The sequence below is a fragment of the Carcharodon carcharias genome, chromosome 14 (genome assembly GCF_017639515.1).
Source record: "Carcharodon carcharias isolate sCarCar2 chromosome 14, sCarCar2.pri, whole genome shotgun sequence".
NCBI classification, from domain to species: domain Eukaryota; kingdom Metazoa; phylum Chordata; class Chondrichthyes; order Lamniformes; family Lamnidae; genus Carcharodon; species Carcharodon carcharias.
Genome location: NC_054480.1, coordinates 86,503,873 through 86,575,961, shown reverse-complemented (window position 1 = coordinate 86,575,961; position 72,089 = coordinate 86,503,873).

The following is a 72,089-nucleotide window of genomic DNA, read 5'->3' as shown; positions in this document are numbered from 1 at the left end:
GCAATTATTAAGGCATGAAAGCTGAGCTGGCAGAAGTGAATTGGCAAATTAGGTTATGGGATAGGCCAATAGAGTTGTAATGGCTAATATTTAAAGGGATATTTCAGAATACACAGAATAGGAACATTTCAACGAGTAGGAAAAAGCCCAAGAGACGAACACACCATCAGTGGTTACCTAGGTGGCAGGTCAGAAGATTGGACAGAATATAAGAAACAGCAAAGAATGGCTAAAAGACTAGTGAGGGAAAAGATTATAGTATGAGGGAAAGTGAGCCAGATATATAAAAACAGATAGGTAGAGTTTTTATAAATATTTTAAAAAGAAAAGAGCTAACAAAGTGAGCATTGGTCCTTCAGAAAGTGAGTCTAGAAAATTGATAATGGAAAACAAGGAGATGGCAAATGAATTGAACAGGTATATTGTATCAGTTTTCATTATAGAGGATACAAGTAATGTCCCAGAAGCAGCTATAAACCAAGAAATGGAAGTGGGGAAGGAATTCAGGAAAATTACCATCACCAGAGAAGTGGTACTGAGTAAATTGTTGGAGCTGTGAGCTGACAAGAGCCCGGGTCCTGATGAACTTCATCCCAGAATCTTAAAAGAAGTGTCTAGTGAGATAGGTGATGCGTTGGTTTTAATTTTCCAAAACTCCCTGGATTTGGGGAAGGTGCCATTAGATTGGAAGATAGTAAATGTAACTCCATTATTCAAAAAGGGAGGGAGAAAGAAAGCGGAAAACTACAACCAAGTAGCTTAACATCTGTCATAGGGAAAATGTTAGAAGCTGTTATTAAAGAAGTTACAGCAAGGCACTTGGATAAGCTCAAGGTCATCAGGCAAAATGGACTTATGAAAGGGAAATCATGTTTAACCAACTTATTGGAATTCTTTGAGGAAGTAACATGTGCTGTGGATAAAGGGGAACCGGTGGATATACTGTACTTAGATTTCCAGAAGGCATTTCATAACGTGCCACATCAAAGGTCATTGCAGAAAATAAAAGCCGTTAGTATAATGGGTAAAATATTGGTATGGACAGAAGATTGGCTGGCTAACAGGAAGCAGAGAGTAGGCATAAATGGGTCTTTTTCAGGTTGCCAAGATATAATGAGTGGCATGTCACAGGGGTGCTGAGTGGTTCAGAGACCTCAACTGTTTACAATTTATAAAAATAACTAGGATGAAGGGTTTGAAGGGATAGTTTCCAAATTTGCTGATGGCACAAAGATAAGTAGGAAAGTAAGTTGTGAGGAGGACATAAGGAGGCTACAAACAGATATAGATACGTTAATTGACTGGGCAAAGATCTGGCAGGTGGAGTTTAATGCAGGAAAATGTGAAATTATCCATTTTGTCAGGAAGAACAAAAGAGAAGCATATCTAACTGGTGAGAGATTGAAGAGCTCTGAGGTGCAGAGGTATCTTGGGTGTCCTAGTGCATGAATTACAAAAGGCTACTATGCAAGTACAGCAAGTAATTAGGAAAACTAATAGAGTGTTATCATTTACTGCAAGGGGAATTGAATACAAAAGTAGGGAGGTTATGATTCAGTTGTACAGGGCACTGGTGAGACCACATTTGCAGTACTATGCACATTATTGGTCACCTTATTTAAGGAAGGATGTAAATGCATTGGAAGCAGTTCAGAGAAGGTTTACCAAACTAATACCTGGAGGAAAGATTGGACAGACTAGGCTTGTATCTGTTGGAGGTTAGAAGAGTAAGAGGTGACTTTATTGAAAAATATAAGATCCTGAGGGTTCTTGACAGGGTGGTTGTGGAGCGATATTTTCTCTTGTGGGAGAATCTAGAACTAGAAGTCACTGTTTAAAAATAAAGGGTCGCCCATTTAAAGATGAGGCAATTTTTTTTCTTTCAGAGGGGTGTGAGTCTTTGGAACTGTCTTCCTGAAAAGGTGGTGGAAGCAGAGTCTAAGTATTTTTAAGGCAGAGGCAGATAGATTCTTGGTAAGCAAGGAGGTGACAGATTATTGGTGGTAGGTGGGATGCAGACTTCAGGTTACTATCAGATCAGCCATGATCTTATTAAATGGTGGAGCAGGCGCGAAAGCTGAATGCCCTACTCCTGCCCCTTGGTCTTATGTACGTCTGTTCGTATGTAGAATTCAAAGGGACATAGACAAGTTAGTGAAATGGGCAGACAGGTGACAGATGTAGTTCAGTACAAAGAAGTGTGAAGTAATTCACTTTTGCAGGAAGAACATGGAGATACAGTATAAAATAAAGGACACAACTCTAAAGAGGGTGGAGGAGCATGGGGACCTGGATGCATATGTGCATAAATCATTGAAGGTGGCAGGACAGGTTGAGAGCGTGGTTAATAAACATAGAGTATCCTGGGCTTTATTAATAGGGGCATGGAGTAAAAGAGCAGGAAAGTTATGTTGAAATGTATAAGTCACTAGTTTTGACTCAGCTGGAATATTGTGGCCATTCCTGGGGCACACTTTAGGAAGGTGTGAAGGCATTAAATAGGATGCAGAAGAGGGTCACAAGAATAATTCCAGGATGAGGATCTTCAATTATGAAGATAGAATGGAGAAGTTAGGACTGTTTTTCTTATAGAAAAAAAGGTTGAGAGGAGATTTGATAGAGGTATTCAAAATCATGAGGGGTCTGGACAGAGTAGATAGAGAGAAATTGTTCCCACTTATGGAAGGATTAAGAATGAGAGCACATTAGCAAAAGAATCAAAATTGATATGAGGGGAATCTTTTTTATGCAGAGTGGTTAGGGCCTGGAATGCAATGCCTGACAGTGTGATGGAGGCAGATTCAACTGAAACATTAAAAAAGGAATTAGACTGTTTTCTGAAAAGGAAGAATCTGCAGGGTTACAGGGAGAAGGCGGGGGAATGGTACCATGTGAGGAGCCACAGGAAACCAATCATTCCTCTGATGATGAGATCGATAGAATGTGGGGAAACCCCGGGTTGGAGAAGTGCAAGGGCTTTGTTGCAACTTGACACACCTTCACATGGTATTCTGCACAGACCACATCTCCCATCATTTTCTTAAACCAGAAATAATCTACTCGATCTCTACTATAACGGCCATGAAACACATTGCTTATTTACAAATGGCCAAACGGTCCTTGTCAAGGAAACAAAATCTATATGCACACAAATGAGCTAATATGTGCCTCCTGTGAAGTCTTACTAAATCTCTTCCATGTGCTGCAGCATGGTGCTCCACCCTCACATTCAGCTGCAGTGGAGAGAGGCTGCTGATCCATTTACCCCCTTTGGGCGTCCTCTGTGCGGGTGAGACCTTGAGGGCCTTGCTAAGTTATAATCCTCCTGCAGAGTGGCTGAAGGCCCTTCAGTTGCTACGGCACTCAAGGGTGACAGTGCCAATGGCAGAGGGCGGAGGAGAGACTGCCCCCATCAGAAGTGCCCTGAGAGGTGCTTCCAGATCGGGGAAGCTGCTGCTCAACCTCCACCATGAGGGCTGATTGGGGCCTCTGCCTTCCTGAGAGGCACCAGGAACTGGCTGTGTCCAGACTCCCAGATCGCCTGTTGCCCTTCCTCGGGGCCCCTGAGCACAGAACAAAGGCAACAGAGTGAAGGTCAATGCACCCATGATTGCTTTTATAATCTGCTGGTTCTGCCCCTCCAAGGCAGTTGCCAACCTGTCTATGGAGGAAGCTTAGCATCCTGAAGAGTGGGTTATTGGAGTGCACATGACCTGGGTGGACATTTTCAGAGTCTGTGCTTGAACACGCAAACCCTCTGGGGTCTCTGCCAAATCTCTACGCACATCTAGCATCTGCTACCTTCTGGACAACTCCAGAAGCTCATCATCTGACTGGGACTCAGTCTCTGGATTTTCTCGAATACTCCTACGACTGCCAGAGGCTGCTCTTTGGCAGCTGCATATGCGATTGTGAAGTGCCCTCACTAGATTGTGCTTTCTCTTGCCCTGTTGAGGTGTCAGTATATGCACTGGTGCTTGGCAGACCACAAGACGTAGGAGTAGAAGCAGGCCATTCGGCCCATCAAGTCTGCTCTGCAATTCAGTGAGATCATGGCTGATCTGATAATCCACTTTTCCCCATAACCCTTAATTACCATATTGATTAAAAATCTGTCAATCTCAGCCTTGAATATACTTAACAACCCAGCCTCGACAGCCCTCTGCAGTAAAGAATTCCACAGGTTCACTATCCTCTGAGAGAAGAAATGCCTCCTCATCTCCATCTTAAATGGGCGACCCCTTACTCTGAAATTATCCCCTCTGGTTCTAGACTCTCTCACAAGGAGAAAGAACTTCTCAGCATCTACCCTGTCAAGCCCCCTAAGAATCTTATATGTTTCAGTAAGGTCGCCTCTCATTCTTCTAAATTCCAATGAGCACAGGCTCAACCTACTCAACCTCTCCTCATAAGAACATCCATCCATACCTGGAATCAACCTGGTGAACCTTCTCTGGACTGCTTCCAATGCCAATATATCTTTTCTTAGATAAGGGGACCAAAACTCTTCACAGGTGTGGTCTAACTAGTGCTTTGTACAGTTTTAGCAAGACTTCCCTATTTTTATACTCCATTCCATTTGAAATAAAAGCCAACATTCAATTTACATTCCTTATTACTTGCTGAACTTGCATGTTATGTTTTTGGGATTCATGTACGAGGACTCCCAAATCCCTCTGTGCTGCAACTTTCTTCAATCTTTCTCAATTTAAATAATATTCAGTTCCTCTATTCTTCCTGCCAAAGTGCATAACCTCACATTTTCCCACATTCTGTTCCATCGCCAAGTTTCTGCCCACTCATTTAACCTGTCTATACCCCTCTTTAGACTCTTTGTATGACCTCACTACTTGCCTTCCCATCTATTTTTGTGTCATCTGCAAACTTGGCGATAGTACATTCACTTCTCTCATCTAAGTCATTATTATATAATGTAAACAATTGTGGCACAGCATTGATTCCTGTGGCACTTCACTAGTTAGAGGTTGCCATCTTGAAAATGCCCCCTTTATCCCAACTCTCTGTCTTCTATTGGTTAGCCAATTCTCTTTCCATGCCAATATACTACCCCCAACACCATGGGCTGTTAACTTATTAAGTAACCTTACATATGGTACACTATCAAACACCTTTTGAAAATCCAAATATATTACATCTACTGGTTTCCCTTTATCTATCCTGCTTGTTACCTCCTCAAATCATAATAAATTTGTTAGGCATGATTTCCCCTTCTTGAAGCCATGTTGACTCTGCCTGATTTTATTAAGCATTTCTAAATGTTCTGCTGTTACAACCTTTATAATAGACCATAATATTTTTCCAATAGCAAATGTTAAGCTAACTGGCCTATAGTTACTTGCTTTTTGTCTCCTTCCCTTTTTTGAATAAGGGTGTTACACTGGCAGTTTTCCAATCTTCTGAGACTTTTCCAGAATCTAAGAATTCTTGAAAGAATATGACCAGTGCATCCTCTATCTGTGTAGCTACTTCCTTTAATATCCTAGGATGCAACCCTCAGGTCCAGGGGACTTATCGGCCTTTAGCCCCATTAGTTTCTCTTGTACTTTTTCTCTAGTGATAGTTATTGTATTTCTTCCTCCACTTTTGCCTCTTGATAATTTAATATTTTTGGAATGCCATTAGCGCCTTCTACTGTGAAGACTGATGCAAAGTATTTATTCAACTCCTCTGCCATTTCCTGATTCCCCATTATTATTTCCCCAGCCTCATTCTCTAAGGGGCCTACGTTTACTTTGGCCTCTTTCTTCCTTTTCATATATTTAAAGAAGCTCTTACTGCCTGTTTTTATATTACTTGCTAGTTTACCCTCAAAGTTTATTATCCCCATTTTTTTTTGGTCATCTTTTGTTGGTTCTTAAAACTTTCCCATTCTTCTGGCTTACCACTAACCTTTGCCACTTTGTATGTTTTTTCTTTAAATTTGATACTATCCTTAACTCCCTTGGTTAATCATGGTTGGTTCACCCCCTTCGTAGAATCCTTCTTCACTGGAATATATCTTTGTTGTGAGTCATGAACTATTTTCTTAAATATCTGCAATTGTTCATCCAGTGTCTTTTCTGCTAAACTCCTTTCCCAGTTCACTCCAACCAACTCTGCCCTCATTCCTTTGTAATTACCCTTATTTAAGTTTAGCACAGTTGTTTCCGACCCAAGTTTCTCACTCTCAAACTGAACGCTAAGTTCAATCATGTTATGGTCACTGCTTCCTAGGGAATCTTTTACTCTGAGATCATTTATTTAACCTGCCTCATTACACATTGCCAGATCCAAAATAGCCTGATCCCTGGTTGGATCCACAGCATATTGTTCTAGGAAATTGTCCCGAATATATTCTATGAATTCTTGCTCGCGACTACCTCTGCCAATTTGATTTTCCCAATTTATATGAAGATTAAAGTCACCCATGATTAATGTACTGTCTTTTTTACATGCCCTCATTATCTCCTGATTTATTCTCTGCCCTACAGTATAGCTACTGTTAGGGGGCCTATAGACTACTCCCACCAGTGTCTTCTTCCCCTTGTTATTCCTTACCTCCACCCATATGGATTTTCTAATCCAAGATCATTTTTTGCTATCGTACATATTCCATCTCATACTAATGAAGCTACCCCACTGCCCTTTCCTTCCCATCTGTCCTTTCGAAAAGCCACATGCCCCTGAATATTTAGTTCCCAGCTTTGATCTCCTTGTAACCATGTCTCTGTAATGGCTATAAGATCATACCCATTAACATCTATTTCTGCCATTAATTAATTTATTTTGTTTCAAATACTACATGCATTTAGGTAGAGAGCCATTAATTTTGCCTTTTTACCATTTTTCCCTCCTTGACCCTATTTGCTGCTCTCTTTTTCTGTTTGTATATTCTGTTCCTTCCTGTCACACTCTGGGTATCATTACCTAAATAGCTGCCTTGAAATGCATATCCTTTGCCTTGTAAGCATACATATATCCTCTCTAGAACCCTCCCCCACTTTACTTACTTTAAAGCCCTCTCAATAGCCCTAGTTATTTGATTGGCCATGACACTGGTCCCGGCGTGGTTCAAGTGAAGCCTGTCCCACCGGAACTGGCTTCCAGCCCAGTACTAGTGCCAGTGCCCCATGAATTGAAACCCATTCCTCCCACACCAACCTTTGAGCCACGCACTTAATTCCTTGACTTTATTTACCCTATGCCAGTTTCTCCGTGGCTCAGGTGGTAACCCCCGAGATTATTACCTTGCAGGTTCTGCTTTTTAATTTAGCTCCTAAATGTTCAAATTCTTTCAGCAGAAACTCCTTTCTAGTCCAATGTTGTTGGTACCACCGTGGATGACGACAACTTGATCCCTCCCCTCCCACTCTAAGTTCCTCTCCAGCCCTGAGGAGATGTCCTTAACCCTGACACCTGGCAGGCAACACAGCCTTCGGGACTCATGCTCACGACTGCAGAGAACAGTATTTGTCCCCCTAATTATACTGTCGCCTACCACTACTATGTTCCTATTTGCTCCCCAACATACATGGCTCCCTGTACCACGGTGCCATGGTCAGTTTGTTCATTCCCCTTGCAGTCTCCACTCTTGTCCATATAGCTTGCAAGAACCTCGTAACTGTTGGACAGTTGCAGGTTCCAAGGCTCCTTGAAGGCCACCCCCTGTGTCCCCATACCTGCTTCACCTGCAGTCACACCCTCTTGTCCCTAATCACAGACCAAATTTGAATTACCTAATCTGAGGGGTGTGAATGCCTCCTGGAGCAAAGTGTCCAGGCAACTTTCTCCCTTCCTGATGTGGCGCAATAACTGCAGCTCAGACTCTAGCACCTCAACTTGGATCCGAAGTTCCTCAAGCTGCAAATACTTACTACAGATGTGTTTGCTCAGGATCACCTTGGTTCCCAGCAGCTCCCACATCATCAGCAGCACCACATCACCTGCCCTGCCATCACTATTGTATTTCATTTAATTTATTAATTAATTACTCTATATCTCTGATCTTTACATTTGAAGAATCCCTCGCTCTTTACACTTTATTGTAATTATATTTTTGCACCAGTATCGATCCTATAATTAACAAGCTATTTTAAGGAAAAGAGAAAAAAAAAGACTAGAGACCTAAACACAAACCAAAGACCTTATTTTTACTTTAAAGACTAGAAATACTCACAATCAGCAGCACTCCGCGCTCTTTTCCACCTCACGCTCTTTAATGGTCTCTCATCTCTCTCTGTGCTCTTTAATGGTCTCTCTCTCTCTCTCTCTCTGTTCTTTAATGACCTCTTGCCTCTCTCTGTGCTCTTTAATGGCCTCTCACCTCTCTCTCTGCGCTCTTCAATGGCCTCTCATCCATCTCTCTCTCTCTGCTCTTTAATGGCCTCTCACCTCTCTCACCGCACTCTTTAATTGTCTCTTGTCTCTCTCTGCGCTCTTTAATGGCCTCACGCCTCTCTTTCTGCGCTCTTTAATGACCTGCCAGAAAGCTGGTGTAGGGAGAGGATGTGCCGTTGCACCCTCCGAGTCTTCCTCTCCCTGCTCGAAGGATAGTGAGAGCCCCTCAGGGCTTGTGGTTGGAGCAGTCGATGGTTCACCTGCACAGGAGACAAAATTGCAGGGCAGATTATGGCCATCCTCTACCTTCGTAGTGTTGTGCAAAGACACAGCCTTCAGCCAGGGTAGCACTACATGCAGAATGAGATATTAATCTTTGTTTGCATTTAACAACTTCAGTAATGCTGATACTCTTTCCTCCCTGATCCTTGAGAGCTTTTCAACGCACAAACCATCTGTGGGCCATACATAACACCGTACCAGGCATAATGTACCCCCTTAACACCTCTCCCGTTCCCCTTGCAATCTCACCACCCTGAGGCCTTACTCCAGCCTTGCTTCTGCTAATTGAATGGCTCCAATCACTCCCTGTGAGCTCTAGAACCATCTCTTCCAGTGGGGTCAGGATGGCCAAGTTGGCAATATCGCTTCCTGTCTTGAACCTCTCCTCACAAGGTGAGCCCTCTTCTCCTGCAATGAAATGGCAGAGTGATGATCTAGGTTCTCAGGTGCCATCATTCCTTTACATTTACACACTGAGAGGACTCCAGAGTCAGTACCAGAGTTAGTAGCCAATAGCCTGTGTGCCTTCTGCACCTCACCCCAGCACACCCCCCGCCACCTCGAAACCCCCAACACCAATCCTATGTAGGCCTCAGGACCGTGTTCAGTGTTATTTGTGCATTATGTTGCCTCACACTTCTGAGAAGTACACAAGACATTCCCCTGATGGAGCCTTCCCATGACCTTCTGCATATGCTCAGGCCCACTGTGGAGACTCACACACCCTTGTAATATCACAAGCGTTGCAAATGGGGCTGAAAATTGCACAATCATCAGCGAACACCCCCACTTCTGACCTTATGATGGAGGGAAGGTCATTGATGAAGCAGCTGAAGATGATTGGGCCTAGGACACTACCCTGAGTAATTCCTGCAGCAATATCCTGGGACTGAAATGACTGACCTTCAACAACCACAACCATTTTTTTTGTGCTAAGTATGACTCCAATCAGTGGAGAGCTTTTTCCATTTCTCGTTGACTTCAGTTTTACTAAGGATTCTGGATGTTACCCTTGGCCAAATGCTGCCTTGATGCCAAGGGAAGTTCAGTTCTTTTGTCCATGTTTGGATCAAGGCTGTAACGAGGTCAGGAGCTGAGTGGCCCTGGTGGAACCCAAATTGAGAGTCAGTGAGAAGGTAATTGCTGTGTAAGTGGCACTTGATAGCACTGCCCCAATGACCTCCTCCATCACTTTGCTGATGATCGAGAGTAGGCTAATGGGACAGTAATTGGCTGTATTGGATACACCTGAGCAGTTTTCCCCGTTGCTTGGTAGATGCCAGTGTTATAATTGCACTGGAACAGCTTGACCATGAGCACGGCTAGTTCTGGAGCATAAGTCTTCAATACTAATGCTGGAATGTTGCCAGGGCTAACAGCCTTTGCAGTATCCAGTGCCTTCAGCCGTTTCTTGATATCACATAGAATGAATCAATTTGGCAGACGGCTAGCCTCTGGGATGCTGGGGACCTCAGCGGAACAGCAAGATTCATCATCCACTTGGTACTTCTGATTGCAAATGCTTCCTAAAAACATAAGAAATAGGAATAGAAATAGGCCATTCAGCCCTTCGTGCCTGCTGCGCCATTCAATGAGATCATGGCTGATCTTCTACTTCAACGCCATTTTCCTGCACTATCCCTGTATCCCTTGATGTTTTTAATATGTAGAAATCTATCAATCTCAGTCTTGAACATATTCAACAACTGAGCATCCACAGCCTTCTGGGGCAGGGAATTCAAAAGATTCACTGCTCTCTGAGTGAAGAAATTCTTCCTCATCTCAGTCCTAACTTTGAGACTAGGTACCCTGGTTCTGGAACACACAATCAGGGGAAACATCCTTCATGCATCCACACTGTCGAGATTGTAAGAATTTTGTTTGTCTGAATGAGATCACCTCTCATTCTTCTAAACTCCAGAGAATAAAGGTCCACGCTATTTAATCTTTTCTCATAGGGAAATCTCTCCATCCCAGGAATTAATTTAGTAAACCTTCATAGCACTCCTTCTGTGGCAAGTATATCTTTCCTTAGGTAAGGAGACCAAAACTGCACACAATACTCCAGATGCGGTCTCACCAAGACCCTATGTAATTACAGTAAGACATCTTTACTCCTATATGCATTTCCTCTTTTAAGAAAGGTCAACATACCATTTGCCGCCTTAATTGCTTGCATGTTATCTTTCAGTGACTTATGAACAAGGACACTTGTTTTTTGCACTGATGAGCTGAGCTCCCCCATCGTGTTTTGGGATATTTGTGTTAATTGTTCAATTGTCCACCACCATTCACGATTGGATGAGGCAGGACTGCAGAGCTTAAATTTCACCCGTTTCTTGTGGGATCGCTTGGCTCTGCTTATTGCATGCTGCTTCCGCAGTTTAGCATGCAAGTATTCCTGTGTTTTAGCTTTACCAGGTTGACACCACATTTTTAGGAATGCCTGGTGTTGCTCCTCGCATGCCCTCCTGCACTCTTCATTGGATTAGGGTTGATTCCCTGGCCTGATGGTCATGATAGAATGGGAGATATGCCAGGCCATGAGGTTGCAGATTGTGGTTGGGTACAAGTCTGCTGCCTCTGATGGCCCACAGCACCTCATGCATGTCTGGTTTTGAGTTGCCAGATCTGTTTGAAATCTATTCCTTGTCGCACAGTGGTAATTTCATACAACATGATGGATGATCTCCTCAATGTGAAGACTTCGTCTCTACAAGTAGTGTGCAGTGGTTATTCCTATTAATATTGTCATGGGCAGATGCGTCTGGGACAGTTTGGTTGGTGAGGATGAGGGCAAAAATGTTTTTCCCTCTTGTTGTTTCCCTTCCCACCTGCCACAGACCTACTCTAGCAGCTATGTACTTCAGGACTCGGCAGCTCAGTTTTGCCAAGCCATTTGGTGATGGACAACAAGGTCCCCCAGCCAGAGTACATTCTGTGACCTTGTCACCCTCAAAACCTCTTCACATTGGTGTTCAAAATGGAGCAGTACTGATTCATCACAGTGGAGTGCAGGGGGAGGGTGATTGGTTTCCTTGCCCATGTGTGACCTGATGCCATGAAACTTTATGGGGTCCATTGTTGATGTTGAGGACTCCCAGGGCAACTCCTTCTTGATCGTATACCACTGCGCCCCCACCTCTGCTGGGTCTGTCCTGCCGGTGGCACAGGACATACTCAGGGAAGGTGATCGTGGTGTCTGGGATATTATCTTTAAGATATGATTGTGTGAGTATGACTATGTCAGGCTGTTACTTGACTGGTCTGTGGGACAGCTCTCCCAATTTTGGCCCAAGCCCCCAGATGTTTGTAAAGAGGACTTTGGAGGGGTGTCAGGGCTGGGTTTGCAATTGTTGTTTCCAGTGCGTAAGTTGATGCCAGGTGACCCATCTGGTTTTATTCTCTTTTGAAATCGTAGTGCTTTGGTACAAATGTGGTTTAATGGAGTTCGATTGAGGGCAGGCAGCCAACAGCTCCTCAGAATTAGATTAGTTCTGAGAGTGAGAATCTTACATTTAACCTACCTTATAGACCTAACCCTGGCAGGCTGGATTTTTAGCAGCAAAGGGAAGTGGGAACAGCTTTGGGGAAAAGGTGCTTTTCCAGCACTACTTGTGAGCTAGGAGGAGCTTGAGAACTTTCCCACGTCTTTCAAGCTTACTTTCTTCCTTCTCCACCCAACCCAAAAAGCAAAATCAGCCTGTGCAGGATAGTGATTGGACTGCTGCCTGCCAACCTCCAATTGGTGACCTGCCCACATCCAATGTTGTGGAGGAAGACAGCATGCAAATTTAATGTTGTTTCCTCATTTACCTGATTGTAGTAATAAAAACAGAAATTGCAGGAATAACACTCCTCTCATACTCTTTTATCCTCTGACTGAGTCTCTCCCTATCTCTGCCTTCCGTGCTCTTTTTGCCTCTCTCTAGGTCCAGATGGTTTTAAAGCAGCTTATTAAGAAATCATGGTTTAGTTATGATACATAAAACTAGTCAGAAAAGATATATGACCCATGAAAAGTGAGAACGGTTTACTGGTCCCATACCAGACAAATGGGCGAATGAAGCAGAGGGACGCTGATCTCCGTAGTCAGCTGTAGCAGTCTCCTCTGCCCTCGATCTTGTTGAGCTAACCAGCATGGACCTGCTCCAGAAATCTTTCCTTTGTCCAATGCCTTCTTGACCTAACCAAAATGTGAGACAAGAGCAGATGTGGATCTACCTCAGGAAGCTCTATTCCTCTTGAGTTTTTTATCCTTCCCTTCTGTGTGTTCATTTATTTACTATTTCTAGGAAACATAGGAAATAGTAGCAGGAGTGGGCCATTCAGCACCTCGAGCCTGCTTCGCCATTCCACTAGATCATGGCTGATCTTCTACCTCAATGCTATTTTCCCGCACTATCCCCTTATCCCTTGATATCTTCAATATGTAGAAATCGTCTGATCTTTGTCCATAGCCATCTGGGATAAAGAATTCCAAAGATTTAACACCCTCTAGGTGAGGAAATTCCTCCTTATCTTAGTCCTGAATGGTCTACATCCTATTCTGAGACTGTAACCCCTGATCCTAGACATCCACCTACCCGCATCCACCCCCATGCCAGCCCATCAGCCAAGTTCATCCTGTTGAGCCCTGTAAGAATTTAGTATGTTCCAATGAGATAACCTCTCATTCTATGAAACTATAGAGAATACAGGGCCCAGTCTCCTCACTCTCACCTCAGAGGACAATCCTGCCATCCCAGGATCACTCTGGTGAACCTTTGTTGTACTCCCTGTAGAGAAAGCATATCCTTCCATAGGTAAGGAGACTAGAACTGTACACAATACTCCAGGTGCAGTCTCACCAAAGCTCTATACAATTGCAGCAGGACTTCTTTACTCCTGTGTTCAAATCAATTTGCAATAAAGGCCAACATACCATTTGCCTTCTTAACTGCTTGCTGGGCCTGGTGCCTGGTGGGTGTCTCACTTAAATTCGCAAGGAGCAGATATCCAACATACATCCTTTCTATTTCAGTCTACCAGTCTATGAAGGCACTTCACAGAATCACAAAATCTTTACAATGCAGAAGAAAGCCATTCAGCTCATCAAGTCAGCACTGACTCTCTGAGAGAGCATTTTACTTAATTCCAATCCCCTGCCTTATCCCTGTAACCTTGCAAATTCTTTCTTTTCAGATAGTAATCCAATTGCCTTTTGGATACCTCGATCGAACTTACCTTCACCGTCCTCTCAGGAAGTTCATTCCAGACTCCAACCACCGTCTGGGTGAAAAATTCTTTTTCACATCACTGTGACTCCTTTTGCCTATTATTTTGAATTTGTGCCCTCTAGTTCTTGATACTTTCTTGAGTGGGAACTGTTTCTCACTATTTAGCCAGTCCATACCCCTCAGGACTTTGAATACCTCTATCAAATCTTCCCTCTCAGCCTCCCTCCAAGAGAAAGAGTCCCTACCCCTCCAATGTGTCCTCATGTGCTACAATTCTTCATACCAGGAATCATTCTTGTGAATCTCCTCCAATTCCTTCAGATCCCTCCTCAAGTATGGCTCCCAGACCTGTACGCAGTACCCCAGATGAGGCCTAATTAGTGTCTTGTACAAATTCAATATGACCTCCTTACTCTTGTACTCAATGTCCTCATTAAGAAATCCTAGGATACTATATGCTTTATTAACTGCTCTCTCAACATGCCCTGCCTTGACTTATGTACAGACACACCAAGGTCCCTCTGTTCCTGCACCTGCTTTAAAGTTTCTCCTTTTATTTTATACAGTCTGTCCATATTCTTCCTTCCAAAATGAATCACCTCACACTTCTCTGCATCGAACCTCATCTGCCACTTGCCTACTCAATCTACCAACATGTCTATGTCCTTTTGAAGTTCAAGACTACCATCATCACAGCTTACAACATCTGCAAATTTTGAAATTGTGCCCTGAATACCACAGTCTAGGTCATTAATATATTTCAGCAAGAGCAAGAGCCCCAACACTGGGAACTTGACTACAAGCCTTCCACCAATCTGAAAAACATCAATTTATCACCGCTCTCTGTTTCCTATCACTCAGCCAACTTCTTATCCGTGAATACTTTCCCTTTTATTTCATGACCTGGAATTTTGCACACAAGCTTGTTGTGTGGCACTGTATCAAATGCCTTTTGAAAAACACCACATCAAGTTAAAGATTGTATCAAATTAAGAGAAAAAGAGTATAATTCTGCAAAAATGAGTGGCAGCCAGAAGATTGGGCAGAATACAAAGAACAGCATAGAAAGGGAAAATCATGTTTAACTAACTTGCTGGAGATTTGAGAGGAGGTGATGGAGAAGGTTGATAAGGACAGCACTGTTGATGTGGTGTACGTGGATTTTCAAAAGCCATTTGAAACAGTGCCACACAACAGACTTGCAAGAAAACTTAATTATCCCTGCACTGGATTGTTCGTTGTCCTTTTCCATGGCCAACCTAAACCTTATGATACAATGGTCACTGTCCTCTAAATGCTGTTCCACTGATATTTGATCAACTTGAGCCAACTCTTTCCCCAGAACCAGGCTCAACAGTGCCTGCCCTCTCAGTGGACTGAAACCATACTGCTGCAGAAAATTATCTTGAACACATTCCAGGATCTTTTGCCCCTCTTGTCCCTGTGCATTATTCCTATTCCAGTGTATATTTGGATAGTTGAAGTTCCCCTATTATAATTACTCTATGATTCTTGCATCTCTTTGTAATTTCTTGGCACATTTGTTCTTGTACAACCCTTCCACAAGTTGGTGGTCTATATACTACACCGATCAATGTTATTGCGCCTTTTTCATTCTTAACCTCTAGCTGCAACCTTTACTATCTTGGTTTAGATACAGGCATGAGATCTCACCCTCTCAAGCTTCACAGCCAGGCCCGTGCTAGAGTTGCTTTCTTTGCAGAGGTGACAGGCCTATGCTGTCCTGTGTCAGTTAGCCTGTAAAGACACGGCAGGTGATGTGCGCCAGGAAGATCAAATCCACGAGGGAAACTTTATCACAATATCACAATGGTTTTGCAATTTGCATTTATTTCAAGATGCATGCCTTCAATTCAGAAATAACAAGTCCACCAAGACTTCAGAGATTTTTTAAAAATTAAATTAAACATTTATTAACAAAAGCAAAGTTTTCGAGCACATACATACAAATTACTACTATAATAACTCCTTAAACCCCTAATTAATCTGGCTTCCAGTTACACTTCTGTTAAGGCAACGGTAAGAAAATAGATTTTAAACAGTTCAGCAAGTTAACACAATACCCACAATAAGCTTTTCCCAGCTTCGGTTTCTGTCGACAGCAGGCTTAAACACAAACATTGGAGGCTTCTCGCACTTCTGGTAGATCTTACAATGTCTTTTTTGACACATAGCCTCATTCTCTTTTATACATGTTTCTCTCTTTTAATGTGTAAATTCCATTGTCCACATGGAACTTTACCTTTCTCACAATATAAATCTTATTATGTTGCCACTATAAATTGTCAATACCCCTTGAGAAAAATAAACCCATTTCTTAACTTGCTTGTCTGGCTGTTTGTAAACAGACTGAAAACCCTTTGAAAACCAAATCCCCCTTTATCTATCTATAAATGCAAATTCCCTTTACACCTTATGTGTTAAGACCCCAACCATGTTCACTCATTAACATGTTAAAGACACTTCTACACCTTAGTCTTTTTGATAACTTCAAGCTGCAGTCTGTTTGGCTGCAAGATGTAATTAAACCACACACACAGACAGAACAACACAACCCCACCCACCCCCATAAACCTACTTTACACTAAACCAGAACAATATTTTCAAAATTATCATACCTCATGACATAGCTGGAAAGCTGCTATAGATTCTTTCCTAATAGGGGAAAAATAGCAAAATAGCTGTTTCTATAACAATTAATTTTACATGTTAATTACACAGCCATTTCTTACACTCCAAGTTGGCAGAGGACATTGTGTAAAGCTTTGCCTCTCTGCAGACTGCTCCATCTCCTCATCTTGTTGTGGACTCAGAGGCACTGCATCTGCAGCCCACCCACCTGTTTCAGCCTTAGTGTGAAAAGGTCACCAAATCCTCTGCTCTCCTTGTGAGAATGCAGCAACACTCCAGCAATTCACCATAATACCTCCAAAAACACTCCACAGTACTCCCAGAGATATACAATATCTCTTCTTTTCTTCTCCGCCGATGCTGCCAGACCTGCTGAGTTTTTCCAGGTAATTCTGTTTTTGTTTTTGTTTTGGATTTCCAGCATCCGCAGTTTTTTTGTTTTTATTACAATATCAGATGTTATTGTAAATCACCTTACTTACAAGTTGGGTGCCTAACCCTTAAAATAATGCTGGTGGTAAATCCCTCTTGCAGTTTTATGGATGCTCATTGGTGAGTGAGAAATGAATACATTGAATGGACCTGCACGGTCCAAGTTTGTAAATGGTGCATCAAATCAGCCAGTAGGGCTTTTTGATGTCACGATCTGGCCAGTTCAGAGGCTTCTAACGTGTGTACCCTTGCAGCCACATGGGCTGTGACAAAAGTGACCAGGGCTGCTGCAGGGGGGTCTCAGGTTTCACATCCAAAAACCTAATTGTGTTTCAATAAGGAATTAGACAGATTCTGGTCAGCATTGTGGGTGTTCATGCACCACATTGACTGCAGCAGCTCAAGAAGGCAGATCACCGCCACCTTCTTAAGGGCAATTAGGGATGGGCAATAAATGTTGGTCTAGCAAGTAATGCCTGTATCCCGTGAATGAATAAATTAAAAAAAGAGGGATTCAGGACGATTGAAAATGCACCGACGACGTAAGGGTGAGTAGACGGGCCAAAGATCTTTTGCCTGAAGCTGTTTCACTATATCACCTCTGGAACATATTCTGATCAATATCTGATAAAGTCATGGGACCCAGGTTGTACCAAAAAGATCTTAACTGTACTGAAATGTGGCATGTGCCTCTTGTCAAAACTAGACTGAGTTTACACTTTTACCAGGTTGAGACTCTGGCAGTGAATCATCCAGTGATTTTATTTATACTAGACCAGTGAACAAACAGTACAGTACAACAATAAACTGCATTTTTCTAATGTTTATAGGTGAAATAAAATCCCACTAACTTTTTTCTCTACACTTGAAAGCTTGAAAACATCAATTCATTCCTTGCATTGCATAATAATCACAACCTCATACTCTGATGGTTAGCACAAAATGGGAAACTTGGAGCTCTAAGCAGCTTGCCACTCTCACACACTCTTCCTATAGAAATGCAATCCCAAATACACAAAAATACAAGGCTGCATCCAAATACATTAGATTAAAACAGCTATCCACTGAAAGCTGAAATTCTCTCATCAATATTGAATGGATAGCCAGAGTCAATCTTAAACATTAGGAAGGACTTCTATGATGAAATGCAAGGGCTCCAACAAGAAATAAACAGTTTATTACCTGTGAGAAACTAAGACCCCACACTTTATTTTTATAAAATATATTTCTAGATATGCTCATAGCTATTTCTAAAATTTTAAAACTGAGCAAAGACCCTTAAAATGGCTGAAATTACGTCTGTCTGTGTGCCCTGAACAAAAGACGCCACCTGGCACTTTTAGGAAAACTCACACTTCTTTATCTCTGAGAAATCACTAACCTGTTGATTATATAGCCCAAATGCAAAGGGAGCTGTACAAAATTCATCTGCAGTTAATCACCCAGGCTGGCCTGAAGGAGATGGATCATCTACTAAGACAAAGGCCTCACAACCATCCATTCAATTCCTAATGGCTGAGGCAATTAACAGTCTTCAGCACCCAGACGATGGTATGCATCCTTTGTCAAAAGCTGGGTGGAGAGGTACAAGGTCATATGACATGGGCCTCTGGCTTGTGGAACAAGTAATATTGTCTTGCTGAACTGCATAGCTCAGTCTGCTGTTTACCATCTGACTGACAGCCTCTACCCAGGTTGAACACCTGGTTCCATCTTCACTGCTTCTTCTGGAACTTCTGTACCATTGCCTACAAGACGCATTCACCTCTGTGTGCCTACCTCATCATCTGAAGTCAACACCACCAAAAAAGTGAACCATGCAGCATCAGTTTTTTAGCCCACCAACCTCCACAAAGGATTACCTCATTGGACTTTCATCCTGGACTCTGGAACCCAAGCAAAAATAATTCTTTTCTCTGCACTGTAAAACTTTCTCTCCTCTATCTCCATCTTTACTGGCAAGTGTGCAGGCAATGTTACAACCCTCCTTTCACATTTTGAATGTGTGCAAATAAACTAACCCTTGTAGTTCATTCTATCTCAAATTTGTTGTGGGGTTATTAGTGGAAAATTAGATTGCACCAAAATCAAGGGGTTGGGAAATACACTATCGCTTACAAAAAGCAAAACAATTCAAAACACCTTTCTGTTTACAGATGGGTGGCAAGAGGAGAAATTAACACTGTTTAAATTAACCTCCCTCCTGCCTGTCACAACCTAAGTATTTATGATGTGATCCTCATTTAAAGGTAACCAGTTTGGATGAATATCCTTCATTCTTATTTGATAAATTATTTGTAATGTTGACGGATGTGGTTCATCCAGGGAGGAAGGGGCACACTTGTAATACTAGCCAGGAGAACTATTGACTTCCATTTGAACTTCATTTTATAGACATTGAAAGCATTCAGTAAATTTAACTTATACTTTACGAAACAATATAACAATGTAGAGGAGCTAGAAGCTTGAATGGGAAAAAAGGAGGGAATGATAAAACACCTATTTAATCTCTGTGTTATGCTTTTCCTAGATGAAGTACCAGACAGTACCTCAACAAACCTATGCATATAAAAGGTATGTAATAGATTTTACATTATTTTTAATGTTCCTGCTGATTTATTCTTGTGAAACTTCAACATGTGGAATTGAATGAACAAACATGGCAAAATCAGGAATGAGTAAAACTAAAGCAATTCGCATGAGGTGTTCAGGGGGTTGACACCCTCACAGCACGTGAGAACTAACATTTGGAACCAGGAGGTTGTGGGTACCGAGTTCTAATGCTCACTTTTTTTATTCATTCGAGGATAGGGCTGTCACTGGCAAGGCTTAGCATTTATTGTCCTTGAGAATGTGGCAGTGAACTATCTTCTTGACAACTGACGCTTTGCTAGCCCATTTCAGATGTTAGTTAAGAGTCAACAATATTGATGTGGATCTGGAGGCACATATAGTGCGTAACTGGAAAGATGGTGCAGGAGGGAGGACTTTAGATTCTAGGGACAAGGGCACTGGCTCTGGGGGAGAGATGGGACCTGTACAGACTGGACAGGTTACATCTGAACAGAGCAGGGACAAAGTTCCTTGCGGGGAGTTTTCCAGCTGCTGTTGGCAGGGGTATGGGAACCAGGTGATAATATTAAAGAGGAATACAAAGGGAAACAAAATATTGGGAGAGATCGATAGCACTAGAGTAGGGAATGATAAGTTAATAGATGGGTTAGAGTAAAGGAGGAAGAAATAAAGTCTAAATCTGGGTTACTATGCATGTATGTGAATGTACAGATTGTGGTACATAAGATTGGTAAGTTACAGGTACACCCAGTGCCGTTAGGGAGGGAGTTCCAGAATTTTGACCCAGCAACAGTAAAGGAACGGCGATACATTTCCAAGTCAGGATGGTGAGTGGCTTGGAGGGGAACTTCTAGGTGGCGGTGTAGTCATGTATCTGCTTCCCTTGTCCTTCTAGGTGCTAGCAGTCTGGATTTGGAAGGTGCTGTCTAAAGATCCCTGGTGCATTTCTGCAATGCACCTTGTAGATGATACTCACTGTTGCCACTGTGTGTCAGTGGAGGGAGTGAATGTTTGTGAAAGGAGTGCCAATCAAGCAGGCTGCATTGTCCTGGATGGTGTCAAGCTTCTTTAGTGCTGTTGGAGCTGCACTCATCCAGGCAAGTGGAGAGTATTCCATCACACTCCTGACTTGTGCTTTGTAGATGGTGGACAGGCTTTGGGGAGTCATGAGGTGAGTTACTCACCACAGGATTTGTAGCCTCTGACCTGTTCTTGTAGCCACAGTATTTATACGGCTAGTCCAGTTCAGTTTCTGGTAAATGGCAAACCCAGGATGTTGATAGTGGGTATACAGTGATGGTAATGCCATTAAATGTCAAGTTGTGATAGTTAGATTCTGTCTTGCTGGAGATGGTCATTGCCTGGCACATGTACAGCATGATGTTACTTGCCACTTGTCAGCCCAAGTCTGGATATTGTGCAGGTCTTGCTGCATTTGGATATGGACTGCTTCAGTATCTGAGGAGTCACGAATGGTGCTGAACATTGTGCAAACATCAGGGAACTCCCCCACTTCTGTCCTTATGATGGAAGAAAGGTCATTGATGCAGCAGCTGAAGATTGGTTGGACGGGCAACTCATTAACCTATTTTAATTGTCTTTTAATAGGCCTTTGACAGTTCAACGGGCGCGCAGCCAAGTTGGCTGCGCGCCAGCCGAAGTGGAAATCTAAATGACACGCAGTGACATTGGGACACACGCCCAATGTCACTGCATGTCATTTTACACGTCGGCGAGCAGGCCCCGACCCTGCTCGCCGACCCGAAAATTCTGTCCCATGGAACAAAAGGTGCACTAGCAATGCATGCAAATTAGGCTGAGCTACAGGAAACAGAGAATAGTGGTTAATGGATGTTTTTCATGCTGGAAGAAGGTTTATAGTGGAGTTCCCCAGGGGTCGGTGTTTGGGACCCTTTCTTTTCCTGATATATATTAATGACCAAGAACTTGTTATATTGGACACAACATCAATGTTTGCAGATGATATAAAACTTGGATGTATTGTGAACTGTGAGGAGGGCAGTGTAGAACTTCAAAAGGACATAGATGAGTTGGCCAAATGGGCAGATAGGTGGCAGATGAAGTTCAGTGCAGAGAAATGTGAATTTATTTATTTCATTATATTATTAATAACAATTATTGTTATATAGTAAATTATTGAAGGTGGCAGGACAGGTTGAGAGGACAGTAAATAAAGCATACAGTACCTTGGGCTTTAATAATAGGGGCACAGAGTATAAGAGCAAGCAGGCTATGTTGATTTGTATAAGTCACTGGCTCAGCTTCAGCTAGAGTACAGTATCGAGTTATGGGTACCACACTTTTGGAAGGATGTGAATGCTTTAGAGAGGCTGCAGATACAAACAACAATAATGATTCCAAGATGAGGAACTTCAGTTATGAAGACAGATTGGGGGAGTTAGAACTGTTTTCCTGAGAGGAAAGAAGATTGAGAGGAGATTTGATAGAGGTATTCAAAATCATGATGGGTCTGAAGAGAGTTGTTAGGAAATAGAGACAGTTTAATTAAGTTATATGGGTATTTGTGGATACTAGGAATGAGCTTTGGCTTTAAAATTTAATTTTGATTTGTTTTTCTATACTTGTGTGCTAAGAAAGTTCGAATTGAGATTTAGTTTCACTTTAATAGGTGCTTGCATTTCCAATGAGCATTTTACAACTGTAAGCTAAGTTAAGCAAACAAGAGTAGAAGAACAGTGCTGTTGCCTAGCAATAGAGGTCCAGGGAGGCAGGTCTGTCCTACAGACATACACAAAAAAACTAAAGACACAGAAGTTTTGAGTTCAACTTGGAGCCAGGACTCCAGAGAGATTGGACACTGGGAGAGGGAACTGCAGAATGAGAGCAGATTTCCCAAAAGAACCAAAAGGCCCCAAGGCCAAAGCAGTGAGGCAGAAACAGTAAGTTTCAAGCAGACCTTCTAGTCAAAAGAAGGACAGAAACCTGGAAAAGGTCTTGTTAATGAAATTATGAGTGAGGGGCAGAGAGAAAAGCTTCAAGCTTCAGATTTAAGAGACAAAATTTGCAGAAAGCAGATTTAAAGCATGAATACCTTGCAAGAGGTAAGAAGGTCCAAAGAGATCTGTAACCCTTTGCTATGGGCATGTGAAGCAGTGGTGTACTGTTGATGGCTGAGTCAGAGAGAGAGAGAGTGTGTGAAAAATAGCTTGACTGCATGTGGTGACCCAGGGAAGAGGAACATCGGGAGGAGAGTTTGAAACCCTGGAGGCCAACCCTTGCAGATGCATCAGTTCGGGAGAAAATGCCAAGGCGAGTTCTTGAAAAGTGGAGATTGGAAACCCTTGTGTGAAAGTTAGAGTGCAGTGAGACAGGTTGGCTCGCAGAGTGATAAGTGTCTGGTGGTGAGGGAAGTTGAGGAGAGATCCATAACTCTGGTTGTGTTGGCATATGTCACATGGTTTCAAAGTGTGGTGTGCCTGACCACAGGTCACCAATTGGTTTACATGGACTGTGTACTTGCTGTGAAAATTAGAGTACCTATGCTATCCTTACAATCTGTATAAATCTGTAAGAGGTGTAGTTGTGTGTGAAGTATTGTAATACACTTCATATTTTCTTGTTTAATAAACGTTTTACACTTTTGTTATAAGTTAATTAGCTGACTCCGTTGACTCTGTTCAGTAGCCCCTCTCCACGTATCTAAACAAATAAAGATAAAAGTTAGGATCTATCAAGCTGGGTTCCACCCCAAGATCAAGTTTGTCCAGTGGTAACCTCAGCTGGGGATCATAACAAAATGGAAGCTCTTGCGGGATTTGAAACGCAGACAGAGGGTGATTGGATGTGGAATAATAATTGGTCTGGGATTGGAAATCCTTAAACATTGATGGGATCTGTGAATCCTTATGAAATGAGTACGTGGAGGTACAGAGATACTGGACATAGGAAATGGAGATGCTGTGAGGTATATTATGCGGGTTGGAATTCAAATTGGCTTTGGGGGTTGCTAAAACTTTTTTACAGATGGAAAATGTAACCCTGACTGGTTTACAGAAATTAGCCATGAATAAGCTAATGGAATTGGCGGATAAATTGGAGTCAGAGTTAATTCAAGGGGCGAGGAAAATAGACATAGTTGGGATAGTAGCACAGCATTTAAAACTGGAAGAGATAACAGAGAAACCACGTTCTCCATGAGGTGAGTCAATTGGGTTAGCTAAGTTCCAGTTGCAACTGAAGCAACTTGAACAAACGAAGGAACTGAATAAACTTGAACTAGAGGCAAAAGAAAAGGAAAAACAAAGAGAATTGGAATTGAAAAGGCTCGAGTCAAAGGCAAAAGGAAAGAGAAAGAGCATTTCAAAGGGAGTAAGTGGAAAGGCAGGAGAAAGAAAGGAAGCTGGACCTGGAATTTCAGGCAAGAGGAAATGAACAAAAAAGGGAAGACCAGCTTAGAAGGCTGGAAGTTAAAAAAATGATCTCAGACACTGAGCAAAGTTCTGATGATGAAGAAACCTTCAACTAAAAACCTAGTGGGGAGATGTTTAAAATTGTGCCAGCTCTTCTAAAGTTTGAGGAAAGGGATGTAGAGTCATTCTTTATTTCATTTGAAAAGATAGCTAGACAAATAAAGTGGTCAAAAGAAACCTGGACATTGCTTTTACAGTCTAGGTTGGTAAGTAGAGCACATGAGGTTTGTGCTTCACTTTCAGATTTGGTATCAGTGGATTATGATGCAGTAAAAAAGGCTCTTCTGAGTGCATATGAGTTAGTCCCTGAGACATACAGGCAGAAATTTCGGAATGTAAGGAAACAGGCCGGGCAGACCAATATGGAGTTCGGGAGGGTAAAGCAAAGTAATTTTGACCATTGGATAAGGGCATTAAAGTTAGAGATGACATATGAAGCTCTTAGAGAAATAATTCTCTTGGAAGAATTTAAAGATTCACTTCCTCTTGTGGGTTAAAACAGCAAGACAGTCAGCGGAGATGGCAACTGGTTCATAAATCCAAACCCTTTTTCCATCATGCCTATAAACCTGAGAAGGATAGAAGGTGGTAAGGTGAAAGGAAGGCAGGCAGCCATGGAAAAGAAGGGACAGTTGGGAATTCCCAGGAAATGTCTCCTCAGACCAGAAAGGAAGGTGCTGAGGGCAGAAGTGACATTTGAAAGCCTTAACAAAAACAGAATTACCTGGAAAAACTCAGCAGGTCTGGCAGCATCGGTGGAGAAGAAAAGAGTTGACGTTTCAAGTCCTCATGACCCTTCAACAGCACTGAACGAATCTTAGGAAAGAGGTGAAATATAAACTGGTTTAAGGTGGGGCGGTGGGGTGGGGCGGGGAGAAGTGGGGGGGTGGTGTGGTTGTAGGGACAAGCAAGCAGTGATAGGAGCAGATAATCAAAAGATGTCACAGACAAAAGAACAAAAGACCACAGAGGCGTTGAAGGTGGTGATATTATCTAAACGAATATGCTAATTAAGAATGGATGGTAGGGCACTCAAGGTACAGCTCTAGTGGGGGTGGGGTGGAAAGGCTAGCAGGGCATAAAAGATTTAAAAATAATGGAAATAGATGGGAAAAGAAAAATCTATATAAATTATTGGAAAAAAGAAAAGGAAAGGGGAAGAAACAGAAAGGGGGTGGGGATGGAGGAGGGAGTTCAAGATCTAAAGTTGTTGAATTCAATATTCAGTCCGGAAGGCTTTAAAGTGCCTAGTCGGAAGATGAGGTGCTGTTCCTCCAGTTTGCGTTGGGCTTCATTGGAACAATGCAGCAAGCCAAGGACAGACATGTGCTCAAGAGAGCAGGGTGGAGTGTTAAAATGGCAAGCGACAGGGAGGTTTGGGTCATTCTTGTGGACAGACCGCAGGTGTTCTGCAAAGTGGTCGCCCAGTTTACGTTTGGTCTCTCCAATGTAGAGGAGACCGCATTGGGAGCAACAAATGCAGTAGACTAAGTTGGGGGAAATGCAAGTGAAATGCTGCTTCACTTGAAAGGAGTGTTTGGGCCCTTGGACGGTGAGGAGAGAGGAAGTGAAGGGGCAGGTGTTGCATCTTTTGCGTGGGCATGGGGAGATGCCGTAGGTGGGGGTTGAGGAGTAGGGGGTGATGGAGGAGTGGACCTGGGTGTCCTGGAGGGAACGATCCCTATGGAATGCCGCCAGGGGGGCTGAAGGGAAGATGAGTTTGGTGGCGGCATCATGCTGGAGTTGGCGGAAATGGAGGATGATCCTTTGAATGCGGAGGCTGGTGGGGTGATAAGTGGGGACCCCATCATGTTTCTGGGATGGAGGAGAAGGCGTGAGGGCGGATGCGCGGGAGATGGGCCGAATACGGTTGAGGGCCCTGTCAATGACCGTGGGTGGAAAACCTCGGTTAAGGAAGAAGGAGGACATGTCAAAGGAAATGTTTTTGAAGGTAGCATCATCAGAACAGATGCAATGGAGGCGAGCGAACTGAGAGAATGGAATGGAGTCCTTACAGGAAGCGGGGTGTGAGGAGCTGTAGTCCAGGTAGCTGTGGGAGTCGGTAGGCTTGTAATGGATATTGGTGGACAGTCTATCACCAGAGATTGAGACAGAGAGATCAAGGAAGGGAAGGGAAGTGTCAGAGATGGACCATGTGAAAATGATGGAGGGGTGGAGATTGGAAGCAAAATTAATAAATTTTTCCAAGTCCCAGCGAGAGCATGAAGCAGCACCGAAGTAATCATTGATGTACCGGAGAAAGAGTTGTGGAAGGGGGCCGGAGAAGGACTGGAACAAGGAATGTTCCACATACCCCATAAAGAGACAGGTATAGCTGGGGCCCATGTGGGTACCCATAGCCACACCTTTTATTTGGAGGAAGTGAGAGGAGTTGAAGGAGAAATTGTTCAGTGTGAGAACAAGTTCAGCCAGACGGAGGAGAGTAGTGGTGGATGGGGATTGGTCGGGCCTCTGTTCGAGGAAGAAGCTAAGGGCCCTCAGACCATCCTGGTGGGGGATGGAGGTGTAGAGGGATTGGACGTCCATGGTGAAGAGGAAGCGGTTGGGGCCAGGGAACTGGAAATTGTTGTTATGACGTAAGGTGTCAGAAGAATCACGGATGCAGGTGGGAAGGGACTGGACAAGGTGAGAGAGAAGGGAGTCAAGATAATGAGAAATGAGTTCCGTGGGGCAGGAGCAAGCTGACATGATCGGTCTACCGGGACAGTTCTGTTTGTGGATTTTGGGTAGGAGGTAGAAGCGCGCCATCCGAGGTTGGGCGACTATCAGGTTGGAAGCTGTGGGTGGAAGATCTCCAGAGGAGATGAGGTCAGTGACAGTCCTGGAAACAATGGCTTGATGCTCATTGGTGGGGTCATGGTCCAGGGAGAGGTAGCAGGAAGTGTCTGCAAGTTGACGCTCAGCCTCCACGAGGTAGAGGTCAGTGCGCCAGACAACAACAGCACCACCCTTGTCAGCGGGTTTGATGACAATGTTGGGGTTGGACCTGAGAGAACGGAGTGCAGTAAGTTCAGAGAGAGACAGATTAGAATGGGTGAGAGGAGCAGAGAAATTGAGACGACTAATGTTGCACCGACAGTTCTCAATGAAAAGATCAAGAGAAGGTAAGAATCCAGACGGAGGGATCCAGGTGGAGGGAGAATATTGGAGGTGTGTAAAAGGATCTGTTGAACGGGGAGAGGACTCCTGCCCAAAGAAGTGAGCACGGAGACGAAGACGGCGGAAGAATAGTTCAGCATCGTGCCAAGCCCGAAATTCATTGAGATGAGGGCGTAAGGGTATAAAACTAAGTCCCTTGCTGAGCACTGAACCTTCAGCATTGGAGAGGGGAAGGTCAGGGGGTATAGTGAATACACGGCCGGGGCTGGGATTGGAAGATGGGGTGGGGACGGAGGGACAGGCAGGGATGGAGGGTCCTAGATATTGGTGTTGATGAGTTGTTGGAGCTTGTGTTCCTTAGCACTTGAGAGAAAGAGAAAAAGTTTCTTGTTGAGGCGTCGGATGAGATGAAGAATAAAATGAAACTGGGGGCACGGGCAGCTTTGAAAAAGGGTGCGGCGGTGCTGGTGGAGGGAGAGGTCGAGTGTGTTCATATGGCGGTGCATGGCACTGAGTGTGGATCTCAGAATGTGATGTGAACAGCAGTCCGAGAAACGTTTTATGTCCCGGAGATACCTGTAATCCTAGGTGGGTTCGAAACAAGGGGGATGGAATTTCAGTTGAAATCCACGTGGGGTAAGTCGGAGATGGAGACAGTCACTGAGAAAGGACATAGGGCTGTGAAAGCGGGTTTTAGTAAACACCTTGTCAAACAACAGAAGCAATGAAGGTGAACAAGGCAAAAGAAAGATACGGAAATCTTGTCGCAGAGAGGAACAGAACTTCTTCATTCCTTGAAGAGGGGTGGCAGTCAATTAAAGAAAGAGATAAAAACAAAAAAACTACGGATGCTGGAAATCCAAAACAAAAAGGTGAACAAGGCAAAAGAAAGATATGGAAATCTTGTCGCAGAAAGGAACAGAACTTCTTTATTCCTTGAAGAGGTGTGGCAGTCAGTTAAACAAAGAGATAAAAACAAAAAACTGCGGATGCTGGAAATCCAAAACAAAAACAGAATTACCTGGAAAAACTCAGCAGGTCTGGCAGCATCGGCGGAGAAGAAAAGAGTTGACATTTCGAGTCCTCATGACCCTTCAACAGTACTGAGTGAATCTTAGGAAAGGGGTGAAGTATAAGCTGGTTTAAGGTGGGAATGGGGGGACGGAAGTGGGGAGGTGGTGGTGGGGTTGTAGGGACAGGCAAGCAGTGATAGGAGCAGATAATCAAAAGATGTCACAGACAAAAGAACACAGAGGCGTTGAGGGTGGTGATATTATCTAAACGAATGTGCTAATTAAGAATGGATGGTAGGGCTCTAGTGGTGGTGGGGTGGAAAGGCTAGCAATAAGCCTTAGTGTTTTCATTGTAACAAGGTGGGACATCTTAGGGCAGATTACTGGAGAGTAAATGGTAGACCTATTGCAGTAGTAGGAATGCCAAAGGAACCCTTAGGAAAGGTTGCATCACAAAAGAAAATGGTTGTGAAAACTGTAGTAGTGGGACAGGTGAAACATGTTCCCTCAGAACATACAGGAAAGGGGGATATGGTTCAGGGTAGTCCAGAGAATTCTTCTTTGACTACTAGTGAATGAAGTCAGGCTAACATAGGGTCTGGGTATTTTGTGTCGAAGGAAGAAGTGTTCCCTTCCTCCTCCAACAAAATAAGTCAACAGATTAAAGTTTTGAGAGATACAGGGGCAGACCAATCATTGATGGTGGCTGATGATGCAATTTGTGTTCCAGGTAGTTTTATGAAAGGAAAGGTATTGATAAGGAGTATTCATGGAATTTATGAATCTGTTTCTTTGTGTGAAGTCAACTAACAAAGTCACTTTGTAAATGGAATTGTTATGGTGAGAATTATTCCTAAATCACCCATTGAAGAGGTGATTTTATCCTGGGTAATGATATAGCTAATGGAGACAGTAATGCTGCAATGACTGTATTGCAGCAGGTGGTTGATCATGTTGATCTTTACCAACTTCTAGAAACTACTGTGGCCAAAGATGAAATGCTTATTGTCAATAACAAGCAATTGAAGGAAAACCTGATTAACATAGAAAATCAACTTTCATGTATGAAGGAAGAGTTTGCTAATAAAAGAAGAGTATTGATGAGAACAATTCACAGAATCACAAAATCACAGAATCACACAATGCAGAAGAGCCCTTCGGCCCATCGAGCCGACACGTGAGAAACACCTGACCTGCCTACCTAATCCCTTTTACCAACACTTGGGCCATAGCCTTGAACGTTATGATGTACCAAGTGCTCATCCAGGTAATTTTTAAAAGATGTGAGGCAACCCGCCTGCACCACCCTCCCAGGCAGCACATTCCAGACTGTCACCACCCTCTAAACCTCCTGCCCCTCACCTTGAAATGACGTCCCCTCGTGACTTGACCCTTCAATTAAAGGGAACAGCTGCTCACTATCCATCCTGTCCATGCCCCTCTTAATCATGTACACCTCGATCAGGTCACCCCTCAGTCTTCTCTGCTCTAATGAAAACAACCCAAGTCTATCCAACCTCTCTTCATAATTTAAATGTTTCATCCCAGGCAACATCCTGGTGAATCTCCTCTGCACCCCCTCCAGTGCAATCACATCCTTCCTATAATGTGGCAACCAGAACTGCAATCAGTACTCCAGCTGTGGCTGCACCAAGGTTCTATAGAACTCCAACCTGATCTCCCTACTTTTGTAATTTATGCCTCGATTGATAAAGGCAAGTATCCCATATGCCTTTTTTCACTACCCCACTAACATGCCCCTCTGCCTTCAGAGATCTATGGACACACACGCCAAGGTCCCTTTGTTCCTCAGAACTTCCTAGTGTCATGCCATTCATTGAATACTTCCTTGTCAAGTTACTCCTTCCAAAGTGTATCACCTCACACTTTTCAGGGTTAAATTCCATCTGCCACTTATCTGCCCATTTGACCATCCCGTCTATATCTTCCTGTAGGCGGAGACATTCAACCTCACTGTTAACCACCCGGCCAATCTTTGTGTCATCCGCAAATTTACTAATCCTACCCCCCCACATCGTCATCTATGTCGTTTATATAAATGACGAATAATGAGGGACCGAGCAGAGATGCCTGTGGTACGCCACTGGACACTGGCTTCCAGCCACTAAAGCATCTTCTGTCATCACCCTCTGTTTCCTACAACTAAGCCAATTTTAAATCCACCTTATCAAATTACCCTGTATCCCATGTGCATTTGCCTTCTTTATAAGTCTCCCATGTGGGACCTTGTCAAAGGCTTTGCTGAAATCATATAAACTACATCAACTGCACTACCCTCATCTACACACCTGGTCACCTCTTCAAAAAATTCAATCAAATTTGTTAGGTATGATCTCCCTCTGACAAAGCCATGCTGACTATCCCTGATCAACCATTGCCTCGCCAAGTGGAGATAGATACTCTCCTTCAGAATTTTCACCAATACTTTCCCTACCACTGACGTGAGACTCACTGGTCTGTAGTTCCCTGGCTTATCTCTACAACCCTACTCAAATAGCAGAACCACATTAGCTATTCTCCAGTCCTCTGGCACCTCCCGTGACCAGAGAGTAATTAAAAATTCAGGTCAGAGTCCCTGCGATCTTCTCCCTTGCATCCCTCAGCTGTCTGGGACACAAATCATCCAGACCAGGAGATTTGTCCACTTTTAAGCCTGCCAACACCTCCAATACTTTGTCCCTCCCTATATCAATTTACTCAAGAACCTTGCAGTCTCTCTGCCTGAGTTTGATACCTCCATCCTCATTTTCTTAGGTGAAGAGGGATGAGAAGTATTTGTTCACACTCTACCAATGTCCTCTGGCTCCACCCATAGATTGCCCCCTTGGTCCCTAATGGGCTCCAATCAGTCACAGAAAGCAGAAAACTTCATTGAGGACTTGAAATGTCTGAATGATAAACTGGTAGAACTAAGCTTCTAGAGGCTGCTGTCCATGTCCAATTGCAGCAAGACCTGGACAATATCCAGGCTTGGGTTGACAAGTGGACAGTAACATTCGCACCATACAAGTTCCAATCAATGATCATCACAGAATCATACAGTGCAGAAGAGGCCCTTCAGCCCATCGAGTCCGCACTGACATGTGAGAAACACCTGACCTACCTACCTAATCCCATTTAGCAGCACTTGGCCCATAACCTTGAATATTATGACGTGCCAAGTGCTCATCAAGTACTTTTTAAAGGACTTGAGGCAACCCGCCTCCACCACCCTCCCAGGCAGTGCATTCCAGACTGTCACCACCCTCTGGGTAAAAAAGTTTTCCCTCGCATCCCCCCTAAACCTCCTGCCCCTCACCTTGAACTTATGTCCCTTCATGACTGACCCTTCAATTAAGGGGAACAGCTGCTCCCTATCCACCCTGTCCAAGCCCCTCATAATCTTGTACACCTCGATCAGGTTGCCCCTCAGTCTTCTCTGCTCCAACGAAAACAATCCAAGTCTATCCAACCTCTTTTCATAACTTAAATGTTTCATCCCAGGCAACATCCTGGTGAATCTCCTCTGCACCCTTTCCAGTGCAATCACATCCTTCCTATAATGTGGCGACTAGAACTACACAGTACTCCAGCTGTGGCATCACCAAGGTTCTATCTGCCTCAGTTGATAAAGGCAAGTGTCCCATATGCCTTTTTCACCACCCCACTAACATGCCCCTCCACCTTCAGAGATCTATGGACACACACGCCAAGGTCCCTTTGTTCCTCAGAACTTCCTGTATCTCGAACAAAAGAGAATCTAACTGTCGTGCTTTGACTTTCAATGACATTGCATTCACTGAATCCCCCACTATCAACATGCTGGGAGTTGCCATTGACCAGAAACTGAACTGGACTAGCCATATAAATACTGTGGCTACAAGAGCAGGTCAGAACCTAGGAGTCCTGTGACAAGTAACTCACCTCCTGACTTCCCAAAGCCTGTCCACCATCTAGAAGGCACAAGTCAGGAGTGTGATGGAATACTCCCCACTTGCCTGAATGTGTGCAGGTCCCACAATACTCAAGAAGCTTGACACCGTCCAGGACAAAGCAGCCCGCTTGATTGGCACCACATCCACAAACATCCTCTCCCTCCACCACTGACACACAGTAGGAGCAGTGTGTACCATCTACAAGATGCACTGCAGGAACTTACCAAGGCTCCTTGAACAGCACCTTCCATGACCACAACCATCTAGAAGGACAAGGGCAGCAGATAGATGGGAACACCACTACCTGGAAGTTCCCCTCTCAAGCCATTCACCATCCTGATTTGAAAATATTCTTTCACTGTTGCTGGATTAAAATCCTGGAACTCCCTCCCTAATAACAGCATTGTGGGTGTACCTACACCCCATGGACTGCAGCGATTCAAGAAGAAGCTCACCACCACCTTCTGAAGGGCAATTAAGGATGCACAATAAATGCTGGCCGTCCAGCCATGCCCAAATCCCATGAATGAAAAAGACGTAAAAGGCAAATGGAAATTGTCACAGAGAATCAGACAAAAAGGAAGTAGTCGAAAACAACAAGATGAAAACCAATAATTTTAAACTGTTAATAGTGGAAGTAGAATTTAGGAACAAGTCCCAGTATGATAAATTATCAGGATTTAGTAAATAGTAGGTAGATTCATCATCTCTTTCACAAAAGAGGATTCAATTAATTCCAGTCATGGTTGTTAGGTTGTGAAATTTATAGACTGTAGAATAGAAATAAACAAATATGAGTAAACATTCATAAGGCTCCTTGATAAGATATTTTTAGAATCCTTGAGGAATTACATTGTGACAAGAGGAAGCTATTAGAAATTTTGTTGAAACAAAGACGATAACCATAGCAGAGGAGTTTGAAATTAGGTATATTAAGATTGAAGTAAATGAGCTGTTTAATTTAGCTGTTAAAGATTAAATTAGAAGTGGATACAAATGCACAACTGCAAAGCTGAAAACAACTTTAGGTCGTGAGCTCCCTCCCCCATCCCCACCCCCTTTCTGTTTCCCCCTTCCTTTTTTTTTCCAATAAATTATAAAGATTTTCCTTTTCCCACCTATTTCCATTATAAAAAAAAAGCCTCCACTAGAGCTATACCTTGAGTGCCCTACCATCCATTCTTAATTAGCACATTCGTTTAGATAATATCACCAACTTTAACTTTAACACCTATGTGTTCTATTGTACTTTTGTCGTTGACATCTTTTGATGATCTGCTTCTATCACTGCTTGTTTGTCCCTACAACCACACCCCCCCCCCCCCACCTCTCTGTCTCTCTATCTCTCCGCCCCCCACACACACACCTTAAACCAGCTTATATTTCAACTCTTTCTTGGACTCGAACTCAAGTTCTGTCGAAGGGTCATGAGGACTCGAAACGTCAACTCTTTTCTTCTCCACCGATGCTGCCAGACCTGCTGAGTTTTTCCAGGTAATTCTGTTTTTGTTTTGCAAAGCTTATAAGCCTTGAGCAATCTCCTCCCATCCCTTGTCCCAAAATGACTGTAAAAATGGTTCCCTGACACAGCAGTTAATACAGGATTAGCAGATGCCTTTAAAAGGGGCTGGTTCAATATTTAGAAGATGGGGTTTATTATTGCATGTTGTTTTTTGATTCACACTATTTCCTTTACCAAACTGGAGAGTTTTTGAAATAAATACTGATTGAGTGGGGATTGGTGCTGAAATAATCAGAAATTGACACTGAACTGGGCTTTAATGGCCAAATAGGTTTTTCTTGTTATGGATTTTCATTTTATTTGGTTTCATGTAAATTGTCTTCCAGAGAAACAGAGAAGAAAAATATGAAAACTAGCCTTACAAAGAAAGAGGCAGTACACAAGGTAAGTTGGTTTCCATTCAATTAATTTCATTTATAGAGCTGTAATAAGAAAGGACTTGCATTCATATAATGCTTTTCATATCTTCAGGATGTCCCAAAGTGTTTTACAGCCAATGAAGTACTTTCTGAGGTGTAGTCACTGTTGTAATGTAGAGAACACAACAGCCAATTTCACAGAATCACACATTCTGCAATTTATGGCAATAAAAGCCCACAACTGTGACGTAAAAATGACCAGATAATCTTTTTTTATTATGTTGGTTGAGAGATAGATAATGGCCAGGACACCAGGAATAACTGCTGCTGTTCTTCAAAATCCTGTCATATGACTTTTAACATCTACCTCAGAAGGCAGACAGTTTAACATCTTACAGTGCTGCACTCCCTCACTACTGCAGCAATCTCTCACTACTGCACTGGAGTGTCAACCTTGATTTTTACATTCAAATCCTGGAGTGGGACTTGAACCAAAACCTTTTTACCCAGACACAAAAGTGCGATCAACTAAACCATGGCTGACACTAAAGTTATACCACCTATTCACTGAAGACTGAAATGCATTTGTTTTCCCAGTATTTATAGTTCTGGCAGATTTACCTCCACACTATTTTGCAGACAATTAGAAAGATGTTTGTAAACTAATTGCATCAGTTGAGCTGAAGAATGTTTCTTGTCCCACTTGGGAATTCATTGGGAAAGATAATATAGATTATCTCTTAACAATTTGAATCAGCAAATATGCACGTCTTTCCTGACCTGGTTATGTCATTAAATTGCTTCTTGGACTCCATCAAAGATCGGGTCTCAATGCTTCTTCTGCTCACCTCAGCTACCTCCAACCATACCTTGGTAAGGGCAGCAGATTTCTTCCTTCCATTGCTGTGGAAAATGGCCTCCACCTGTTCCTGACTACACCCATTAGTAAGTCAAGAGAAGCATCATTGCACTTGTGTACTGTCCTTGCTCATCCTGAATCCATGTTAAATACCTCTCACTGTCTTACTCCAAAACCTCCTAGCTCTTCCATTTTTGGATTAACATAAGAATCATTAAAAGCAGGACTAGGCCATGTGGCCCGTCAAGACTGCTCCGCCATTCAACAAGATCATGGCTGACCTGATTGTGGCCTTATCTCCAGTTTCCCGCCAGTTCCCAATAATCTTTGACTCCCTTTTTGATCAAAAATCTGTTTAACTCAGCTTTGAATATATTCAATGATCAAACCTCCACTACTGTCTGTGAAAGAGAATTACAAACCCTCTGTGAGAAGGAATTTTTCCTCATCTCTGTCTTAAATAGGAGATCCCTTATTTTTCAACTGCACCACCTAGCTCTAGTCTCCCCCACAAGAGGATATCTTGGTATCCACCCTATCAAGCCTCCTCAAGATATTGTGGCCAGGATTTCCCGGTTGGCAAGCGGCGGGTGAGGCCCACTCGCCAACGCGTAAAATGACATGGGTTGACATTGGGCGGAACTCCCGACGTCACCCTGCCTTATTTCAATTTTCAGGTCAGCGGGGGCTCAGCTGAATCAGATGTGCGCCCGCCGACCTGTCAATGGCCTATTAAGGCCATTGACAAAGTAATTAACATAATTAGTGGACCTGCCTGTCCAACTTTAAGGTTGGCGGGCTGGCCAGGAGCCCTGGTGGGCATTGGAAAAAGCATGAAACCTCATCCACGGGCGGGATGAGGTTTCATGTAGGTTTTTAAAAATTTAATAAAAGTGTAACAAAAAGTGATGGACATGTCCCGACTCATGTGTCACATGAGGGGACACGTCCGGGAATTTTTTTTCTCTGTCTTTAACGTTTTTTAATGTGGAGCCGATCTCCCCGAGACAGCACTTAGCCTCAGGGAGATGAGTGTGCTCTTTCACGTGCATGTGCGAAAGAGCGCACTCTCGGCTCAGGGAATACCCCCCCCCCACCGACCTGCACAGGGTGCGCATAGCGCTTTCTCGGAGGCGTGCCTCCATGCGCCCGCTCATGAACTTCCCCGCCGACGGGAGGAAAATTCTGTCCTATATGTTTCAATACAATCACCTCTCCATCTTCTGAACTGCAACTTACTCAACTTTTCCTCATAAGCTAACCCCTTCATCCTAGGAATCAGCTGAGTGAACTTCTGAACCTCCTCTGAACTACTTCCAAAATCCCTCCTTAAGTATATCCCATCTCAAGTAAGGCGACCTAAACTGTACACATGCAGTCTCACCAATGTCCTGTACATTTATAGCAAGACTTCCCTACTTTTAGACCCCATTCCCCTAGCAATAAAGGGCAACGTTCCATTTGCCTTCCTAATTACTTCTTGCACCCACATGCTAACTTTTTGTGATTCATGTACCACTGCAGCATTCTGCATCCTACTCGTGGAGACTTTCTTCTCAATGGAATATATATTTTTTGAGAGTAATGAAGTATCTCCTTACACTGCTGCTCTATTGTATTACCTTTTAACTGATTTTCCTATTCCACTTTAGCCAACTCTGGCTTCATACCGTTGTAATTGCCTTTATTTAAGGTTAAGACACTAGTTTTAGACCAAATTTCTCACCTTCAAACTGAATGTGAAATTCACCCATGTCATGATAAATCTCACCTAGAGAATACTTTACTACGAGGTCAATATTAATTCTTTCTCATTGCACATTACCAGCTCTAAAATAACCTATTCCCTGGTTGGTTCCAGACATATTGTTCTAAGAAGCTGTCCCAAATACATTCTATAACCTCATCCTCCAGGCTACTTTTGCCAATTTGATTAGCCGATTCTATATGAAGATTAAAATCTTCCATGATTATTTCAGTACCTTTCTTACAAGCCCCCATTATTTCTTAATTTATACTCTGTCCTACAGCGTAGCTACTGTCAGGAGGCCTATAAACCACCAGTGACTTATTTCCTTCTTATCTCCACCCAGACTGTTTCTATATTTCAATCCTCAAAATCGAGATCATTTTTCACTACTGAACATCTGCTACTGAAACTCACACCCCTGCTTGTATTACCTACAGATTCAACTATTCCAATAATAAATCAAAAGCAAAAAAAACTGCAGGTGCTGGAAATCTAAAATAAAAAACAAAAAATGCCACATCTGAGGAAAGAGAGAAACAGATTGACCAATTCAGACCTGTTGATCTCTCATCAGAACCCTAATCCAATGCCTTCCTAGCCAGCCTTCCACCTTGCAGTGTATATAAGCTTCAATTTATTGAAAACACTGCTGCCCATATCCTTATTTGTACAAAATCACATTCGCCCATCACGTTAGTGCTTGCTGTCTAGCCCTCATCCCTCATACCCCCACATGCTCCCATGCTGCATCCATGCCAACTCATGCCCCAACCCACCCACCTTGTTCCCTCATACCTTCCATGCGAACCTATGCCCCTGTACCAACACCTGAGGCCCCTCATACCCTCCATGTCAATCTATGCCCCTCTACTCACCTCCATGGCCCCTTATAGCCCCTATGCTGAGTGTCAACTCATGCCAACCCATGATCCCCTCACTCATCCCCCTGATAGCCCATTCCAATGCCTTATAGCCCATATCCCATGGGCTCCCACTCATCCCCATGGCTCCTTGTAGCCCCATGCCAACTTAATACCAAATCATGCCAGCCCATGACCCCCCACCCGACATCTTTTGTCCTAACACCCTCCATGGCAACTCAGCCAGTATCCACTTTGGGCAGAATTATGTTGAGATGAAATAAATTAAAATTCTTGGTTTCTATTACAGACCTCACTTTGTTAAAAAGAAACTTAATCCTACAAAAAGTACTTAACCCTCTTTAAAACAAGCATTTATATTCATTACCCCACATCACAGACAACTAATCCCTTAATAACTCTATGGAGCTGTCAACCAAACTGTGAAATTACAGCTCCCCTAACTGACAGACTGTATAGCAGTCCATCAGTAATAATACGGTAATGACAGCCCCCGGGATTATGCCAATTACAGCTATTGAAATTGCAAGCACAATTTCTTTCAACTCAGAGACAAAAGGCAGGATTTTCCAGCCCCACCCACAGCGGGGATCACCTGGTCCCATGGAACGTCAATGGACTTTTAGCTGGACTGTCAAATCGTCTGCGGTGGGTCCTGCCATGACAGGTCTGGAAAATCCCGGCCAAAGCAGTTTTTTTTTGTCAAAAAGTTAAAGAGCAGAGGATTTAAATAAACTGACAGTTCCAAAGACCTTCTCTACCTTTTGCATGCATTCACGCCTAATCTTAAAAATCGTAAGTCACACACTGCAGGAAACGGTCACACTCTGCAGCGAAAATAAAGTCTGTTTAATGGAATAAAATCAGAAATTGCTTTAAATTCTCAGCATGACTGGCAGCAGCTGTGGAGAGAGAAACAGAGTTAATGGGCAGGATTTTCTGCTCCAGAGACTAGGTTCGGTGGCGGGCGGGATAAGTGGCATGTTTCCCACTGAGCAGCAGGGTGGGCAGGGTATTGCGCACAATTTTACGCTTGGAAGCTCATCAATTATGCATTGGCGAGGATCTCTCCGAATCACTGATTCGTGCACCCTGCCATCACTTATTGGGGTCAAAGGTTCTGGTGCCATATTTAAATGCTACCCAAACACACACATTCACACTCTGCAGCCCTGCTTTCCCCCCACAAACCTCAAACCAACCCTGTACCCTTAACCCTCATGTCCCCGTCAAACTGCGACCACCTGCCCCCTTCCACCACCCACACCCCCTGCCACGTACGCCAGTCACCATGCCAGTCTCTATTGGCTCAGTGCAGCCCAGCCTGAGAGACGCAGCACACACTGACTGTTAACATCCCAGAGACGTGCAGCACACACCATGAGGAGACCAGCTACACAGCCATGGAACCCGCTGCGAGGAGCCCATATACAGACACACAGCAACCATCATGAGGAGCCCAGATATGCACACACAGCACCCACATGAGGAGCCCAGCTACACACCCACAGGAGCCGCCATGAGGAGCGCAGCTACACTCCCACAGCACCCAATGTGAGGAGCCCAGCTACACACACACAGCACCCACCATGAGGAGCCCAGCTACACAGCCACGGCAACCACCGTGAGGAGCCCAGATACACACAAACAGAACCCATCATGAGGAGACCAGCTACATGCCCACACACCCATTATGAGGAGCCCAGTTACACACTCATAGCACCCCCCATGAAGAGCCCAGCTACACACCCACAGCACCAGCCATGAGAAGCCCAGCTACACTCCCACAGCACCCACCGTGAGGAACCCAGATACACACCCACAACACCCATTATGAGGAACCCAGATACACACCCACAGCACCCACCACGAGGAGCCCAGATACACACCTACAGCACCCGCCATGAGGAGCCAAGCTACACACCGACAGCACCCGTCATGATACACACCCATAGCACCGACCATGAGGAGCCCAGCTACACACTCACAGCACCAACAGTGCGGAGGCCAGTTACACTCACACAGCACCCACAATGAGGAGCCCAGATACACACCCACAACACCCATTATGTGGAACCCAGATACACATGCACAGCACCCTCAGTCAGGAGCCTAGATACACACCTGCAGCACCCAATATGCAGAGCCCAGCTACACAGCCACTGCACACACCATGAGGAGCCCAGCTACACACCCACAGCACCCACCATGAGGAGTCCAGATACACACAAACAGCACCCACTCTGAGGAGCTCAGATACAAACACACAGCACACACCGTGCGAAGTCCAGCTACACACCCACAGCACCAAGCGTGAGGAGCCCAGCTACACACCCACAGCACCCACCGTGACCAGCCCAGCTACACACCCACAGCAGCCACCATGAGGAGCCCAGCTAAACACCCACAGCACCCACCATGAGGACCCCAGCTACACACCCAGAGCACCCACCGTGAGGAGCCTAGATACACACACACAGTACCTACCATGAAGAGCCCACTTACACACCCACAGCACCCATTATGACGAACCGAGATACACTCCCACAGCACCCACCACAAGGAGCCCAGCTTCACACCCACAGCACCCACCGTGAGGAGCCCAGTTACGCACCCACTGCACCCTCCATGAGGAACCCAACTACACGTCCACAGCAACCACCATGAGGAGCCCAGCTTCACACCCGCAGCACCCACCATGAGGAGCCCAGCTACACACCCACCATGAGGGGCCCAGCTACACACCCACAGCACCCACCGTGAGCAGCCCAGCTACACGCCCACAGCACCCACCATGAGGAGCCCAGCTACACACCCATAGCACCCACCGTGAGGAGCTAGATACACACGCACAGCACCCACCATTAAGAGCACGGTTACACACCCACAGCACCCATTATGAGGAACGCAGATAGACACTCACAGCACCAACCATGAGGGGCCCAGCTACACACTCACAGCACCCACTGTGAGCAGCCCAGCAACACGCCCACAGCACCCACCATGAGGAGCCCAGCTACAAGCCCACAGCACCCACCATGAGGACCACAGCTACACACCCACAGCACCTACCTTGAGGAGCCTAGATACACACCCACTGCACCCACCATGAGGAGCCCAGCTACACAGCCATTGAACCCGCCGTGAGGAGCCCTTATACAGACACACAGCACCCACCATGAGGAGCCCAGTTATCCACACACACCACCCATTATAAGGAGCCCAGCTACACACACACAGTACACACCATGAGGAACCCAGCTACACAGCCACGGCACCCACTGTGAGGAGCCCAGGTACACACACACAGCACCCATCATGAGCCCAGCTACATGCCCAGAGCACCCACCATGAGGTGCCCAGCTACACACACACAGCACCCACCATGAGGAGCCCAGCTACATGCCCAAAGCACCCATCATGAGGAGCCTCGTTACACATCCATAGCACCAACCATGAGGAGCCCTGCTACACTCCCACATCACCCACCATGAGGAGCCCAAATACAGACCCATAACACCCATTATGTGGAACCCTGATACACCCCCACAGCACCCACCATGAGGAGCCCAGATACACATCCACAGCACCTGCCATGAGGAGCTCAACTGTACACCCACAGCACCCACCGTCATGAGCCTAGATACACAGGCACAGCACCCACCATGACCCAATTTGTGGAGCACTGCTCCACGCACAAAGCAGCCAAGGTAAGGAGCCCAGCTACAAGCCCACAGCACCAACCATGAGGAGCCCAGCTACAAGTCCACAGCACACACCACGAGGACCCCAGCTACACACCCACAGCACAAAACGTGAGGAGCCTAGATACACAAACACAGCACCCACCATGAAGAGCCCTGCTACACACCCACAGCACCCATTATGAGGAGCCCATTTACACACCCATAGCACCCACCAGGAGGAGCCCACATACACACCCACAGCACCTACCATGAATATCCCAACTACACTCCCACAGCACCCACCATGAGGAGCCCACATACACACCCACAGCACCTACCATGAGTATCCCAACAACACACCCACAGCACGCACCGTGAAGAGCCCAGATACACACACACAACACCCATTATGTGGAACCCAGATACACACCCACAGCACCCATTATGAGGAACGCAGATAGACATTCACAGCACCAACCATGAGGGGCCCAGCTACACACCCACAGCACCACTGTGAGCAGCCCAGCACAACGCCCACAGCACCCACCATGAGGAGCCCAGCTACAAGCCCACAGCACCCACCATGAGGACCACAGCTACATATCCACAGCACCTACCTTGAGGATCCCAGCTACACAGCCATGGAACCCGCCATGAGGAGCCCATATACAGACACATAGCACCCATCATGAGGAGCCCAGTTATGCACACACAGCACCCATTATAAGGAGCCCAGCTACACACATGCAGTACACACCATGAGGAACCCAGCTATACAGCCACAGCACCCAGTGTGAGGAGCCCAGGTACACACACACAGCACCCATCATGAGGAGCCCAGCTACATGTCCACAGCACCCACCATGAGGTGCCCAGCTACACACACACCGCACCCACCGTGAGGAGCTCAGCTACATGCCCAAAGCACCAATCATGAGGAGCCCCGTTACACATCCATAGCACCCACCATGAGGAGCGCAGCTACACGTTCACAGCAAGCATCATGAGGAGCCCAACTACTCACCCGCAGCACCGACCATGAGGAGCCCAGCTACACTCCCACAGCACCCATTATGTGGAACCCAGATACACGCCCGCAGCGGGGAGCCCAGATACACACCCACAGCACCCACCTTCAGGAGCCTAGATATACAGCCGCAGCACCCACCATGCAGAGCCCAGCTACACACCCGAGCACCCACCATGAAGAGCCCAGCTACACGTCCACTGCACACACCATGAGGAGCACAGCCACACACCCACATAACCTACCACGGGGAGCCCAGCTACACGACCACAGCACCCATCATGAGGAGCCCAGCTACATACCCACAACATCCACCATGAGGAACCCAGATACACACCCACAGCACCCAATGTGAGGAGGTCAGATATACACACACAGCACCCATCATGAGGAGCCCAGTTACACACCCATAGCACCCACCATGAGGAGCCCAGCTACATACCCACAGCACCTACCATGAGGAGCCCAGCTACAATCCCACAGCACCCATCATAAGGAGCCCAGCTACACACACACAGCACCCAATGTAAGGAGCCCAGCTACACGCCCACAGCACCCACCATGAGGAGCCCAGCTACACACACACAGCACCCACCGTGAGGAGCCTAGATACACAAACACAGCAACCACCTTCAGGAGCCTAGATATACAGGTGCAGCACCCACCATGCAGAGCCCAGCTACACACACGCAGCACCCACCATGAAGAGCCCAGCTACACGTCCACTGCACACACCATGAGGAGCACAGCCACACACCCACATAATCTACCAAGGGGAGCCCAGCTACACGTCCACAGCACCCATCATGAGGAGCCCAGCTACATACCCACAGCATCTACCACAAGGAGCCCAGATACACACCCACAGCACCCAATGTGAGGAGCTCAGATATAAACACACAGCACCCATCATGAGGAGCCCAGTTACACACCCATAGCACTCACCATGAGGAGCCCAGCTACATACCCACAGCATCTACCACGAGGAGCCCAGCTACAGTCCCACAGCACCCATGGTGAAGAGCTCAGCTACACACCCACAGCACACATTATGAGGAGCCCATTTACACACCCATAGCACCCACCATAAGGAGCCCAGCTACACACCCACAGCACCCATTATGAGGAGGCCATTTACACACCCATAGCACCCGCCATGAGGAGCCCAGCTACCCACCCACAACACCCACCATGAGGAACCCAGATACACACCCACAGTACCCAATGTGAGGAGCTCAGATATACACACACAGCACCCATCATGAGGAGCACAGCTACACGCCCATAGCACCCATCATGAGGAGGCCAGTTACACACCCATAGCACCCACCTTGAGGAGCCCAGCTACACACCCACAGCACCTACCATGAGGAGTCCAGCTACAGTCCCACAGCACCCACCGTGAGGAGCCCCGGTACACACAGACATGACCCAATTTGTGGAGCCCAGCCACACGCACACACCACCCAATGTAAGGAGCCCAGCTAGACGCCCACTGCGCCGACCATGAGGAGCCCAGCTACACACCCACAGCACCCACCATAAGGAGCCCAGACACACGTCCACAGCAAGCACCATGAGGAGCCCAACTACTCACACACATGCCCCACCATGAGGAGCGCAGCTACACGTCCACAGCAACCACCATGAGCGGCCCAGCTATACACCGATTGCACCCACCATGAGCTTCCCAGCTACACACCCACAGCAACCACCGTGAGCAACCCAGCCGCACTCCCAGAGCACCACCATGAGGAGATCAGCTACACGTCCACAGCACACACCGTGAGGAGCCCAGCTACACACCCACAGCACCGACAATGAGAAGCCTAACTATACTCCCACAGCACCCACTGTGAGGAGCCCAGATACACACCCACAACACCCATTATGTGGAACCCTTCTACACACCCACAGTGAGGAGCCCAGATACACACCCACAGCACCTGCCATGAGGAGCCCAGCTACACACACACAGCACCCACCATGACCCAATTGGTGGAGCCCAGCTACATGCACACTACACCCAGTGTAAGGAGCCCAGCTACACGCCCACAGCACCCACCATGACCAGCCTAGCTACACACACACAGCACCCACCGTGAGGAGCCCAGCTACACACCCACAGCACCCACCATGTGGACCCTAGCTACAAGCACACAGCACCCACAATGACCCAATTTGTGGAGCCCAGCTACACGCACACAGCACCCAATGTAAGGAGCCCAGCTATACGCCCAGAAAACCCACCCTGACCAGCCTAGCTACACACCCTCAGCACCCACTGTGAGGAGCCCAGCTACACACCCACAGAACCCACCATGAGGACCCTAGCTACAAGCCCACAGCACGCACCATGATGACCCCAGCTACACCCCCAGAGCACTCACTGTGAGGAGCCCCGATACATACACACACGACCCAATGTAAGGAGCCCAGCTACACACCCACGGCACCCACCAGGACGAGCCCAGCTGCACACACACAGCACCCACCGTGAGGAGCCTAGTTACACGAACACAGTATTCACCATGAAGAGCCCAGCTACACACCCACAGCACCCACCATGAGAAGCCTAGCTACAAGCCCACAGCACCCACCATGTGGACCCCAGCTGCACACCCACTGCACCTACCATGAGGAGCCCAGCTACACAGCCATGGAACCCGCCGTGAGCAGCCCATATGCAGAAACAAAGCACCCATCATGAGGAGCCCAGTTTGCACACAGCACCCATCATAAGGAGCCCAGCTACACACACTCAGCACACACCATGAAGAGCCCAGCTACACAGCCACCACACCCACCGTGAGGAGCCCAGGTACACACCCACAGCACCCACCATGAGGTGCCCAGCTATATGCCCACAGCACCCACCATGAGGAGCCCAGTTACAAACCCTTAGCACCGACCATCAGGAGCCCAGCTACACACCCACAGCACCGACAATGAGAAGCCTAACTACACTCCCACAGCACCCACTGTGAGGAGCCCAGATACACACCCACAACACCCATTATGTGGAACCCTGATACACACCCACAGTGAGGAGCCCAGATACACACCCACATCACCTGCCATGAGGAGCCCAGCTACACACACACAGCACCCACCATGACCCAATTGGTGGAGCCCAGCTACATGCACACAGCACCCAGTGTAAGGAGCCCAGCTACACGCCCACAGCACCCACCATGACCAGCCTAGCTACACACACACAGCACCCACCGTGAGGAGCCCAGCTACACACCCACAGCACCCACCATGTGGACCCTAGCTACAAGCACACAGCACCCACAATGACCCAATTTGTGGAGCCCAGCTACACGCACACAGCACCCAATGTAAGGAGCCCAGCTATACGCCCAGAAAACCCACCCTGACCAGCCTAGCTACACACCCACAGCACCCACTGTGAGGAGCCCAGCTACACACCCACAGCACCCACCATGAGGACCCTAGCTACAAGCCCACAGCACGCACCATGATGACCCCAGCTGCACCCCCAGAGCACTCACCGTGAGGAGCCCCGATACATACACACATGACCCAATGTAAGGAGCCCAGCTACACACCCACGGCATCCACCAGGACGAGCCCAGCTGCACACACACAGCACCCACCGTGAGGAGCCTAGTTACACGAACACAGTATTCACCATGAAGAGCCCAGCTACACACCCACAGCACCCACCATGAGAAGCCTAGCTACAAGCCCACAGCACCCACCATGTGGACCCCAGCTACACACCCACTGCACCTACCATGAGGAGCCCAGCTACACAGCCATGGAACCCGCCATGAGCAGCCCATATACAGACACAAAGCACCCATCATGAGGAGCCCAGTTTGCACACACAGCACCCATCATAAGGAGCCCAGCTACACACACTCAGCACACACCATGAAGAGCCCAGCTACACAGCCACCACGCCCACCGTGAGGAGCCCAGGTACACACACACAGCACCCATCATGAGGAGCCCAGCTACATGCCCACAGCACCCACCATGAGGAGCCCAGCTACACACCCATAGCACCCACCGTGAGGAGCTAGATACACACGCACAGCACCCACCATGAAGAGCACGGTTACACACTCACAGCACCCACTGTGAGCAGCCCAGCAACACGCCCACAGCACCCACCATGAGGAGCCCAGCTACAAGCCCACAGCACCCACCATGAGGACCACAGCTACACATCCACAGCACCTACCTTGAGGAGCCTAGATACACACCCACTGCACCCACCATGAGGAGCCCAGCTACACAGCCATGGAACCCGCCGTGAGGAGCCCATATACAGACACACAGCACCCACCATGAGGAGCCCAGTTATCCACACACACCACCCATTATAAGGAGCCCAGCTACACACACACAGTACACACCATGAAGAACCCAGCTACACAGCCACGGCACCCACTGTGAGGAGCCCAGGTACACACACACAGCACCCATCATGAGCCCAGCTACATGCCCAGAGCACCCACCATGAGGTGCCCAGCTACACACACACAGCACCCACCATGAGGAGCCCAGCTACATGCCCAAAGCACCCATCATGAGGAGCCTCGTTACACATCCATAGCACCAACCATGAGGAGCCCTGCTACACTCCCACATCACCCACCGTGAGGAGCCCAAATACAGACCCATAACACCCATTATTTGGAACCCTGATACACCCCCACAGCACCCACCATGAGGAGCCCAGATACACACCCACAGCACCTGCCATGAGGAGCTTAATTATACACCTACAGCACCCACCGTCATGAGCCAAGATACACAGGCACAGCACCCACCATGGCCCAGTTTGTGGAGCACTGCTCCACGCACACAGCAGCCAAGGTAAGGAGCCCAGCTACAAGCCCACAGCACCAACCATGAGGAGCCCAGCTACAAGTCCACAGCACACACCATGAGGACCCCAGCTACACACCCAAAGCACAAACCGTGAGGAGCCTAGATACACATACACAGCACGCACCATGAGGAGCCCTGCTACACACACACAGCACCCACCGTGAGGAGCCTAGATACACAAACACAGCACCCACCATGAAGAGCCCAGCTACACACCCACAGCACCCATTATGAGGAGCCAATTTACACACCCATAGCACCCACCATGAGGAACCCACATACACACCCACAGCACCTACCATGAATATCCCAACTACACTCCCACAGCACCCACCATGAGGAGCCCACATACACAGCCACAGCACCTACCATGAGTATCCCAACAACACACCCACAGCACGCACCGTGAAGAGCCCAGATACACGCACACAACACCCATTATGTGGAACCCAGATACACACCCACAGCACCCATTATGAGGAACGCAGATAGACACTCACAGCACCAACCATGAGGGGCCCAGCTACACACCCACAGCACCCACTGTGAGCAGCCCAGCAACACGCCTACAGCACCCACCATGAGGAGCCCAGCTACAAGCCCACAGCACCCACCATGAGGACCGCAGCTACACATCCACAGCACCTACCTTGAGGAGCCTAGATACACACCCACTGCACCCACCATGAGGATCCCAGCTACACAGCCATGGAACCCGCCATGAGGAGCCCATATACAGACACACAGCAACCATCATGAGGAGCCCAGTTATGCACACACAGCACCCATTATAAGGAGCCCAGCTACACACACGCAGTACACACCATGAGGAACCCAGCTATACAGCCACAGCACCCACTGTGAGGAGCCCAGGTACACACACACAGCACCCATCATGAGGAGCCCAGCTACATGCCCACAGCACCCAACTTGAGGTGCCCAGCTACACACACACAGCACCCACAATGAGGAGCCCAGCTACACACCGACTGCACCCACCATGAACTGCCAGCTCCACACCCACAGCACCTACCGTGAGCAACCCAGCCGCACTCCCAGAGCACCACCATGAGGAGCCCAGCGACACACCCACAGCACCCACCATGAGGAGCCCAGCTACACTCCCACAGCACCCATTATGTGGAACCCAGATACACGCCCACAGCGGGGAGCCCAGATACACACCCACAGCACCCACCTTCAGGAGCCTAGATATACAGCCGCAGCACCCACCATGCAGAGCCCAGCTACACACCCGCAGCACCCACCATGAAGAGCCCAGCTACACGTCCACTGCACACACCATGAGGAGCACAGCCACACACCCACATAACCTACCACGGAGAGCCCAGCTACACGACCACAGCACCCATCATGAGGAGCCCAGCTACATACCCACAACATCCACCATGAGGAACCCAGATACACACCCACAGCACCCAATGTGAGGAGCTCAGATATTCACACACAGCACCCGTCATGAGGAGCCCAGTTACACACCCATAGCACCCACCATGAGGAGCCCAGCTACTGTCCCACAGCACCCACCGTGAGGAGCCCCGGTACACACACACATGACCCAATCTGAGGAGCCCAGCCACACGCCCACAGCACCCAATGTAAGGAGCCCAGCTACACACCCACAGCACCCACCATGAGTAGCCCAGCTACACACACACAACACCCACCGTGAGGAGCCTAGATACACAAACACAGCACTCACCATGAAGAGCCCAGCTACACACCCACAGCACCCATTATGAGGAGCCCATTTACACACCCATAGCACCCACCATGAGGAGCCCAGCCACACGCCCACAGCACCCACCATGAGGAGCCCAGCTACAAGCCCACAGCAACCACCATGAGGACCCCAGCTACATGCCCACAGCACCTTCCGTGAGCGGCCTAGATACACACCCATTGCACCTACCATGAGGAGCCAAGCTACACAGCCCTGGAACCCGCCGTGAGGAGCCCATATACAGACACAAAGCACCCATCATGATGTGCCCAGTTATGCCCACACAGCACCCATCATAAGGAGCCCAGCTACACACACACAGCACACATCATGAGGAGCCCAACTACACAGCCACGACACCCACCGTGAGGAGCCCAGGTACACACACACAGCACCCATCATGAGGAGCCCAGCTACATGCCCACAGCACCCATCATGAGGAGCCCAGTTACACACCCATAGCACCCACCATGAGGAGCCCAGCTACACACCCACAGCACCGACCATGAGGAGTCCAGCTACACACCCACAGCACCCACCGTCAGGAGCCTAGATACACACCCGCAGCACGCACCATGCATAGTCCAGCTATACATTGACTGCGCACACCATGAGGAACCCAGCTACACACACACTGCACACACCATGAGGAGCCCAGCTACACAGCCACGACACCCACCGTGAGGAGCCCGGGTACACACACACAGCACCCATCATGAGGAGCCCAGCTACACGTTCACAGCAAATAACATGAGGAGCCCAACTACTCACAGTCCCCACCATGAGGAGCGAAGCTACACGTCCACAGCACACACCGTGAGGAGCCCAGCTACACACCCACAGCACACGTTATGAGGAACCCAGATACACACTCACAGGACCCACTGTGAGGAGACCAGATACACACCCACAGCACCCGCCATGAGGAGCCCAGATACACACACACAGGACCCAATTTGAGGAGCCCAGCTACACGCAGACAGCACCCAATGTAAGGAACACCCACAGCACCCATCATGGGGGGTCCATCTACACAGCCACGGCATCCAATGTGAGGAGCCAAGCTACACAGCCACGGCACTCACCGTGTGAGGCCAGATACACACACACAGCACCCATCATGAGGGGCCCACCTACACGCCCATAGCACCCATCATGACGTGCCCAGTTACACACCCATAGCACCCACCATGAGGAGCCCAACTACACACCCACAGTACCCACCGTGAGGAGCCCGGATACACATACACGACCCAATTTGTGGAGCCCTACTACACGCAGGCAGCGCCCAATGTAAGGAGCCCAGCTACATGCCCACTGCACCCACCATGAGGAGCCCAGCTACACACCCACAGAACCCACCGTGTGGAGCCTAGATACACACACAAAGCATGAATCATGAGGAGCCCACCTACACACCCACAGCACACATTATGAGGAACCCAGATACACACCCACAGCACCCACCATGAGGAGCCCAGCTACACACCCACAGCACACGTTATGAGGAACCCAGATACACACCCACAGGACCCACTGTGAGGAGACCAGATACACATCCACAGCACCCGCCATGAGGACCCCAGATACACATACACAGGACCCAATTTGAGGAGCCCAGCTACACGCAGACAGCACCCAATGTAAGAAACCCACAGCACACATTATGAGGAACCCAGATACACATCCACAGGACCCACCATGAGGAGCCTTTTTACACACCCAAAGCACCTACCATGAGGAGCCCAGCTACACACCCACAGCACCCATCATGGGGAGTCCAGCTACACAGGCACGGCATCCAACGTGAGGAGCCCAGATACACACACACTGCACCCATCATGAGGAGCCAAGATACACACCCAAAGCACCTACCATGAGGAGTCCAGCTACACACCCACAGCACCCATCATGGGTAGCCCAGCTACACAGCCACGGCGCCCACCGTGAGGAGCCCAGATACACACCCACAGCACCCACCGTGAGGAGCCCAGATAAGCACACAGCACCCACCATGAGGAGCCCAGCTACACATCCACAGTGCCTCCTGTGAGGAACCCAGCTACAAACCCACAAGATTGTGAATTGAAATGACAAGAGACCGGATGGTATTGATCATGGTTTTGGATTGAGCGAAGGTATTCTGCAAAGTGGTCATTGAATCTGATTTTGATCCCCTCAGAGCAGATTGTGAGCATCGAATATGGACTAAATTGATAGACGTTTCAGTAATTTGTTGCTTCACCTCGAAGGAAATAATTAGGCTTTGGTAGTGAGGAGGTAAAGGGTGTTATCCTTCCTGTGGTTGCATGAGAAGGGGTGCTCAGAAGAGGATGGTGCGTTGGGGTATTTCGTGGTGTGGACCTGGGTGTTGTGGAGGGAATGGTCTCTTCAGAATGCCAGTAGGAGAGGGGAAAGGAAGGTGTGTTCGGTGTTGGCATCATGCTGGAGTTGTCAGGCATGGCAGAGAATGATCCTTGGAATTTTTAAGTTGGTGGGGTGGAAAGTGAGGACAAGGGGAAACCTATTGTCATTCTGGGAGGGAATGGGGTGAGGACAGAAGTGCAGGAAATGTGTCTGACATGGCTGAAGGCCTTTTTAGCCACGTTGCGGAGGTATTCCCCTGTGGAGATGATGGCGTAGTAATATTGTCGCTGGACTAGTAATCCAGAGACCCAGGGTAATGCTCTGGGGACCTGGGTTTGAATCCCGATGGTAGAATTTGAGTTCAATAAAAATTTGGAATTAGAAGTCCAATGACGACCATGGAACCACTGTTGAATGTTGTAAAAAAAAACATTTGGTTCACTATTGCCCTTTTTGTAAGGAAATATGGTGACTTCAGAAATGCCCTCTTAATGGCCTTACATGCCACTTAGTTGTCACAACTGCCTCCTCGAGGGCAACAAGAGATGGGCAATAAATGCTGCCCCAGCCAGCAAAGCCCACATCCTGTAAATTAATTTAAAAAATGGTAAAAGGAAGACATCAGAAGTGCAGTTGTGGAAGCTAGCATTATCAGAACAGATGAGACAGAGAAACTGGGAGAATGGAATGGAGTAGGAGTCCTTAGCGGAAGCAGGGTGTGAGGAGGTTTCATTTTGGGAGTTGGCGGGCTTGTATTGTATTGCAGTCTCTCCCCATATCCTCGATAATTGGGGGACCAACAGGTAGTTCAACTGCTAACATGAATCCACTCTACCATCTTGTGCCTGGTTAAAGAAGATCACAGACAGGGTGCAAAACATTTTTTGGGTGAAGGGGGAAAAGCTAGAAGTCATGTCCATGTCAGAACCAGCAACATAGGGAGAAAGAGAGTTGAGCTCTTGCAGTAATAGATTAAGGAGCTGAGAGAACGTTAAAATGCAGGGCTTCAAAGGTCATAATGGCAAGAAAATAAAGAAAGAAAGATTTAATTTTAGCGCCTTTCACAACTACCAAATGTCTGCAAGTGCTTTAGAGGCAATGAAGTACTCACTGAAGTGTAGTCACTGTAACAATATAGGAAACACAGCAGCCAATTTCCTCACACTGACTCCTACAAATGGCAATGAGATGATAATGAGATAATCAGGACACCAGGGATAAGTCTGCTCTTCTTTAAAATAGTGCCATAGGGTTTTCTATATTCACCCAACTAGGCAGGTGGGTTTAGTGTCTCAATCAAAAGAGAGCACTTCTTACAGTGCAGGACTGAGAGATAGATTCAGCATAGATTTTTGTGCTCATGCTCTGGGGCAGGACTTGAACCCAGGACCTTATGACTTAGACGTCAGAGTGCTATCAACTGAGGCACAATTAATACTCAGGTGCAGATGAATCAGGTACAGTCTCGATATATTCCCAAAAGGGGGAAACTTAGGTCAACCAATTCCAGAGCTCCTTGGATGGTTTTTTTTTTTATTGTTCATGGAATGTGGGCATTGCTGGCAAGGCCAGCATTTTTTGCCCATCCCTAATTGCCCTTGAGAAGATGATAGTAAGCTGCCTTTTCGAACCTCTTCAGCCGACCTGGTGCAGGTATATCCACAGTGCTATTAGGAAGGGAGTTCCGGGATTTTGATCCAGCTACAGTGAACATAGCTGCCTGTGTCCTTCTAGGTGGTAGAGGTTGCAGGTTTGGAAAGTACTATCAAAGGAGCGTTGTGAATTGCTGCAGTGCATCTTGGTAGATGATACACACTGCTGCCACTGTGCCTTGGTGCTGAAGGGAACGAATGTTTAAGGTGGTGGATGGAGTACCATCATGCAGGCTGCTTTGTTCTGGATTGTGTTAGTCTTGCGTGTTGTTGGAACTGCACTCAGCTGGGCAAGTGGAGAGTATTTCATTACATTTTGTGTGAGAATTTTAATCTTTAAAGGATAGTCTGAATTAAAGAAAGCTACTTGAACATTATCACTATTCAATTAACCAGTCATGATTCAAGAGCATCCAATATGGTGGGATGTTGAGTTTTAATAAGAGTTTAAGATGTGAATTAACATTACTATGTCTCTAGCAAAAACGTACAACTGTGACAAGTAGTAAGCACCAGTCCAGATCGGGCAGGACACCTGGCATGCACAAGCAGTTCTTTGTCTCTTCACTTCTCTTCTAGGTGCTTAGGTCTTCTTGACTTCTGGAACCCCTCAGGAAGATTTGATGAGAATCTTCCTTCAGAGCCCTTCTCCACTGCCTATTGTAATGAACTTGACTTACTTTATACCCTATTTCAGGTGTAGATCCCTGGATGGATTATTGACAAAGCATTTTGGACCTAAAAATACTTATTTTATTGCTGAAAGAAAGAGACATGCTGTTGAAGCTTTTTGTCTTGCACTCATTAGGATATACGGAAGAATGCCAAAAGTCAAAGCGAGCAACAATTTATACTACATGAGAAAAAGTTGCTGATTGATTGGGAAGCTCCACTCATCCCATGGCCCTTTATAGCCCCAATGCTAACTTTGTGCCAACTCATTTCGGTCTGTAACCCCCACCCAGTATCCAGCATGTTGTTTTGTATCTTGTCAAATGAGTAACAGGCTGAGAGGACGGAATTTGGAATAGAACTATGAGGCACTTGGATCCCACACACGAAGGCTCAGTACGTTTCAGGATCCAAGACTCAACATAGGATGTAGACCTGAGCTCCTGCAATTGTTTAGGATTTCAGGGGTGCATTGTTGACGATATTTTTAAGATAGAATGGGTAGATATTGTTAATTTATTTTTTCAGAATTGCCTACTTTTTTGTTAAATCCTATAAATAACTTTATTTTAAAACATTTAAAGCACTTTTTCAAATGACATACAGAACAATATCATTGATAATTATTATTTTTTATTCATTTATGAGATGTGAGCGTTGTTGGCTCAGCCAGCATTTATTGCCCACCCCTAATTTCCCTTGAAAAGGTGCTGTTGAGCTGCCTTCTTGAACCGCTGCAGTCCATGTAGTCCACCGTACTGTTAGGGAGGGAGTTCCAGGATTTTGACACAATGACAGTGAAGGAACAGCGATCTATTTCTAAGTCAGGATGGTGTGTGGCTTGGAGGGGAATTTCCAGGTGGAGGCGATGGCGTGCTAGTATTGTTGTTGGACTAGTAAATCCAGAGACCCAGGGTTGGAATCCCACAAATAGTGGAATTTGAATTCAATAAAATCTGAAATTAAAAGTCTAATGATGACCATTGTTGATTACCTCATACAGCCCTCCCTTAGCTGATGAATCAGTGCTCCCCCATGTTGAACGCCACATGAAGGAAGCACTGAGGGTGGCAAGGGCACAGAAGGTACTCTGGGTGGGGGACTTCAATGTCCATCACCAAGAGTGGCTCGGTAGCACCACTACTAGCCGAGTCCTAAATGGCATAGCTGCTAGACTGGGTCTGTGGCAGGTGGTAAGGGAACCAACAAGAGGGAAAAACATACTTGACCTCATCTTCACCCACCTACAGGTGCATCTGTCCATGACAGAATTGGTAGGAGTGACCACTACATAGTCATTGTGGAGATGAAGTCCCACCTTCTCATTGAGGATACCCTCCATCGAGTTGTGTGGCATCAGCACCGTGTTAAATGGAATAGATTTTGAACAGACTTGGTAATTCAAGACTGGGCATCCATTAGACGCTGTGGGCCATCAGCAGCAGCAGAATTATACTCAAACACAATCTGTAACCTCATGGCCCAGCATATCCCCCACTCTACCATTACCATCAAGCCAGGGCATCAACCTTGGTTCAATGAAGAGTGCAGGACAGCATGCTAGAGGCAGCTCCAGGCATACCTAAAAATTAGGTGAAGCTATAACACGGACTACTTGCGTGTCAAACAGCATAAGCAGCAAGTGATAGAGCTAAGAAATCTCACAACGAATGGGTCAGATCTAAGCTTTGCAGCCCTGCATGGTCCCCAGTCGTGATTGGTGGTGGACAATCAAACAACTCACTGTAGGAGGAGGCTCCACAAATATCCTCATCCTTCCTGGACTCGAACTCAAGTTCTGTCGAAGGGTCATGAGGACTCGAAACGTCAACTCTTTTCTTCTCCGCCGATGCTGCCAGACCTGCTGAGTTTTTCCAGGTAATTCTGTTTTTGTTTTCCTCATCCTTAATGATGGTGGAGCCCAGCATACCAGTGCAGAAGATAAGGCTGAAGCATTTGCTACAATCTTCAGCCAGAAGTGCCGAATGGATGATCCATCTTGACCTCCTCTGGAGGTCCCTAGCATCAGGGGAAAATAACAGCAGTAGCCAGAGCAGTGGCCCCACGGCTGGCTCTGTTGTTCAGCAGGGGGGTGTCAAAGCACAGAAGAGCAATGTCATAGGGGACTCTATAGTCAGGGGCTCAGATAGGCGCTTCTGTGGTTCTGAAAGAGACACCAGGATGGTATGTTGCCTCTCTGATCGGGTACGGGACATTCTGAAGGGGGAGGGAGAACAGCCAGAGGTTGTGGTACACATTGGTACCAGATATCGGAAACCCTCCCTTCTACACCATCCTGCCTATGAGGAAGAGTGATGAGGTCCTGCAGCAGGAGCTCAGGAAGTTGGGCAGGATTACTCCCTGTGCCACATGTCAGTGAGGCTAGAAATAGGAAGATAGTTTAGTTAAACACGTGACTGAACAAGGGAAGCATTTGTAAGGGCTAGAAGGCTGGGAACAGATCAAGCCCGTGGAGAATATAAAGAAAGTAGGAAGAAACTTAAGCAAGGTGTCAGGAGGGCTAAAAGGGGTCATGAAAAGTCATTGGCAACCAGGATTAAGGAAAATCCCAAGGTCTTTTATACACATGTAAAAAGCAAGAAGGTAGCCAGAGAAAGGGTAGGCCCACTCACGGACAGAGGTGGGAATCTGTGTGTGGAGCCAGAAGAAATGGGAGAGATTCTAAATGAGTACTTTTGATCAGTATTCACCAAAGAGAAGGACTTAGCAGTCGATTTGTCTTGGGAAGAGTGTGTAGATAGCCTGGATCATGTCAAGATCAAAAAAGAGGTGTTAGGCGTCTTGAAGAATATTAGGTGGATAAGTCCCCAGGGCCAGATGAGATCTACCCCAGAGTACTGAGGGAGGTAAGGGAGGAGATTGCTGAGGCATTGACAGAGGACTGGAGAATGGCCAATGTTGTTCCATTGTTTAAGAAGGGTAGCAGGGATAATCCAGGAAATTACAGGCCAGCGAGCCTTACGTCAGTGGTAGGGAAATTATTGGAGAAGATTCTTTGTGACAGGATTTACTACCATTTGGAAGTAAATGGGCGTATTAGTGAGAGGCAGCATGGTTTTGTGAAGGGGAGGTCGTGTCTCACTAACTTGATCAAGTTTATCGAGGAAGTGACAAAGATGATCAATGATGGAAGGGCAGTGGATGTTATCTACATGGATTTCAGTAAGGCCTTTGACAAGGTCCCTCATGGCAGACTGGTACAGAAGATAAAGTCGCATGGGATCAGAGGTGAGCTGGCAAGATGGATACAGAATTGGCTTGGTCATAGAAGACAGAGGGTAGCATTGGAAGGGTACCGGATGGAGAGCTGTGACTAGTGGTGTTCCGCAGGGATCAGTGCTGGGTCCTTTGCTGTTTGTAGTATACGTAAATGATTTGGAGGAAAATGTAACTGGGCTAGTTAGTACGTTTGCAGACGATACTAAGGTTGAGGGAGTTGCAGATAGTGAAGAGGATTGTCAAAGGATACAATGGGATATAGATCGGTTGGAGACTTGGGCGGAGAAATGGCAGATGGAGTTTAATCCAGACAAATGCGAGGAAGGTCTAATACAGTTAGGAATTATACAGTAAATGGCAGAACCCTTAAGTGCATTGACGGGCAGAGGGATCTGGGTGTACAGGAACCCAGGTAACTGAAAGTGGCAACGCAGGTGGATAAGGTAGTCAGGAAGGCATATGGCATGCTTGCCTTCATTGGCAGGGGTATTGAGTACAAAAGCTGGGAAGTCATGCTGCAGCTGTTTCGAACCTTGGTTAGGCCACATTTGGAATATTGCGTGCAATTCTGGTCGCCACATTACCAGAAGGATATGGAGGCGTTGGAGAGGGTGCAGAGGAGGTTTACCAGGATGCTGCCTGGTCTGGAGGTTATTAGCTATAAGGAGAGGTTGGAGAAACTCATATTGTTCTCACTAGAGCGACGGAGATTGAGGGGCGTCTTGATAGAAGTTGACAAAATTATGAGTGGCATGGACAGAGTAGATAGTCAGAACCTTTTCCCAGGGTGGAAGAGTCAATTACTAGGGGACATAGATTTAAGGTCAGAGGAGAAAACGTTAGAGGGGATGTGTGGGGCAAGTTTTTTACGCAGAGGGTAGTGAGTGTCTGGAATCGCTGCCAGAGGAGGTGGTGGAAGCAGGTACGATAGTGGTGTTTAAGACGCAGCTTGACAAATACATGAATAGGATGGGAATAGAGGGATACAGACCCCGGAAGTGCAAAATGTTTTAGTTTGACAGGCAATATGATCGATGCAGGCTTGGAGGGCCATGGGCCTGTTCCTGTGCTGTACTTTTCTTTGTTCTTTTCTTTGTTCTTATCACAGATACCAGTCTTCAACTAATTCGATTCACTCCACATGATATCAAGAAATGGCTGAAGGCACTGGATACTGCAAAGGCTCTGGGCCCTGACAATATTCCAACAATAGTACTGAAGACCTTTGCTCCAGAACTTGCCGCACAGAACAGACCTGGCCAAGCTGTTCCAGTACAGCTACAACACTTGCATCTACCTGGCAATGTGGAAAATTGCCCAGGTATGTCCTGTATACAAAGAGCTGGACAAATCCATCCCAGCCAAATACCACTCCATCAATCTAGCCTCAGTCATCAGTAAAGTAATGGAAGGGGTCATGAACAGTGCTATCGGTGCTATGCACTTGCTTAGCAAGTTAGACACCCAGTTTGGGTTCCGCCAGGGCCACTCAGCTCCTGACTTCATCACAGCCTTGTTTCAGTCATGGACAAAAGAGCTGAACTCTAAAGGTTAGGTGAGAGAGATTGCCCTTGACATCAAGGTAGCATTCGACAGAGTGTGGCAACAAGGAGCCGTAGCAAAACTGAAATCAATGGGAATCAGGGGGAAAACTCTCCACTGGTTGAAGTCATACCTTGCACAAAAGAAGATGGTTGTGGTTGTTGGAGGTCAGTCATCTCAGCTCCAGGATATCACTGTAGGAGTTCCTCAGGGTAGCATCCCCGGCACAACCACTTTCAGTTGCTTCATCAATGACCTTGCTTCGATCATAGGCCAGAAGCTGATGATTGTAAAATGTTCGGCACCATTCGTGATTCCTCAGACACTGTCCATGTCCAAATGCAGCAAGACCTGGACAATATCCAGGCTTGGGCTGACAAGTGACAAGTAACATTCAAGCCACACAAGTGTCAGGCAATGACTATGTCCAGCAAGAAAGAATCCAACCATCTCCCATTGACATTCAATGGCCTTACCATCACTGAATCCCTCACTATTAACATCCTGGGGGTTACCATTGACCAAAAACTGAACTGGACTAGCCATATAAATACTGTAGGTTTAAGAGCAGGACAGAGGCAAAGAATCATGCGACGAGTAACTCACCTCCTGACTCCCCAAAGCCTGTCCACCATCTACAAGGCACAAGTCAGGAGTGTGATGGAATACTCTCAACTTGCCTGGATGAATGCAGCTCCCACACCACTCAAGAAGCTTGACACCGCCAAGCGGGGGCTGTTTCCTGCTTCACGGCAGAACCCCGGCTTTTCGCGCCACTTTCAGCTGACTGTTCCCGTCCGACTAGGAGAACGGCACCATTTTGTGCCCCTTGAATGGCTTGTGAATCCCTTACAGTGCTTCCCATCACCAGCATTATTTCTAACACTTTCTTAAAATCAAGATACACTTCAGCCAGCAAGTTTCGCTGAATAGTGTCTTCCTGCACGCCACATACTAAACGATCCCTGAGCATGTCATTCAGGGTTTCACCAAAATGAAATGACATTACTCCATTAGTTGTTTCAATTTCGCCACATAGGTAGCAAAGATCTCTCCAAAGGCTCTATTCCGTGAATTGAGCTTGAACCTCTGCTTTGTGATTGAGGGCTTGGGTTGAAAATGTCCCTTAACGAGGTCTACTAATTCACTTAAATTCTTCGAATCTCGGGCACTGAGGGGTGTCAAGCTTTGAATTAAATTCTAGGTCTTGATCCCACAAACACTAAGGAGAATCGTTCTCCTCTCCCCCCCTCCGCAACTCCTGTGATTTTTGTTTGTTTTAAAGAACGCAAGATGTTCTATATATTGAGACCAATCATCTGTGGCTGGCTCAAAGGGATCGATTATTCCAACTATGGCATTTCAGATGAGTATATCTTCTTTTATTTTTAATGAACTTATATACTCACAATCACCGGGCGAGGTATAGCACTGGATCTGATGTATCATCATCATCTGTTTGTAATAGAGATGATCTTCAGGCAACCTTTCTTAGTGGAAACATTAAACTTTATTTACAAGATGGCAGCAGCAACTACACATAGAAACATAGAAAATAGGGGCAGGTGTAGGTCATTCGGCCTTTCAAACCTGCCCTGCCATTCAGGGAGCTTGTGCTCCCACATGTGTAGCAAACTCCATAACTGAAGAAGAATTCTCCTGTAGAGGTACCCCATGCTGTTAACACATTGGTTTACACAGATCATGTGATCTTGCAACACAGGATTATTCTTAGGGCAGAACTTCACAATTGGCGTGCGCGGGCGGGCCCGACACGCATGCTCGTAAAATGACGAGTGATGACATCGGGTGTGCAATATTTTGGAAGGCGAGCATGCTATGATTTCGGAAGCATGCCCACTATTAATAAACGGGCCAGTTAAGGCCCTTGAGGCAGCAATTGAGTGCGATTTTTGCAGCCCGTGTGACTTTCAGTGTGTCGCATGGGTGCAACAGGCAAGCGGATAGGCCACATTTTTAAAAACTTCAATCCATTGCTGGGATAAGAGGGGTGAGTGGGCTTGCTAATGCAAGTTTTTAGAACTTTAGTTCATTACGTACTGCTGCTTGCTTGTGTGAACAGGTCAACTCCATTTTGCTTCAGAGCTGCTTTGACAGAAATAACAGGCTTCAGTTCAGGACTCAGGAGAAATCATAACACTTGAGGCCTTCCAGGTATCAGACAGCCTTCCCTTGCCCTTGGAATGGGGATTAAACTCTCCACTGGAGGCACCTCCTCTGAGGAGGATAAGAGGACCAGAAGGGGGAGGAGGCCAGGAGTCCATATTCAGCCTCCAGGGAAGCCACCTGTGGGAGGACAGACATAGGCACAAGGGGCGCAGGGCCAACAGGAAGTCCAAGGTGGAAGGGGCCACAGAAGACACCACTATCCTGCTGCCAGGGCATAAGGTGGCGATGCAACTACCTCAATATGTCTGAGGTGCAATGCCGAAGGAGGCTTCATCTCTCAAGGGAGACAATGATGATGATGTCATCTGTCAGATGATCGGCCCTGAGATCAGCTCCAACCGTGTGGGTGAACACCTCATGCCAGTAGCACTGAAGGTCATGGTTGCTGTTAACTTCTAAGCCTCTGGCTCTTTCCAGGGGTTGGTGGGTGATCTTTGTGGAGTCTCCCAATCAGCTGTCCACAGTTGTGTCAAGCTGGTGACAGACACTCTGCTCAGGCGTGCATTGACTTTCATTCACTACCGCCAGATGAGGCCAGCCAGGCAGAGTGAGCCAGAGGCTTTGCTGCGATTGCTGGGTTCCCTCATGTCCAGGGTGCAATGGATTGCACACATGTGGCCATCAAGGTGCCAACGGGTGAGCTGGGAGCCTTCGTCAACAGGAAGGGATTCCACTGCATGCCCACGAATGTGCAGACACTTGTGACCATAGTATTCAGCTTCTGCAAGTCTGTGCAAGGTACCCAGGCAGCTCCCATGATGCATGCATCTTGGACACTCCCAGGTGCCGAGGCTATTCAGTGTTCCAGCCCGGCTGGATGGATGGCTGGTGGGTGACAAGGCTATCCCCACAAAAGGTGGCTCATGACGCCTCTCCACCATCCAAGAACAGAGGCCAAGCAGCGGTACAATAGGAGCAATGCCTCCACAAGGGCAGTGGTAGAGAGAACCATTGGTCTTCTCAAGATGCGCTTCCGATGCCTGGACCGTTCAGGGGGCGCACTCCAATACCCCCCAGATCGTGTGTCACTGATAGTGGTTGCATGCTGCGCTCTGCACAATCTGTCGCTGGAAAAGGGGGACGCAGTGGAGGAAGAAGATGTTCCAGCTGCTCTGGAACAAGGACATTTGATTTGTTGAAGTCGTTACACTGTTCATGTGCATGCCTGGCACCCGGATCAGGATGCGCTCCTCTTTCCCTAATCAATGGGAATCCCATGTTGGAGGCTGAAATCACACTGTACAGTCAACAGTGGAATGGTTACACTGACAGACATTGTGACATCAGTGCACAGAACCCTTACCTCCCAGTGGCTCCCCAACCTCAACTGGCCAATTGATCTGGGTGCATGGCATCTCTCCAGCTCCACTGCCTCCTGCTCATATCTGGTGATGATCAGAAGGTGGGGCTGCTGTCCTCCAGTCTGCAGCCAGTCAGCATTATTGTGTGCTGTCTTCTCCTGAAAGGAGAGAGGAGCATTGATTAGTCCACCCTGTACTTGCATTGCCATTGCAGCCTTGTCATCCCCAGCTGAGGAAAACTTTGCAGGGCTCATCTGATTCGTGACCCTGGAGCTCATTCCAAGCAGCCAGGGCTCACCTCCTTGGCCAGACTCCCGCCTCCATGACATTTGCCACTCACACTCTAAGAACTTCCAAACCCACGACCACTACCACCTAGGACAAGGGCAGCAGATAGATGGAACACCACCTTGAAGTTCCCCTTCAAGTCACTCAGCATCCTTGGAAATGTTTCAGCGCTCCTTCAGTGTCGCTGGGTCCAAATCCTGGAACTCGCCTCCTAACAGCACTGTGTGTTTACCTACATCACATGGACTGCAGCGGTTCCAGAAGGCAGCCCACCGCTATCTTCTCAAGGGCAGCTAGGGATGGGCAATAAATGCTGGTCCAGCCAGTGAAGCCCACATCCTGTGAATGAATGAATAAAAAAACAAAATTCTGAGGTGGGGGAGTGGGGTTGGGGTGGGTGGGGTTGTGGGTGGGGGGGAGCGGGGGCGGTGTGTGGTTGCAGTGGACCAACCTAACTGCTGTGCTAAGTGACCCATGCCAACATGGTACTCACCTTTCTCGATTGTAGGAGGTCATTAAACCGCTTATGGCACTGCACCCAGGTGCATTTCACCACATAGTGGGAGCTGACCCGTGATGCCACCTCCTCCCAACATGTTTTGTTAGGTGCGGGGTTGGGGGGGCCTCCTCCTCCTGTCCCTTGGGACCAGGATCTCATGGCGTGCTGCCACCTCCTTGAGGAGTGCAATGAGACACTCATCGGAGAACCTCGGAGCCGACTGCCCCACCGACCTGCCTTCCTGCCTGCCCTGCTCTCCGAAGACGTTCTCCATCCTATAGCTACTAACTGAAATCAGTGGCAGCCTTTGGACAGCTGTTGTGCCATTTTTGAATAGACCACTGGGTCGCCATTGGACCCGGTGGACATTGGCCTCCTGCTGCCGCCCACCCCTTCCCACTGATCTCGGGAGCTGCAAATTATGCTGGGCGGGCCTTAATTGGCACACCCGCATAAAATCGCGGTGCGCACCCAATCACAGGTGGCGGTCAGGTTCCCAACCACTCCTGCTAAGCCCGTCCACCAACTAAAAAATTCTGGCCTTAAAATTACAGTCCTGCATTTCCCAAAATTATCATTACTACAGTCTGTTTTGTTGTAGTGTAACAAAAGCTAGTTACCATATCAGCAGCTGAACTTTATTGCTTGAAAAGGTTTGCTGTTGTTTCCATACTCACAACTGAAAAAATAAACACCACGAAACAGAAATCCTGGTGGTAAATTATTTTTACTGTAAAATTAATGTTCTCCTTCATAGTCTTCAGGTTACAAAAAGAAAAAGCACTTCTTCACTGATACTGACACAGATGGCAAAACCGATGTAAGTTGGCTTCGAGAGTCTAACAGGAAGATTAAGCCCAAAGTAGTAGCTTACACTAGGCAAAGGAAACAAAACATAGCTGAGACCTTATGCAAAGGTAAGATGAAAATCTCAGTTTTTGTCTCCCTGAGTGTATGTCATGATTGTGCTCATACTTGCTCATTCATTCTATCTATTGAAAATTGCACTTGCAAGATCAAGAAATTGCAAATGAGATAATCTGTTTTTTACACATATCCGTTTTGTTTAACCATAAATGTCACCAGAGTAAATCTTTTGAAATTTAGCCCTCTAGGATTTCTTCAAATAATTTTCAAAAACAACTAAGCACAAACTGCTCTAAGCTATAAAGATGTTACCTCTGTACAACTGATTAAACTTTACTGATGTATTCTGGGTAATAGAATCCATTGCACATGCTCAAGGGAAGGCCTGCAAAGTGGGGAGGAGGGTGGGTGGGAGTGTCGCAAGGGTCTTGTGTGGGGTAAAGGAGGTCCAGAGGTCACCTGACCACAAGGGGAGGGCATCTCCAGTCAGAAGAAGGCTTCTGATGGAGATGCCACACCCGGGCAACAAGGGGAGGGTGCCACCAGCCATGGGGGTGCATAAAATTCTGGCCTATGTTTCCAATTCTCCATTGCCAATGACTCTGCATAATGTTTGTCTTTCTCAGCCCTCTGGGACTAATGCCACTGTACTTAGATTAGTTTGTTGGACTCTTTTTGAAGGGAATGGAAGAAATCGTGAGGTAAAATGTTTAAAAGTTAGCTCTAGAGGTGAAATGAATAATGACTGAAAGATAAGCTGTTGATCGTACTTCAGAAGGAGTGGGGAAAAGACGAATCTAAAGTACTTGAGACATATGGTTGGAAGAAATCATTAAGTGTAAAGGAACAAAGATAGAATGGATTTGTAAATGAGGACAAGGATTTTAAAATTATTATCTTGAGAACAGATAACTTGGTAATGTGCATGATAACAGCCTCTGTCACAGGGTTCTGAGTTCATTGAGGTTTTGTTACCTCTAGAAGGGAGATTAAAGGCCACTCTAGTGTAAAAAGATAATCATAGGAAGGGCTGGATCGATTAAGGACCAGATGTTTTTGTTGAGGTGGAGGGCATGGCTGTGCTACTAAATGAATATTTTCCATCCATCTTCACAAAGGAAGAGGATGCTGCCACTGCTACAGTAAAGGTGGGGGTTGTGTGCTAGAGGAATTGAATTGGCTGCAGGTAGATAAAGGCAATTTGTTTAATAGATTGACAACAGTAGAAGCCATATCATCTGGATGGAATGCATCCCAGTTTAATGAGAGAAGTAATGGTGAATATAACAGGCTCTTGCCACAATCTGCCGATCACCCTTAGATATGGTTGTGGTGCCAGAGGGCTGTATGATGGCCTACTCCAAAAATGGTAGAGGGATAAAATTGGCAACTACAGGCCTCTCAGCCTATCATTGGGGGTAGGGATGCTTTCAGAGACAATGGGCTGAATGATTTGGGGGGGGCGGTGGTGGGCGGGCAGATTGGCGGCGGATAGCACGTCATGGCAGCTGCTGGGACTGCAAAAGGAAAAGAAGATCAAGGCCCATGAATCCCCAAAGCAGGTAAGTCCGGGGTCTTGGTTAGGGAGAGCAGGGGGTGTGGTGGGGGGGGGGGGGGGGGGGGGGGCGCAGGGTATGTGGGTTTAAGTGTTTCAGTGTCAGAAGAAAGTTGGGGTGGGTGGTTGACCTAAGTGGGGGTGGTTGGGGGGGTGGGGGGGCGCCCACGATTGGCAAATGGCAGCCCTCGAGGAATGACCTCCACCCTTCTTTCCTGCCCTTTAAACATTTAAACTAAAAAGTTGGATTTCCCCACTCCTGCCCGGCTCCCCATACCATAAGCTTTATAGCCAGGATTTCCCGGCCTGTGAGCGGGGGGCGGGGCCCGCTTGCTGACACATAAAAAGATGCAGGATGGAGTTGGGCGGAACTCCAAACATCACCTTGCCTCATTTCAATTTTCAGATTGACGGGGTCTCAGCCGAATCAGCTGTGTGCCCGCCGACCTGTCAATGGCCTATTGAGACCATTGACAAAGTACTTAAGGTTATTAACTTTAAGGTTGACGGGCAGGCCGGGAGCCCTAGCGGGCTCAAGAAAAAGCATGAAACCTCATCCACGCGTGGGATGAAGTTTCATGTAGGTTTTTAAATTTTTTATAAAAGTGCAACTGAAAGTGATGGACTTGCCCCAACTCATGTGACAGTGTCACATGAGGGGACATGTCAGGGAATTTTTTTTTTCTATTTTTAACATTTTTTAATGTGCAGCCGATCTTCTTGAGGCAGCACATAGCCTCAGGGAGATGAATGCACTCTTTTGTGCACATGAGCCAAAGAGCCCACTTTCGGCTCAGGAAATCACCCCCCCCACCTGCACAGGGAGCGCATAGCGCTTCCTTGTGGATGTCATGCTGGGTGGGCCTTAATTGGCCCGCCCACTTAAAATGGGGCGCCGAACTGAGGCATGCCCCCACGTGCCTGCTGCTGAACTTCCCCTCCGACGGGCGGAAAATTCTGCCCATACTGTAGGCAGCATATTATTACTGTCAATTGGCTTAATAACAGTCTAACTAACCCTTAATTATTCATTTAAATATGGCAGCCGGGCTGCCAATTTGGGCACCCTGTATGATGGGGGAGAGCTTGGAGGTGGGCAAGAAGGTGATGGGACTGGCACCCACCCTATTTTACATTTCCCCGCCCCTCCAGGGGAAATAAGCCACCAAGGGCACATAAAATTCTGCCCAATATTCTGGGACAAAATTAGACAAGGAAAGTTTGATAGTTTCCCCTAAGAGCAGAGAAGGTTGAGGAGAGATTTAATAGTGTTCAAAGTCATGAAAGATTTTGATAGAGTAAATCAGAGAAATAAACTGTTTCCAGGTGGGAAAGTAACCAGAGGACACAAATTTAAGATAATTAGCAAAAGAGTCAGAGGGTAGGTGAGGAGTTTTTTTTTATGTACAATGAGTTATTTGTTCTGGGATGCACTGCCTGAAAGAGTGTTAAAAACAGATTCAATGATAATTTAAAAAAAGAATTGGATAAATATTGGAAGGGAAAAAGATTGCAGGACTTTGGGGGAAGAGGACAACTAATTGGATAATTTTTTCAATGGTATGATAGATCACTGTAAGATTTTCTGATTCCACCTGTACAGTGGCCACCTTCTGGGAAACAAGACGGCCCACAGCTACCTTGACTTGGTTTCCTCACACATTGCTTCCTATAAGGAGTCCATTATTTTTTCCCAGTTTGTCCACCTCCGTCGCATCTGTTTTGATGATGCTACCTTCCACGACGGCACTTCTGACTTGTCTTCCATTTTCCTCAACTGAGGAACTGTAGTTAACAGGTTCCTCAGCCATGCCTAACCTATTTCCCTCACTTTTATTCTCATCCCTTCCCCTCTCTCCCAGAACTGCAATTCCTTGTAATCACTTTCCATCCACCAGACTACAAGTTCCAAGGATCATCTTCTGCCATTTCCACCATCTCCAGCATGATACCACCACCAAGCACATCTTCCCCTCCCCTGTCAGCATTTCAAAGGAACCATTCCTTCTGCCACACTCTGGTTCACTCCTCGATATTTAATTCCCTTTCCATGGCACCTTCCCATGCAATCACAGGTGGTATAACAGCTGCCTTTTTATCTCCTGTCTCCTCACTGTCCAAGGCTGCAGACACAGTGACTTACTTAGACTTCTTTCAACTTAGTCTACTGTATTAGCTGCTCTCAATGTAGTCTCCTCTACATTGGGGAGACCAAACGCAGACTGTGTGACCTCTCTGCAGAGCATTTCTGCTCAGTCTGAAATCATGACCAGGAGCTTCTGGTTGTTTGCCATTTTAATTCACTACCTTTCTCACATTTTTGTTCTTGGCTTGTTACAATGTTCCAATGAAGCTTAAAGCAAGCTGGAGAACAGCACATCATCTTACGATTAGGCATGTTACAGCCTTCCAAACTCAACATTGAGTTCATTAACTTCAGACCATGAAATCTGTCCTCCATTTTGATTTGTTTTCTTTTTTGCAAGGGCAAGTGTATGTCTTGTTTTCATGATTGAATAAGTTGCAACTAAACAGAGTTGTGACTCAGTTCCTAGTGGGAAATTTGCTTGGTGCTATTGAGGGGGGGATTTAAACTAACGTGGTAGTGGTGTGGAAACCAGAAGGTAATATCAGAGAAGAAACCAAGGTGCACAAAATATTGGGAGAGATAGATAGCGCTAGAATAGGAAATAGTAAGTCTAAATTAGGGAAACTGTTTTGCTCCATTAATAATGGCATGCATTCAGGCGAGAATTCATTAAGTCTTAGTGCTGCAGTGAAATTGGTCTTAATGGCCATCTGTTCCTGACAGAGGCACATGAAAAGTTAGGAGAGTCAAACAATCAAGGATCAAGGCTGCTGGATAGAAGCTAAATGGACATTACAAGCCTCAATTGTACTGGTCATGGCTTACAAGGCACCATGCTTACAGTCATGACATAAGTAACAAGGCTAGGGTATTGATAGTTAAAGTCTAGTCTACTGGAGGCAAGCTGACAATAGCCTGACTGAGGCGAATAATGCATTGGTCCAGAGTAGGTTATAGCACATGGCATATTGGCCCTAATCAAGGTTGTTGTGAATGCACAATAATGTCTGAGGGGGAGGCTCACCTACCTGTGGACTTCCAGGATGTTATTAGCCTGCAGGTGGTGGCCTGGGAAGGTCATGTCTAGACTGAGGGCAGACAAAGGACCTGAGACTGGATTCCTAGCTTGGAGATGGAAAGAAACTACTCAATGGGAATTCATAGAATCATAGGGATGAATTTTGCACTTGTCGGGCGCGCGCAATCAGTGGGCCTGGTAGCAGACACAAAATGGTCCCCCCACCATGATCAGCCCTTGACCGCGATTTCACACTGGTTGGCCAATTATCAGTTAGCCAGCGTAAAATGTGCCCTGAAAAAGGCTCAGCACTGCCAGCGGGGGCGGGAAGAGGATGGGTGCTGACGTCATCATGGGTGCTGGTGGGCGCTTCCACTGAGCTCCCTGAAGGCAGACAGCTGCCTCAGGGAGCTGAAGACCTCCAAATAATAAAAGAAAGCACAAAAATACTGCAAAAAATGTTCATGCAGCACAATCAAGCACCTGAAAGCTTAACTCATAAAAATGCTGTCCCCAGGTATTTCTTTTTATTTTATATCCTAACAGAGATTTCATCCCATCCTTGGATGAGGTTTCATCAAAAATGTAAAGGCCGCCTGGCCGTAAGGTTGGACGGGCCACAACAAATTGCTGACAATTGAGCTGTTAATGAGCATAACTGCCTGCATGCACCTGCTGTGCAAAATATCGTGCGAGTATGCGATAACGTCAGGACACTAACCTGACATCATCTTGTGCAATTTTACGCCCGTTTGGGTTTGGCACACGTGCGCCCGTGGAATGTAGAATTCTGGTCATAGAAAGTTTATGTCCAGAAATATGCACAGCACTCAAGCTGTGGCCTAACTAATGATTTGTAAAGTTCCAGAATAACCTCCCTGCTTTTATATTCTATGTCTCTGCTAATAAATGAAAGGATTCCATATACCTTCTTGACCACCTTATCGATCTGTCCTGCTACCTTTAGGGATCTGTGGACAATCAATCCAAGATCCCTTACTTCGTCTGCACCATTCAGTATCCTCCCATTTATTGTGTAATCCTTTGCCTTGTTTGACTTCGCCAAATGCATCACCTCACACACTTCTCTGGGTTGCCACTTTTCAGCCCATCTGACCAGTCCATTGATGTCTCAATTCTATTCATTCACAAATACAAGGACGAGTGGCGGCTGCAGGCAAATGGCATCCAATGCCAGTTGCTTTGATTAGAATGAGAAGAAGGGACCATCACTGATTGGCACAGTTCTGGGTAGACAGTCGGCTTGGGGATCAGGAGGCAGCGGGGTTCCAAGAGGTCCCAGATACGGCACAGGAGGTGCATAATCCACAATGATGTGTAGCATGACCAAGGGTATATAGAAATCGCAGCTCATACACTGAGAGAGGCAAAAGATAATACTGCAGGTGCCTTCTCTTCACCAGGGATGTGGTAACTCACATTTTCCACCTTTTCCGTGAGGAGCTCATGCCATAAGGACTTGAAGGGCGTCCCACGCTGGTTGCTTTGCAGGTGACTGCCGCACTGAACATTTTTGCCAGCAGGTCCTTCCAGGGCTCCGCATTATAAGGGTAAATGTGAAGTTGTTCACTTTCACAGGAAGAATAAAAAAGCAGAGTATTACTTAAATGGAGAATGGCTGCAGAATTCTGAGGTATACAGGGATCTAGGTCTTCTAGTGCATGAGTCATAAAAAGTTAATATGCAGGTATAACAAATAGTTAAGAAGACTAATAGAATGCTATCCTTTATTATGAGATGAAATGAACATAAAATTAAGGATATTATGTTTCAGTTATACAAGGCACAGGTGAGACCACATGTCGAATACTATGTCCAGTTTTGGTGTCCTTATATAAGGAAGGATGTAAATACATTGGAGGCTGTTCAGAGGAGGTTTTCTAGACTGATACCTGGAATGAGCGGGTTGTCTTATGAGGTAAGGTTAGACAGACTGGGCTTGTTTCCACTGGAGTTTAGAAGAGTGAGGGGTCATTTAAGTATATAAGATCCTGAATTGTCTCGACAAGGTGGACGTGAAAAGGATGTTTCCTCTTGTGGATGAGTCCAGAAACTGGGGGACACTGTTTTGAAATTATGGGTTGCCCTTTTAGGACAGAGACAAGGAGAAATTTTTTCTCTCAGAGGGTTGTGTGGCTTTGGAACTCTCTGCCTCAGAAAGCAGTGAAGGACATTGAATATTTTTAAGGCGGAAGTAGATAGATTCTCCTTCGGCAAGGAAATCAGAGGTTAGCGGGGGTAGACGGGAATGTGGAATTTGAAACACAAACAGATCTGCCATGATCTTATTAAATGGCAGAGCAGGCTTGAGGGGATGAATGGCCTACTTCTGCACCTATTTCTTATACTTGTGCTTGGTACCCAGAGAGCTTTCTCAACTCTTACATCTTGACTCACTTGCAGGTGCTACAGATCTTTGAGGGACCTCGGTGCTTAAAGATTTGGCTCCTTGGAGGCAAAAGATAAAAAGGACAAACAAGACCTGGTTAATGATGCTCATTCGTCGTCCACAAGATGTAGCCGAGGAGAGATGCAATGCAACATATTGTGCCACAAGGCACTTAATAGAGCAAATAACTGACCTCCTGAAAATGTGTTTCCAATGTTTGAACCGGTCAGGTGGGGCTCCCCAATACTCAGCACAGAGAGTGTCCCACATCCTGATTGTTTGTTGTGCTGTGCACAGCCTTATGCTGCGAAGGGGGACTGAGGGAGATATTAATACTAGATGTCTCCTTGGATGAGGATGACATTGAAAGGGATGGCTCTGGAGAGGGCGAGCAATCAGACAAGCCACATGACGATACCATTACACAGGCATGAGCTGGCGGACATCTCCGTGACAATCTCAAGGCTACAAGGTTCCAGGAGGAATAAGGTGATGACAAATTTCCACAATTGCAGTTTTCTTCAGTCTTCAATGCATGGAATGCACCAACACCTTCATTCTCAACTTGAACATCCCATGAAGGATCAAATATCTCACAATGATTACAGTAATATCATTAGTTACAATATGACCTAATGATGAGATCATCCTTAGAAGGGAGGGAAGCCTTGATGACATGTGGCTGCTGTGGAATGTGATTAGCACTCCCTTAGCGCGGGTCCTTAAGCAGCTCCACATTGTCCAGCCCATTCACCCAGGGCCTCACCAAGTCAGTGTGCGTGGCAGCTTTTCAGTGGCTGAAATTCCAAATCAGGCTGGGATGCACTCAAGTCAGTGTGACACCAGGTCAGTAAGGCAGCCCAAACACACATACCTTTCTAAATGCTTTGTACCTGGACATCTAAAGAGGGAGCAGCATCCAGAGAACTCCAGTTGTCCCATCGCCAGCTCTCATCAATGCATGATGCTGAGGCATCATCTTGCTATTGACCCCCATTTGCCATTTGAACATCAGGACGCTATGATCTTTAACTCTATATCATGCAGCAAAGCTGCAAGGTTTGTTCACATTGTCCTCAGAGGCAGTGTCTCATCAGGGCAATGGTTTGATGAGTACCAGTCACTCGGGACCCTGTAATCGTCAAATGCCTGGCAAGGATGACCTTTGCGCTAGGGTGAAATCTGGCACAGTCATTATTGACATAGCAGCCAATGACAACATCTCCCCTTCATAGATACTGCTGAAGAAGTCGGAGATTTGCAAACGCATCACTTTCAGACCATGACAGCTCATGACAAAGGCCATTTCTTTCTATATATCCTAAGTCAATGAGAGAATTGTCATGCAACGAATTCCAGATCGAGTTGTGTGCTGTGCCTTTACAGAAGGAGCACGTAAAGTGCTGCTAAGAGCAATGCATGTCCAATGTAAGCTCGTTGCAGGTAAGGAGATGGCTTCATCAAGATGAGCACACGCCTCTGACATCACACATTCATACCTCTCTTTCAGACAATTGTAAGTCTGCTAATTAGTCCTTATTTCCCTGGTTCAGTGTCATGCGTGGGGAGAATGGGAACTCAGCATAGAATGACATTCAGCCTTAATCGTGGAGGCAACATATACCTGTACAGAGGCATGGAAGCCTTTGGGCTTGTAAGTTTGATCCTACTTTTTTCATGAGCTCAT